Source organism: Cydia fagiglandana, chromosome 15, assembly GCF_963556715.1.
Source record: "Cydia fagiglandana chromosome 15, ilCydFagi1.1, whole genome shotgun sequence".
Taxonomy (NCBI): domain Eukaryota; kingdom Metazoa; phylum Arthropoda; class Insecta; order Lepidoptera; family Tortricidae; genus Cydia; species Cydia fagiglandana.
Window position 1 is genome coordinate 1,374,458 of NC_085946.1, and position 71,381 is coordinate 1,445,838.

General features: G+C 39.6%; 7 protein-coding genes across 7 annotated transcripts; 5 read left to right on the forward strand and 2 right to left on the reverse strand.

Moving 5' to 3' along the window:
* The first annotated feature begins 2,533 nt into the window (after window positions 1-2,533).
* On the forward strand, window positions 2,534-15,808 carry LOC134671060 (uncharacterized). The gene is made up of 3 exons (XM_063528844.1): window positions 2,534-2,733; window positions 13,275-13,395; window positions 14,567-15,808. Exons 1-3 carry the CDS (start codon window positions 2,643-2,645, stop codon window positions 14,679-14,681), a joined length of 327 nt encoding a protein of 108 aa, XP_063384914.1. The 5' UTR covers window positions 2,534-2,642; the 3' UTR covers window positions 14,682-15,808.
* Window positions 15,809-17,738: 1,930 nt separating this feature from the next.
* LOC134671061 (uncharacterized) lies at window positions 17,739-20,497 on the reverse strand. The gene is made up of 3 exons (XM_063528845.1): window positions 20,352-20,497; window positions 19,610-19,739; window positions 17,739-18,230 (listed from the first exon to the last, which is right to left on the reverse strand). The coding sequence occupies exons 1-3, from the start codon at window positions 20,440-20,442 to the stop codon at window positions 18,131-18,133; spliced, it is 321 nt and encodes a 106-aa protein (XP_063384915.1). The 5' UTR covers window positions 20,443-20,497; the 3' UTR covers window positions 17,739-18,130.
* A 706-nt stretch (window positions 20,498-21,203) lies between these two features.
* LOC134671062 (la1-like protein 15) lies at window positions 21,204-24,034 on the forward strand. The gene is made up of 4 exons (XM_063528846.1): window positions 21,204-21,329; window positions 22,662-22,766; window positions 23,107-23,230; window positions 23,898-24,034. Exons 2-4 carry the CDS (start codon window positions 22,676-22,678, stop codon window positions 23,992-23,994), a joined length of 312 nt encoding a protein of 103 aa, XP_063384916.1. The 5' UTR covers window positions 21,204-21,329; window positions 22,662-22,675; the 3' UTR covers window positions 23,995-24,034.
* Window positions 24,035-25,519: 1,485 nt separating this feature from the next.
* On the forward strand, window positions 25,520-26,620 carry LOC134671063 (uncharacterized). Its single transcript, XM_063528847.1, has 3 exons — window positions 25,520-25,637; window positions 25,855-25,975; window positions 26,173-26,620. The coding sequence occupies exons 1-3, from the start codon at window positions 25,538-25,540 to the stop codon at window positions 26,603-26,605; spliced, it is 654 nt and encodes a 217-aa protein (XP_063384917.1). The 5' UTR covers window positions 25,520-25,537; the 3' UTR covers window positions 26,606-26,620.
* A 1,736-nt stretch (window positions 26,621-28,356) lies between these two features.
* Window positions 28,357-30,074, forward strand: LOC134671182 (uncharacterized). Its single transcript, XM_063528966.1, has 3 exons — window positions 28,357-28,475; window positions 29,277-29,397; window positions 29,630-30,074. Exons 1-3 carry the CDS (start codon window positions 28,376-28,378, stop codon window positions 30,057-30,059), a joined length of 651 nt encoding a protein of 216 aa, XP_063385036.1. The 5' UTR covers window positions 28,357-28,375; the 3' UTR covers window positions 30,060-30,074.
* A 2,883-nt stretch (window positions 30,075-32,957) lies between these two features.
* On the reverse strand, window positions 32,958-35,259 carry LOC134671183 (fibronectin-binding protein A). The gene is made up of 3 exons (XM_063528967.1): window positions 35,146-35,259; window positions 34,386-34,515; window positions 32,958-33,585 (listed from the first exon to the last, which is right to left on the reverse strand). The coding sequence occupies exons 1-3, from the start codon at window positions 35,252-35,254 to the stop codon at window positions 33,186-33,188; spliced, it is 639 nt and encodes a 212-aa protein (XP_063385037.1). The 5' UTR covers window positions 35,255-35,259; the 3' UTR covers window positions 32,958-33,185.
* Window positions 35,260-46,510: 11,251 nt separating this feature from the next.
* LOC134671555 (uncharacterized) lies at window positions 46,511-50,905 on the forward strand. Its single transcript, XM_063529415.1, has one exon. The coding sequence runs from the start codon at window positions 46,511-46,513 to the stop codon at window positions 50,903-50,905; it is 4,395 nt and encodes a 1,464-aa protein (XP_063385485.1).
* The last annotated feature ends 20,476 nt before the right edge of the window (window positions 50,906-71,381 follow it).

Genomic DNA, 71,381 nt, shown 5'->3' on the forward strand with positions numbered 1-71,381 from the left:
AACGTCATAATTGCGTTATAAATACGGCGGCGAACGTCACTCATTTTATCAAATAAATTGGCAGATACAGCGGTGGCAACAACGACGCCGCAGCAGTAATGCAGCTGCCATCGACAGCTTAACGTCACCTCGTCAATCTTTTCGGCATGATTACGTCCGGATAGACGCCGCATTCCAACCACCTCCTTCATTAGGCTGTCCGCAGACTTGCGCTTGCGACATCCGTTGTTGTGGCCGTCGACTTAACATAAATCTATTACCTAATCATGGGTCATGGTCATGGTTAGAGCAACGGAATCAAGTAGCAAATTCACTTAAGCAATCTGTATTAATTACCTACACATCTTTGGGTACAAAGGTTATGTCCGTTTTTGTGACCGATTTGACCTTATAATAGAAAGAACGATGACATGTGTATTTTGATTTTATATTGGGAAACATAAATAAACGATAAAAACTATTTAAGGTAATCAAGCAGATACGTTCGACCAATAAATGGTGTCACAATAATAGTGCTAAAGTCACTTTAAGAATTTACTAAATTTGGGATTCATTCTGATGCACAAGTAAGTGATCCACTGAAGCGAAATGTAAGACTAATTTGTAGACCCACGACCGGTGGGTCTAAAGCAGGGTCTAGAAAAAAGGATGGAATATGGATATTATACCTAAATAGCAAAAGATATATACAATACACGCGATCATAATAGGTAACTGGTCAAAATATTTTCACATTGTTTACTTACAAACGGCCTTCGCATTCCGAAGAGACGTCCTTGCTAAGGCTGGCCGCAGAGTTGCGTTTCGGATTTTTATTTTTTAACAGTCGATATGAGAAACCGACCAATTATTGAAATTATAGCCAAGTACAAAATTATCGAGTATTTTAATTTAAGACACATTTTGTTCAGGAGCCTAATCAACATTTTTAGGGTTCCGTACCCAAAGGGTAAAACGGGACCCTATTACTAAGACTTCGCTGTCCGTCCATCCGTCCGCCCGTCCGTCCGTCCGTCTGTCACCAGGCTGTATCTCACGAACCGTGATAGCTAGACAGTTGAAATTTTCACAGATGATGTATTTCTGTTGCCGCTATAACAACAAGTACTAAAAACAGAATAAAATAAAGATTTAAATGGGGCTCCCATACAACAAACGTGATTTTTGACCAAAGTTAAGGAACGTCGGGAGTGGTCAGTAGGTACTTGGATGGGTGACCGTTTGTTTTGCTTTTTTTTGGTTTTTTGCATTATGGTACGGAACCCTTCGTGCGCGAGTCCGACTCGCATTTGCCCGGTTTTTAAAATATTTAACATGAGGTACCTACATACATTAGATATATCAGTTTGATATTTTGATTACGAGTTAGGATCTGTACCTGGAGACTTTAGAAGTGGCATTTTTTACTATGTGCCAGTTTTATTGTTTATTTTGCCCTAGAACTAACTAATAAAGCGTTTAAGATTTAATGAAAAAAAAAGGTTATTGTAATAAAAATCGGCCCATTTTGTGAAAGGCCAGCTGATAAAACTGGTCAGTTGAACAAACAGCAACACTCCAAACTGTACATCGGTGGACCTTATTACAAAAGGCATAAGGTCCACCGTGGGTGATGGTACCTACTGCTATGAATCATATCAGTAGGCAACAAAAATGTTTATATTATCTTATTTTAATGCAAGTTATTCGTAATTAGGTACAAATATCAACCATCATCGAGATAAATACGCTATTTCTGTGACTGTTTCGCCACTTCACTCACAAAGCTAGTGGGTAAAACATCACAAGCTTCAAACAATATTATTTTGGTGTATAATTATATTATAATAATGCTGAAGTTAGCTGTTTTGTGTGCAATGATTGGAGTAGCCATTGCGGCTACGGCTATGGGACGAGCACCTGAGAAGCCGGCACACTTGGGTGAGTTTCAGAAGCAGTGTTCTTAGATTCACATAAGGTAAACGTACTTAGTACTCAACATGCTAATGCCCAATAGATGACACCTCTATTGACAATGACTGAAGTTTCAAGATGACAAGTACTGGGATCGCGTCGAGCACCAGTACGTTTACCTTAGGGTATTTTTTTCAATCATTTTTTTTCACTGGATGATCATATTATGCGACTTATCCGATAATATGTATATTGATTATGCTGTAAACTTGTTTATTCTTCGATCTTTTAACCATAACTTGCGAGGTGAATATTTTACTCAATAGTCGTATTGAATAATTTTTATTAAAGGATTGACCCCAAAATTTGTCACTCTTAGGTACATAATACATATTAGTACGGTAGAGAGGCAGATAACGTTTCGTTATCGTACCGCAAACGATTGGCATCTTGGCTACACAATTTTGAATCAATAAAATTACTAAAGAGAGGCCTCGAGATTGCTATTCATATTTTTGGCAACCATATGAGCTAAAATGGCGCTAAGTTTCAAAAACAACCGGCTGAACCCACTGCATCTTAAGCACGCCGTAAACAAATCGTATGTGTGTATAAATCCTACCTCAAACACAACTATATACGGCACACCGGTTACTCGCACGCCAGTTGCTTCACCCAACGCGCTGAGAGAACCTAGCCTGGGCACAACATATACGTCGGAATTTAAAAAGTTGATCCAGTGTTTGAACATGTCGAAGTTGGTATTTTTGTGTTTGATGATTGGAGTGGCTAGTGCTGCTACATTTAGAGGGAGAGTGCCGAAAAAACCAGCGCATTTAGGTGAGTTTACAAAGTTTTTACAAGCTATTTAACTTGTAATATTTTCGGGTAAAACCTTGCAAGTTAAATTAGACCCACTTTCCAGGCTTTTATTGAGCTAAAACTTCACATATATTATATGGAAATTGGGTGACAATGCAATATTATGGTACCATCGATCTGATCTAAGATGAGATTCATTTATTGTCATAACCTTAAACTAATAAGTCATAACTATGCACAATGAGATCGCATGTCAATATACAAAAAAGTCCAACAGTTTGCCATTTTTGTTAAGGGCACAGGAGGTGGCCTAAAGAACTCGAACGAACTCGAACGTTTGGGTGTGATAAAATTATCACGATGAGTATTAGTCACTTTTACGATATTAAAGTGACAAATATACACACATTTTTTTTATTTGTTTATTTATATAACTTGCAGGATACCAACAATGTTACTAAAGCATGAGTTCGCTGCGACCATCCTACATTCCTATAGATATCAAAACGTAAACAGCTATTATAACAAAAACTTTGCTAAAAGCTTTTACTTCTGTAGGTATTCCCGGATACAGGAAGGAATAAAGAAGTAAACAGTTCCTCTTAGAACTTTTGAAATTAAAACTTTTTATTATTATAAAGAACATAATTCAAGAAAAAAATTCGTTTAAATCAAAACCAATTGAAAGTTAAATAAAAATTTCTTGACACAAAACATTTAATATCGCAAATATTTAACGTAGTTCGTAGTGAAAATATAGCGTATAGTTTGGACACACTTATGTAATATTAAAAAGTCATAGGGCTTTCTCTATTTTGAAGTTTGATAATAATAGCTCGAGGTTGCCAGTTGTTTATTTACAACCAATACCAGATAATTTGTATTTTGCCACCCCGTGAAGCCCACCATACAAAATTTTCCTATTTTAACCTTATGTAAATTGATGAATTCCATGAAAAGTTCTAATTAGATTGCAACGAATGTACATTATAATATTTCTAATGTAAATAAGTACATTATTTAGTACTTTATCCACACTGCTTTGATTTCTGCACCAATAAATCTAACTACCTATTTTGGAAATTTACTTTAGTTTGGTGACTGCGGCAGTGACATTCGGATGTCAATTGCTTCTATATTACTGTTGCAACACTTGCAACGTTACTTTTTTTTTTCTATTAGCCTGTTGTAGTGTCCCACTGCTAGGCAAAGGCCTCTCCCCCTGATTTCCACAACTCCCGTTGTAATGCCTTTTCCGGCCAGCAACTGATGAAGGAGTCTAAGTCGTCCCGCCACGTTACTTATTATAGAATATTTTGCTTGCCCGGGACTCAAAATAAGCACTCCAATGAAAATCAAACTTTGCTCTCTTGTTGTACAAATGAGTAACTATTTTGGAACGTGGCTTGTAAAGACGTTTGTTAACTTGACTGTAATATTACTGCATACATCTATGATACGGACACAATGCCAGCTGAAAAAGTCACGCTCTATAAAAAACTACAAAGAGATTATTATCAAATCTTGGCCTCTATGTTTGAATAATATATACCTATGTAACTGAACTGAAAATACGATTCATAGGTACCTACGATAGAGTTAGACCAAGAAGTATGCAACGTTTTGGATAGCACGCCCAGTGCAAGTGTTATTTATCGTTCATAGAAGTATGACGTTTAAAATAACACTTGCACTGCGTGTGCTATCAAAATCGTTGCAGGCTTACTTATCTTGGTCTTTCTCTAGCGTAGGTACCTATAAGATTTCTTAAAGAAACAAAATATTTAACAAAAACCTTGACTATATCGATAGATAAGTATATTCTGGCCATCCAAGATACTGAACATATCGTATCGTACGTGTGTGTTTTATGCACAGTCTAAAAAAATATGTATTTTTATATTCATATATAAACACACTATCCACGTTTAATTTAAAACTGGTATGACGTAAAATTTCTCTCCTATAACACGTGTAACATCTTTTTAAAACTAGCAATAATATTTACATAAAATCATTTATATATATAAAATACATAACCAATTAGCATTTATTCACAATATCGGCCTTCATAACTGATTCACCAAACTAATCAGCGATTCAAAGAATCCAATGGCATCATAGTTCCGTTTTTTTCACAACAAACTGTTTTTCTCACTAGAAAGAAAACAACTGACGTATTCTATCCATCCGGATCCGGGTGCAAAGAATTTGGAAATTCCAAACAAATAAGGTTTCAAGCTTACATTATGACATCAAAATGATGTCATTTTGTTATTATACCGCCGAGCTCTCGCCAATACGTGTACGCACGAGCGAAATGCACATGCAATTGAATTGATATCAAAATGTACGTTCTGATTGGCGTCCTAGTCTTAGTTATATTTGACGGGTGTTATTTTTTATTTATTTAAATAGTACAGTACAGTCAACATCGCTATTGTAAATTTGCGTTATTTTCCTTTGTTTTTTGCGACACTAAATGACTTATTATTTTTATTTATTTATAAAATTGCATTAGTCTTGGCAAGTTTTGATATCTGGGCGAATAGAAGCTGTCTTGGTGACCTCAACTCACGTGATTAACAATAGTTAGAGTCACACTAGTAATACTACACACTCGGTCGACAACCTGTTAAAAATGTTAAAATGCCACTAATAACTTCTGTCAATAAACGGATTCGGGCTTCCCCGGCGCGTTCAATTCGAGACTCGTTTTGATTTCACTAACACGAATTTCTTAGGTTTTTCCGTTGTCGTAATAAATTAAAAAAGTGTGTCGTAAAAGGATTGTAAACTTTGCATATGACAACTACTAAGCCGATTTTAACGAATCCAGTCATATTCGTTTATTTCATTTGTCAATTGGCTTTGCAGAAGCTTTGCTTTAAACCTAAAAATAATCCGTAGTTTCAGTTCTATATTTTTACCTGCCGGCTATATGTGCAAAATTATGCTGTTTGGAGTTTAAGGATTTTTCTTTACCTAAATGAGTTATGTGAAGTCATAAAGTGATTTTTTTTGAGAAAGGTTAAATATTATGTAACGGCCTAGTAAGTAAATCGGATGAATTAAAATAAAACGTAAAAATCTCTCCAAATCTATGATCCAAGATGTCAGAAAACTGACAAATTCTTCTCAGCATTTTACTTACTGTAATTTTTTTATTTGTTGAAGATTTGTTTTTCTTTCGATCATTATAAAATTTGGTAAGTTTGAAGAGGCCCTCATTCGGGCCAAACAAATGCGAAATCCTAAATTGAATATAAAAAATTAGTACGAAAATTTGGAAACGTATGGTACGTTTTCGTAACCCAGAAGAAGATGTTGTAGGATATAGGTATTGTGAAATTGCGCTTTTATTGTACAGAATAGGGAACTATCTATCCGTCTATCAAATCTGACGAAAAAAAATCATTAACACATAGGTAAATAATGGCCCTTATGCGCCACCAATAGCGGTATAATTCTTGATCGTACCTTTTAAAACCACATCAAACCGGTTAAAGAATGCAATAAAATACGCATCGATTTTAACGCCAGCGCCACTGGGATTCCTCAAAATAAATTAAAAGGCAACAAACGACCTCAACGTGTTGTTTACAAAACGAGGACCCTGACCTTCGGGTGACCTCTGGTGAAATATTTTATCTTCTATAAATTATTGCAGAATTATCCGAAGGGTCAGACTCACCTGCGCAGTTAACAGATTATAACACTAGTGTAAGAATAGTACATTTCGATGCTAGTGCGGAAGGTATGTCATTACTTCACGAGTACCGAGATATCGCAAGACTCGGGACGAGTGAAGAATGACATTTCCGCACGTGTATCGAACGACGTTTTTTAATACAGTTGCGAAAAAATAAGAAAAACATTGTTAATCGTACACTAAACAAAAGTGGTAACAGTGACAGCTCGGTTAAACGTCGCCTTTAAGTATATTATATCTATGGGCGTTTGGCAGCTATTCCGTTCCATTCAGTCAACTTATTAAGAACGGAATTTTCAATATTGAATATTAAAAACTAAACGTGTTATAATGATGAAGAGCTAAATAATTAAATATGAAATATGTAATATTTTTCGTATTCTTACATTACGGTAGGTTTTTATGCTGATTACGACGTTTAAAGGAAACTAATATTAACACTCATCAATAAGTAGTCGTGAATTGGAACAAGTATAAATTTAAAAAAATTGGAAAAGTAAAAAGCACTAGTTCGAGATAACCAACTTTCCGCACGCTAAACAGCTACGTAAAGTAGCACTTTTTGAGCACTAGTTACCTACTTATTTGTTAATTAGGTACCCAAGTACAAGTAAAAAAATAAATATTTGGGCACTTTACGTTTTACTTCAGAAAGATCGACCTTGTACAGTCAGCTTCGTATAGTAGGTAGCATCCAAAGTATTCAAATAGTTCGGTACGCCAGCCAAATAATATGGTGTACCCAACTATTTGTATACTTTGGATGCTACCTAATATATGACGCTGACTGTACTATGGTTTCTAAGAACGATATACTTTATTCTTATGAGAATATAGTTGACGTTCCGACATGCTGTTGCGGCGTCGTTTTTACCGTAGTGTATCTGTCAATTTCCTTGGTAAAATGAGTGACGTTTGCCACCGCATTACTGCCGCGATTATGAAGTTCATTCCGTCACTCATTTTATCAAGGAAATTGATAGATACCAACACAACAACGACGCAGCAACAGTAAAATATCAGCAATGGACTTGCGACCGTCACCTTTAATAATCTTTAAACTGATCTACTTCAGTTTATAAGTTATTTGCTGTATATATTTTATATACTATCACCGAGTTGGGTAAAATGACCGTGAATACTGATTATTTAGGGACACTGCGACATTGAGGTCTGATAACGCTGCGTTGACCTCAGGGGTAATGCTAATTTGTAGCCAAAATAAAGTACACTAGCGATTAATTTAATGATTGTAATAAACATTTAATGATATCGCAATGACTACCAAGTGCATACGATCTTAGTGCATGGCTACCACGAGTTGGCATTTGACATTTACTGCGTGAACTCGATCGCATTCGCTCTCTATCGTACTATAATACATCAGTGTGAGCGAAATGGACTCCGATGGTGACTGCAGCTGCACGACTGTGGCGACATTACTGCAGCTGTCAATTTGCTTAATAAAATTGATTTATTTATTTATTATTATTTTGGAATTCACGGGCCTACAAATCCCGGTCTTTTGATAGGCTTGCGTGGGGATATAGATCCAACACGTAGAGGCCCCTTGGAGAGCTTTAATGTCATGTAGAACGCCTGCTGGAACCCGTTCACAGGCGCAACAATAAACACCCATGAACCGGTCGCAGCAGGCATTGGGACTATTGCAGAAAAAGTGAATAGTATACCGGTCTATGGATTGAAGTTTGGATGGACAATGAGACTGGGCTATTGTAGAGAAGTCCGGACACCTGCCATAACAATGCTAAAACATGTTATCGCGGCAGGTGGTGACTTGCCGCTGACTAGATGGGCCCCTGAAACTGCCGTCGCGAAGACGACCAGGAGCAACATCGGTGTGAGCGGCTCAGGGGTGTCGAGAGGTGTGCGCCGCTTTCTACCCAGTGGCTGTTACTAGCCACTGTGCCAACTCGCGTCTTAAGCATCTTTCACTTCCACCCCTGGAGCATATAGCTCTAACGACTCCTCTCTGGACGGCCAATTAAGGCAAGCCAGAGCTGAGAGTCCTGCGGGTCCCCTTGGGGTCCACTCCGACCGACGAAGACACGCCGGAGACGGAGACCCTGACCGACTCTCGGGAGCACTCGGGTCCGTGGGGTCGTTATTCCCCAACAGCTCGCCACAAGCTGCCCTGCGTATTATTATTTATTATTATTTCAAATAACAAATTGCACCTTACAGCTAATGCCAAAGCGGCACAAATTGGAACACATTAACAACATGAAGCATTTTTTTAACATTATTTATAACAAAATGAGTGACGTTCCCCGCCGCATTACTGCCGCAATGATGACGTTCAATCCGTCACTCATTTTATCAAGGATTTAACTAGGGTGCTTAAAAATAAATACATGTTTGGGTCAAATACCACTGTCCTACAACTTTGTATAAGTAACGTATTTTTTTCCAGGAATTACTGTACTATAAGCTATACCTTGTAAACTTATTAACTATGCATTTTTGGTAAGAAACCACTTGAAACCTTAATGAAATTTTAAATATTGGACAAATACTGAAGAAAGGTGCATATTTTTAAGTGTCCCAAAGTGCAAACTTTGAACGAAGTACGAGATAACACATAGACTATATTACCTATCTACTTTTTAACCCCAGAAATAGTTGTGCAAAATGATCAGAATGGAAAAAACCTGTAATATGATCAAAATAAAATAGTATTTTCTACTAATATTATTGTTTAGTTTCAGTTTCTGTTTTTCTTATTATTGTTAAGAATACTAACTAATAAGCAATGAAGAAAAATATTATCGTAACTTATAAGTAGTTACTTGATTGTATCAACTGATTGATTATTCCAACGTAGCTAACTAATTATGCAAGTTTTTTTAGCCATCATTATCTCGCTATTCTATTAAAAAACTTGGCTCATATAAATAGACCTATTAAGACTAATGGCACAATTCAAAAAGAAAAAAGATGTTATGAATGTTACGGCCGCATAGAACATACGGCTTTTTTGCCTCAAGTTACAGCACGAATGTATCTTGTTCAACTGTAAATCGCGTGTAATTTACTATAATTCTAAAGGCTATGACGCAGATGCTAATAGTGTATAATAGTTGCTTTTACATTTATATGCAAAATATTATTCTTATGACATCGAAGCGTATTATTGTTTTTTGATATCTCATTGTATATCTCTAAGTGAATTCTTGCTTGTCACCTTAATTCAAATACCAAATATTTATTCCAGGCTAAAATGCCCATAAATAAAACTAAAAAAAAACAAACTAAAATTAAAATAGATATCAACACCGCAACAAGTATTAACAAGGCGCGCGTAACTCGAGTAATTGTAAGCGCCCATAGGCTGCAGTGTAAGCTTAACATCAGGTCTAATTTTACTCAAGGTTTATAGGCCTTACAAAAGAATCTTTATTTCTCCATCTAGACAATCCATAACGCGTGATTAAAAATAGACGTTTTTGCTCAAAACAATATTACTCGTACCTAATGGAAATACTTGTTTCAGACATACATCTGAGAATAAATCTAGTGACCTATTTGAACCCAGAGTTCACAAACAACGATAAGTGAACTAGGTCACATAAATAATTTAATGAGCTAGCATTGGCACGTTTGCTAATTATCTTACGATACAAGATGACCTAAAAGCACTATTTAGGATGCATTGATAAAAATACTTAGCCAACATTGCTCCATTCCACGTAAATATGACTTCGGATATCAAATGCAGCTGCACAACTTGCACAAGCCTTCTTGAGCTTCCCGTGGGGCGGGTGTGGCCTGTAATATGAGCAAAAAATTTTACTGTAGGCTGTACTCCTCATACTGACCAACAATTGTTCAGCGACTTTTAAAAATAACTTGTGGTTTGATTTTTAATACACTTTAAAGTTTATTCCAAGACGCAATGTATTGCGAATTTTGTTATGTTTAAGGCGTGACAAGCGACATCAATCAAAATGATATGGCGTGGCGATGGCGTCCATTGAAGATAATATTTATTTTGTATGAAAAATAGAGTCTAAATACTTCATAATTTTTAAAAGTTGTTGAACATAAGTGTCACCGTTTGAGGAGTCCAATCTATGTTTTCATTATTTGCTCATGTTACAGGCGACACCCGGTATAATTATATGTATATATTACCGTTTCGATATTATTGGGATGGTGTCGATGCCGCTGCGGTGTCTAAATTTCCTAAAAATGAGTGACAGATGAATGCGCCGGCGAACGTCACTTATTTTATCAAGGATATTGACAGATACAGCGGATAAATCACAGTCGACGCAGTAAATTCAATTATTCCATGAAAATATTTTATAAATATACTGAGTTATATACATTATAAACTGAAATATACGTCACAAATACGAAAGAAAAAGTTTCCAACGTTTGAATATTGGAGACATATCATCAAGAAATAATAAGTAATGCGGTATTGCACCTTGGCTTGGTGCCAGGGTTATGTAGCGTCGCCTATCAAAATACCTACAGTCCATTCTCATTTTTATCACTGTTTGGAAGAAAATAGCATACTATCATGAGCATAATTCCCACAGATAATATCTCAGCTTTTCAAACAATTTGTATCTATTTAAATTATCTAGGTTAATGCGGGGAAGATTGGTATATAAAATGTTTTGCTACGAGTACTATAGGATAAGAACTATAGTATTTATATGCGTACGTACGTCGTACGTCACTCAGATATACTCGTAGTCAGAAAGGAACAGCTCCACTTTTTCTAATTTACAAAGGTGCAAAGGCTGGCCATCGCTATCCAACGTGGTAACGCGGCAAGTATCATGGGCACCTTTGCACCCGGTACAGCCCGCGGAGGTCTTTTAGATTAAAATATTTTAATATTTAGATATATTTAAGTTACTTTTGTATGATTATTTATATACCATTAACCTTTTGTATAATAAATAAATATATTTTTTCTTATTTGTATTACCTAGCTTCTGTAAATGGAGTACCTACCTAAAAATGTAAAAGTTGGAAGCGACGATCCGTTTGTAGACTGTCATACTTTATAGACGGTTTTTCCCCATTTTTAATACCTAAGAGGCCAATTCTGATTTCGCATTTTGTTAAACTTTCCATCTTGCTTTGATACGACTCGACTTCCACGGAGACGAACACAACGTTTTGCAAAATTTGGCTTGTTTTTATGAATATAACAACATTTCAGGTCATTTAGATCACCTCTATATTTTATGGGCACAAGAACATTAACAATTATGTTTAACTGAATAAATAAAACAATGATCTGCGCATAACCATATAGGTAATAGGTTAATTGCCTGATTAATATAAAGGTATTTAAACAAGTCTAATCATGAGTCATGACTCTGTTAGTGACATTTTCTATAAATATATAGAGTAATTAAACATGGTTAAAAGGGGCGTAAACCCAAGGAATAAGGGAACAAAAAATATGGCTCGCTATGCAAAACTTGCGATCAAATCTTTCAAGAAGTAACTCTAAAAATATGTCTGTTTAAAATTTTGCTAGTCACGTCCTTCAGTTTTATCACTAGCTATTTTATACTGATACTAAAATTACTTTTTCACCACACCAGCTCGGAAAGGCTTACTTTGCACTTCAAGAACTGATAGCAAAGTTGCATTTTATTCACATGGGAGGCAAAGTAATCAAATAAAGTAATCAGTAGAGTGAACAGGCACCTTCTGGGCGAGCTCGCTCCATCGTAGGCCACGTCTACGCCTCGGCTGGTCTGTGGCCATGAGTAAGCCCATTCATAAAAAAAAAAGCAAATTTTGAGTTGTTTTCTTATGTTGGCTGGTAGAATTGACTTTCAAATGATGATTATGGATGATAAATATTTAATAACATTAATTTGGATTTGATTTGGTTTGATTTTGTTTGATATTTTACATTTAATATTTGCCTCGGGTTGGTGTGGTGAAAAATTTTGTGTTAACCCTCGTGCTTTAAAACCCTCGCAACGCTCAAGATTCCATTTTTCGAACCACTCGCTACGCTCGTGGTTCAATTTTGGAATCTTTCGCTTGCTGGGATATCAATATTAGCACGAGCGGTTAAACAACAACTTTTCCCCCTTGTAAAACAAATAACTATTCTGTGGTATAGTGCGGTTTTCTGTGGTGTGGTGTGGTGGTATGGTGTGGTGTGGTTCTTTATAATAAAGGGATTAAAGGGTAATGATACTAATGATTTACAATTGAAAATTAGACATGTCGTGATCTTTTTCTATTTGAGCACTATTTAACCTAATAAGGTTTTGGTAGAAGTCTGTCCTTACAAATATAATCTAGTTTTTGTATATATTTTTTTCTTTGTAAATATTTATATTATTCATTTTCACAATTTAGGTACATCTACTTAAAAATCAATAAACTAACTTATGTATAAAAATAAATCTAAATTAAAATTAAAAACTAATATTAAATAAAATTATAATATTATACCTATCTAAGAAATTGGGCCCATTTGGCATCGTGCCAAGGACGCTGCATGGCAGCATTTACCCGCTGTATTGCGATGCTAATATGTTGTGCGAGAAAGCTGCCAGCTCTTCGGTCACCAGTGATGTCGACCACTGTTTTTGATAGCTCTTTAAAAAGTGAACGAAAATATTAGTTGTAAAAACTAAAATGATTCGTTATCCCCCTCTTATCTTATGTAAATATGTAACTAACCCCTGCGCGCGTGTGCAGCCCAAAAGCAACCTTCGTGCATTACGATAAGGGTCATGATGACGCGCCGCGCACGACAGCCGTGGTGTTCAAAGGGTTAAAATCGGCCCCGTGTGTCGTTCCGTATTCACGCAGATATTTTCTCCTATTCCAGCTCACAAAGAAGGTTGCTACGTGGAGGAGGTGAAAGATGTCATCCCGTACGGATCCATGGCTACCCCCATCGGAGATTGCGTCCGGATAGAGTGTGGAGGCGACATGCTGTACTATGCTACGTAAGTACCTACATTAAAGAATAACAGGGGATATTCGCTGGAGACTAGAGGAGATAAATTATATAATAACAAATAAGTTTAGAGAGCTGGCAGCTTTCTCTCGCAGCGCATTTGTATTGCCATTCAGTGAGGGAATGCTGCCAGCATCTTTGGCACAATACCGCGGGGTACTAGGAGTGAATATGGAGACGTATATAAGATTAAATTAAAATCAAGGAAAAGATGGATGGATTGTGTGCTGTGTGAGAAATGATATGTACCTAAATAAAGCAAGAATTGTTAAAAAATGCTATTATTTTTCCTTTGTTTAGCAAAAATGTATTATTTGAATTCGATGTGTTCCGGCGAATTTTAGAACAAAGGAGAAATAAAAGCATTATATAAAAACTAGAAATAATTTTACTAACAAAATGTATTGTAGGTGTAAAATAACGATATAGAAATACTTTTCCAACATACGAGTAGGTAGTAGGAATTTCAGAATACACATGATATCCTATTTGATCGATGCAAATCTGCAAATATAGCGTATTTGCTATAAATAAACCTGTAGTTACAGCGCATAAGTAAACAAGAAATATAACTACGACTAACACTTTTTTGTTAGGTATTATGCGGAAATGAAATTACCAATGTGAAATAGTAAATTCGGCAAAAACCACCTGTGAAATAACTGATATGAGTCACAAATTTTAAGATAAAATTAGAAGTCAAAACCGATCATAACAATTTTGACGTATTTACGCTGACAACAGACTTAAGATGCACAACTTAAGAGTCACGCGTACCTAGGCGCCGCCATACAATAAAAGTTAAGGATGACTCACGCTAGACCGGGCCAGGCATCCGACATTTTCTATGACGCCTGATCGAAGATCACGCGGTGCTTTCCATAGAAAACGAAGCGCCGGAAGCTCCGGCCCGGCCCCGTTCCGGTCTAGCGTGAGTCATCCTTTACGCTCACGACCAGACACGAGCATTCAAGTGACATCTATATTTAAGTAGTTTACAAATGGTAGTAGGTATAAAGAAATTAGAGCTAACAAAAACTATACAATACAAAACTCCTACTCGCTTTATTTTCTTTAACTTAATGTCAACTCTTGGGAATGTTTAATATAAAAAACATCAGACTTGGGAATGTTTATTAAATAAAAAAAACATGTTTCAGATGCGGTACGGTGGAGACTAACGATCCGATATGCCACAAGACCAAGGGGGATCTCACGAAGCCCTACCCCCATTGCTGCCCTACGATCAAGTGTGACTCCGAAAACCAAGTCTAATCACTTATTATGAGAGTATATCCAACTGGCTGAAAAAAACAGGCTGTGAGAAATTAAAAAAAAATTAATTATATTTATTTAAAATTATAAGGTCACTTGCACCATTCCACTTACCCGGGGTTAAACAGTTAAACCGTTAACCTCGTGACAAATTGTACAGATAACCATGGTAACTCAAGGTTAAACCGGTTAACCCGGGTTAGTGGAATGGTGCAAGTGTGGTAAAGCGGGCAATTATTATGTAATATGAACTCGCCTTAACACTAATTAAAGGATAAACAGACCCCAATGTAAAGACCAGCCACACTTACCAGGACCATTCTCAAAAAATATGTCTGCGGTCTATTGCCACGAGCCATACAAAATGTATGAAAAGAGTCCGTGGCAATTAGACGCAACCGCAGATGTATTCTCAGAGAATAACCTACCAGTGCCAGTGGGCCACACTAGTACCTCAAGGCCCACTTGCACCTTCCCACTAACCCGGGGTTAAGCAGTTAAACCGTTAACCTAGTGTCAAATTGTACTGGTAACCATAACAACTTCAAGTTTAACCGATTAACCCCGGGATAGTGGAATGCTGCAAGTAGGCCTAATCAAACTGTACTGTAGGTATAGTCTGTAAACATAATGTACAATTTTATTTGTAATTTGAGCTCATTAGTGAGCGTTATAAAGATTGTTCGAATTTTGCTTGTGAAATAATGAATAGTGGGTATTTCAGCGTTCAGTGTCGAATAATAATTGTTGAGCTATTAGGGGTGAGCTTTATATCGGAGATTCCATAGCGCAAGTAGGTACTTAAAAACCAATTTTGCTTAAACGCTAAATAGCTCAAACTCTGTGACAGTATAGGTATAATGATTGGTAACTATTTGATACTTTATTTATGATCTTTATGAATTTAGTTCCTTCTGGACCCCAGAAGCGTCTGTTTGGTATACGAATTTGGAATTTCGTCTGGTTTAATAAAAGTTAAAATTGTATGTTAGAATTTGTCCTATAAAGAGGCTTCTGGGTTGCAGAAGGCTATAAAAATATTTTGTGAGAAAAAACATAGGGACAGAATACTGTAGGACTACGAATTATACAAAATGTAAAAACATTAGGCATTGTTATTGTGAATTTTAATAACAAAACTTCCGTGAGACACAGACATATTAAAGACCCGTGAGTGACCCGTTCTTAAGATATTTAATATTGTTATTGTGAGTAAGAAAGTAATTAGGTATTGAAGTATGATTAGCGAGCCAAAATGGATAAGATTAATAACATAACAGTAGGCCTATCATGAATGTCTTTATCCACGTGACAAAATATCCGTCACTTTTTAAAAGAGCGATAGAAAGTGACGTATACCGTTTTATCACGCTGTCACGTAGACAAGAACGACCATCATATCCGTTGGTTCTATTCCATGCTTTTGCGTTTAGTGCATATTAAAACCTTATTACTTAGGTACGTTTTGATTTTGCAAATAGCTAGCGGTGTAGCCCGATGTCATTTTAGGCTTGCGGCATTCACAAAGCGGACTGTTTTAGTGCGTTCATTGAGAGTGTGTTTGCCGTCAAAGGACGGGTCAAAAGAGCAATGATACAGAGTGGACCGCTTTGCTCTTGACTTGCGTTTTGATATCCATTTGGAAGGCCTTATTTTCGAATGTGCATTTGATGCTAAATTATATTGAAAACGTATTAAAATTCTTCTGATAGGTACTTATGTTTGCATCCAACCGATATTGATAAGTACAGTCAGCAAAAGTATTAGCTTGCATTTAAAAATGTATGCAGGTGTGTAATTTAAGCTACAAATTTTGGTGACTGTACCTACATTAAAAGATTTTTACATTATTTGCTTGCGATGCGACTTCGTTCGCGTAGAACTTATTTATTTAAACTTAAACTTTATTGCACAAAATATATACAACAATGTACAAATGGCGGACTTAATGCCAAATGGCATTTAACTCTTCTTTTATTTATTTTTTCTTTTTTTCTTCTTTAATGGTTATTTAACTCTTTAAAGCTCTTTCTTAGTTAGTACATTATCTACTATCTAAAATGAAGAAACTTTGGCTGGATTGGTTGATATTGTACAGTACCGAGTTTTGGTTTCAGAATAACGTTTCCCTCTGATCAAAATGGCTTATCAAGGCATAGGTAGAGTTGTTGATTATGACGTCCATATTGGTTTACGGTTGAAATCACAACCTATACTTAACTTATAGTTCGTTTTTTTAGCATTAGAAATATGGTAAACAATCTTGATGTGTCTTTTAATTGAAAATCACATTTAAAAAATAAGTTACGGCAAATATGTAACAATTATGAATCTAATACGATCATTTATATTCTTCTGCTTTCATAAGTAATAGTTATTGATTTTTAAAAAGCGTTTTTCAATTAAAAGACATTTCAAGATCGCTTACCTTCTCTCAAGTTCTTTCTAATGCTAAAAAAAACGAACTGTAGAGGTCTGCCGTTTAACTGAGGCAGCTAACCTGATATATTTAACCCCGCAACTTCTTTACCATTAGATGAAGAAGTAGTAGGCCGATTAGAGAACACTGATGGTTTAAAATTTGCTAATTCTTTGTGTAGACTGTAGAATTATCTATGTATTTAAAGCATTTCTATAGCATAATAACCTTTCTTGATATTTAAGAAAAATAATTTGATAATGTCAGGTTTTAATTGACTTTAGTCAATTAAAATGTAACTAGATAAATATATCTATAAACATTAAATTTAAAATTAGGAATTTTAAGGTTCTGTAAAATATTATATATTTTATGATTATTTGACCATTTGTTTGACATTAGTGTAACCAGTTGGAATACTCGTGTAATTGGAATTAAAAAAGTTCCTTATTAGAGTTGAGTTTTTTTCGACTCTCGAAGCTATCTTGCCGCCAAATTGTTGAATTAATTTATTTTTATTGATTAAATAAGTTTATAAAAAACTGTTGTATTTTGTTACTTTCCTGTAGTTTTAATAGTTTTAGCGGGATGCTACTTAGGTTACATACCTACTTTGAACATAAATAATTACGAAAAGCTAATTAAATTAAATATTTAATCAAATAACAACCTATGTATACGTACGCTATTTGGGGCGCACATCACGTACAACATTACATAATAATATATGGCGCTCGTCACTAACACGATGTTATTATGTCAGAAAATGACGTACTCGTAGTATGCTGTACCATGTCATATTATCCGTGATAAGCGCCTAAGTAAATTTTAGGGACCTTACCACATACTGAATATAAATAATAGATGATGTCTCGCTTGCGCTAATAGGTACATGAACGGACAAGTATGAGCGAAATGCACTCGCGACTGACGTCATTTAGATATAATTTTGGTGTCCCAATGTAAGTTTAAATTGGCCTCCTAAGGAAAAACACCATCTTGAAAGGTCCTCGGAAGATTCCAGCGTATTCTAATCACATATGATGTCGCCACAGCAGTTTTCCGCAGTTGTCTTTTCAGGAGTCGGGATGACGCGGCGGCAACCGTCCGGTACTATGGCGTTGCCGCATCTGAAAAAGGTTAGATAGATAATCTATGGGAGGTCACTCTTTGTGAATGAAAAAATGTCCATCAAAGCCTTTCGATCACCACAGTACCTAGTCTACTAGTCTAATCTAACCAACTGATGCGTTTTTTCCGAAATTATTGCTCAAATACCAACAGCAAATTGGCAAAATTTATTACCAGGGGCCCATTTCTCGAACGGTATTAGACTAACTTATTAGTCCACGAATTGTCAAATCGTATGTGTTACCATGACAACACACTAATAATACCCATTAGACTAATATCGTTCGGGAAATGGGCCCCAGAATAACAATAAGTGCCTGCGGAAATAACGATAGCAAGACACTTAATTGGCTTCTTGCAAGGAGACCACAGATCTACATTTATTTGATTAATATATTATGCCAATTGAAATGGAAAACCAAGGAAAGGATTGGCTGTGTGTGAAGAAAAAAACATGCTGCGCCGACCACCCCCTCTTCGAAAGAATAAGTATTAGACTATAATTTGACTTAGCCGCTTTCCGAGCTACGTCTATTATGTAAGTCTTAGAGCGAAAGCGGCTAAGTAGAAATAGGACTGGTCTGGTCATGCCGATCGTTGAGTTTCTGTCACTCCCCCTTTCTGGGGGTGTGCGTTGGCCATTTCTGGGCTACGCCCATTTTGGCGGCTTCTGTCGCGGGCTGTTACGACAGCCCGGTCTGTTGTTGCCAATTGTATTGGCTTTTCTTCTCCTTCTTGCTCTTCTCAGACTTGGTTGGCCATCATGGCTTGGAGGTCATGTTGGCCAATCTGCGGCTTTGCGGACTACGGCTCTGGTTGCGGCACGAGTTCTCGCGGTTGGGCTCGTGCGCGGCGGGCATCTGGGGGGCGGGCATGGAGGGGGGCTATCCCTCTCAACAGCTGGTGTCGTGACGAGTCGGCGTTGGCGAACATCTTGCGCGCCAGTTGTCCCACAAACTCGTCCAGTCTCTGGAGCTTCAGGTCTCTGAAGATGGTCTCGTTCCGCACGTAGCGTGGGGCTCTAACGATGGTCCTCTAACGATGGTCCTGAGTCTGGTCATGTCTGCCGAATGCCGGACGACTTGTGGGCCAAGTTTACCACAGAGTGGGCCGCGAGTTTAACCGGGGATCCGGCAGATGTCGTATCGTCGGCGATGGCGGGATAACTTGGACTCCTTTTTGAAAGGCTGGCCAGATATAGCACTAAACAGAGACGAGTGGAAAAGACGGGGGAGACACTCAGCACAGAACAGCAGTGGGACACAGTGGGCTCTGAATAATAGTTAATAGTAGTCTAATGTTTGTATATTGTCACTGTCTCTGTGTCACCCTTATGTTTACGTTTGTTTACATTGAAAAGAAAACTTATTGAACTCACGTATCAATCTGGGTTTCGTTATTGCCGTGGCAAACGTAGATGGCACACGGTTTGCCGTCGGCTGGCCTGTAGGGCTCTTCATAGGGCAACACCTTATTCAACTCCGGAATGTAGCACCCTTCTTGATCGGCTGAAGGATAAAAATAGAATAAAAATATAAAAGAAAAAAAAATATTAAGGGCCATCATAGGATCAATATTTGAAGCAATAAATTTAAAATAGTAATGATACGTCCGTCATGTAAAACAAAGGAAGCAACAGAAACAATGCGATAATGTAATATTGATACAAATATGTAAAGCAAGTAAAAAACAGAGTCATATTAAATATTTTTCTGTAAGTAGGGTTTAGGAGCCTTTCGTATAGTTACGTAAGAAAATAAAATTCTTTAAAAAGTTTAGCTTGTAGTTTTTTATTTTAGTTTGTAATTTTTAAGTTAAGGCTTTATTTATTGTTGTTTATATATTACTTGTTATTGAGGATGAAAATAAAATATCAGTACTTTCATTGGCAAATTAAGTGAAAATCAGTCAAAAACCAATATTTGAATATTTAATCTAGGAATTTAAATCATTAATAAAATTAAAACCAATTCGCAAAATGTTTTTTTCATTAAATTTTAACTACTGTTCAAATAATGACGTAAATAAAGTATAAAATACTGTACAAACATTCCGACAATTTATTAAAAACGATAAAATACGTGAACGTTTCATTAAAGTAAAATGTTCAATTCACATACCAAACTCGGCAGGTTTTTCTACGTATGGCTGAAAATGCACAGCACTGTACGCTATTTCCAAAAGAGCTAAAAACACAATTGTTTTATACATGTTGTTAATTTGTTTCTTTGATGTTTTCACAGTTGGATGCGAGTGAGACGCGTATGGTAAGAGATTACAGCTTTATTAGTTACGTTGTAAAAATACAAAGTAGGCGGAAATAAGGAAAATTGTGTGACGATTGTGACTTCTAATACAAATAGGATTATAATAACCTTGTGCTGGAGATCGTGATGTTATTATGATTGGCTAGTAGTTGTAGGTACCTACTCTTTCTTGGTGTCAATGGGAAATCCAGTAACGAGAATTTTGGGGCATAAATATCTATGCAAATAATCCCTTTTGACTTTGCCACAGTAGCAACAATTTACGTCTAATATAATTATAATTCTTAAATTTACATTTTCCGCCTTTTTACAACAAATATATGAATTTAACAAGAAAACCGACAACGTCTGTACAAGGGCCATTTTATTTGATGTTGTACACTATTCTTTTTTTAAGTATGCCTTCGAACCTTGTTTATTAACCCTGTTACGTTTTTCTTTTTTGTACGATCACGCTCCGCGATTGTTGAGCCATTTATGGTCCTAGTTAAACTGGATATTCAATGCTTACGCTATAGAATTTCCAATTTAGCAAGAACCCTAAATGGCATTAAAATTCCGTGTGGTGACTGTACAATAAAGTGTTTTACTACTACTTAAACGACGGTTCCTATATAGAATAAATAATAGGTATATCTAATATTTGGTTTTCCTTATTGTCCTATTGTAACGTTTCCAAGTAGAGCTCATAACGTATTCAATGTGCTTAATGCTCATGTTTCCAAGATGTGGCCATGAATTGTTGTTATTTAGAAGCAGACATTTAATAGTCTTTCATGTTATGATGTTTATGGAGTCTTGTTAAACGTCAATTGTGGTCATATAAATAAGGTAGGTACCTGCGCCTAAGCCCGGTTCTTAAGCTAGCCTACATTTATAATTTCATACTTTTATAAGTCGTGTAATGGGTTAAAATTTTACGTCCATGTTCGTTAGTACCGTAGACAAAACTGCAACACTGCCAAACTAAAAAAAAATAACGATGGACCTTTTTGGCGCTGCCTACTTTAGATTTATTTTGATAAAAATCAAAATACCTGAACACTTGAGTCAAACGAAGGGGTCTAGCTATTTTAAATGTAAGTAGGTACTTATATCAATGTGTAAAAATATTTCCCTAACACCTAAAACCTAAAATATTTTCCTAACAGAGGAACATGGGAATTACAATTTTAATTATCATTAAATTTATTTAAGGACCAACTGAGATCATTTTTGTTAGTAATTACGACTATGACTTATAAAATATTGTTAGTATGATGTCTGTACATGGAGAAGCCATCAGTGGCGGCGCCTCCATAAAAGCCAATTCCCACCGGCTTGCCTATTTTTGGACGTTTGAGCAGATTTGTAAAGGAAATATGTAGGTAAGTCAAATTTGGCCCGGCTTGCCTATGGATATGTTTGACGCGACGCCACTGGAAGCCATCCTAAACTATCCTCATAAGCTGTAGCTATGTGTACATAATATATGTTCCTCCACCAAACACTTGGCACATACAAATGATTTAGTTAAACATATGAATAAGTTCGTAAAACATATTAATAGATTCAAACCAAACATTCGTCTCTAAACACGTGTAGGTACCTATTAAATCAAGCCATTAAAGTTTAATCTGTACTGCAACGTAATAAGAGCTTTCTATCATACAGAATAGTATAAGTTGGACATTGGGATGTTAAACACATAATACACAGATTGGTGGGAATTTACATACAGGCCTATTCGAACGTACACTGATATGAGAATAATATCTAACTAAAGTCATTCAATTTTTAAACATTTCAATTGTGTACCTATGTGTATTGTGTATTGGCGCTGAGACTAGCGTTGAAAACGGAAAAAATCAAATGATTTTTTCGGAAATTTATGGAATATTCGTTTTTTTTTTGGATTTTTAAAGATAAAAACCAACCGACTGATAAGCGTAATGACACGAGGTAAATCTCATGGCTTTTTCCGTAAAAATCCGAAATAAAGAGCCGTTTGTAAAGAAACGGGATTTTTTCCGGAAATTTTCAACGCTAGCCGCGACGCATGATAATTAAATAACATGGTTCAAATATCATTCTGATGACAATGTACGTTCGAATTGGCCTGTTAGTACCTATAAAATGGAATGTGTTTCCTAATAATCATCTTTGTTATTTTGGCTCTCACAGGATTTATTGTTAAAATGTTGAAGTTATTCGGTATTTTAGCCTTGATCACTATGGCTTATGCCGCTTTATCACGATACCCACCTCAAGAGAAACCGACCGAGTTTGGTAAATAATTTACTTGTTTATTTATTTTACATGATATAATAAGACTTTTCAGGCAGAGTAGACAGTCGCGGACGGGTGTTAGTTTTATTATTTAATTCCTTCTAGTACCTATAGAACTAATTAACTATAATAATAGTAAAAATAACTCTTCACCTTAAGAGAGTTCTTGTCTACAGATCGCATTTTTCAACGAGTAGGTACCTAGAGTTTGCGTGCTCTACAGCAGAGCTGACAGAGAGTGACTAGTTTAAATATTATTAAATTTAATGTATGACTGTAACCATGACAACTGTGTATGTTCAAGCAAAATAAATAAATTGAATTGAATAAAACATTTCAGCGAACCAAGAAGGATGCTACATCGCGGCCCTAAACAAGGTATTGCCTTACGAAAAACCTTATTATCCAGATCAAAAATGTGAACGGTACAATTGTCAGAGAAACGGAGAAACACGCTGGGAAACGTAAGTTTGAGAAGACTTTTATCATATTCATATTTCATATACATTTTTTCTAAAATAACAAACTTTACATGTCAAAAGGGTTATTCATTAATAAGGTCAATTACAATTCATTAAAATTAAAAAAACAATATAATTCATATAAATAAAATATTAAATTAAGTTACGATTAAATCATAATTATTATATACACTGATAATGAAAAGTAGATAGATATACTCTGTTAAAGCCATTTCCGTCAGTAGAAAAGAGCGGCAAATTTAAAAATATGTTGGCGAGAGGAGTTATCGTCCCAAAGAAAATTTGAATTTCTCGCCATAGAAAGCCGGCCGCTAAAGAATCTTTACTTTTATTTTTTATTCTTGTTATGTCTAATAGAACTAGACCAAAAACAGTCTGCGACGATGTTGATAGCATACCACGCGCCACGTAGTGCAAGTGTTATTTTAAACGTCAAACTTCTATAAAATTATGACGTATTAAATAACACTTGCACTGCGTATGCTATCAAAATCGTTCCAGACTATTCTTGGTCTAACATAGATAAAACCTCTTGGTTAAACATGAGAAAAATTAAAAATAAAAGTAACGATGGGCCTTCTTTAGCGAAGGTAAATTGTCATCGATTTGCATATAAGAACAATTTGCATAATTTTCATTATGTCCACAGTTGTGGGGCTGTCCTTGTCAAGCCAGGGTGCAGAAAATCTGAAGTCGACCTGAGTAAGCGCTACCCCGACTGTTGTCCAACTGAAGTGTGCCACTGATCCTTCTATGTAGCTTGAAAAATGTTTTCTGTCCAGTATTTTTGAATATTATTGAAGAAAAATATTTTTTGTCCAGTATTAATAATATGGATAATAACTGAAATTAAAATTTAAAATTATTTGTATTTTTCATTACCTACAAGGTGTTTCTCGTCAAGATATCCAATATATGTATATAAATATAAAAGAGTTATTAAAAAAATGTATTAGAGTAGTGTGTAACGTACACACGAAAACCTTGTAAAAACCATCGAAGCCTCAAATCCCTTAATCTTTAACAAATATACTATTTTACCCTACTTCCTCGTATCTTTAGAGAAAAGCGTTATATTCCTAGGCCAACCAAATCCAACCACCAACAATAAAATTTATACCAATTCGTAGATTCGTCTTCTTAGTCGGCCTCAGCTTTGCATCGTCCTACAAAATCGAATCTTATAAACGAATTGCCATTTCCCGGCCTCCGCAATAATATACAAATAAAAAAAAAAATACTGACCCCTAAGCTGGAAAAACGAGTAGCATTGTACTCTTTATAGGGATGCAAATTAGTAACCATTAGCTTAAGAAGATTACAAAGCCACCATGTCAAGGAAAACTGAGGCGATACTTACGCCTTTTTCATTTTACCTAAATGATAATGATATACATATGGAATAGCCCATGACGCATAATTTATTTGACAAAGACATATCTCAAACAGACGTCACAACTAATTTAATTTTATGAACATAATGGCGCGTAGCCTACGTGGCAGTCGTTAACGTTCCGTACCGTATCGTAGCAATTTCTCCCAATCACTCTTCCATACTAGTATTACTAGTGCGACAGTAACAGTTATGCTTTTTCGCTACGGAGCATTAACGATTGCACGTTAGCGTACCCCCCCTGGGTACAATTGAAACTTAAATAACATATGAACATATTATAGTCACGTGACTTGCCGTGCCATTTTTTTTCTTTTCGTTTAGTGTTTGTCAATGTAATATCGTCAATTTGGCAATTATCACCTAGGTTTAGTTACCTAGGTGATACTCGTAATTGCTTATACTTTATAGACACAACGCCTATCGTAACACAAATAACGCAAAAAAATGAACACGTTCGCATCTGTCATCTCGATACATCTTTATAGTGTCCACTGGCTTTTATAAGTAGACTATAAAATATTGTCATCTTAAAATTAAAAAATTAAAACACTTTTACATTTACATTTTAAATTTACATTTACATTTTAGTGTTAGACAAAATATTGTAGATAATTTATTCTAATTATTCATGGCTCAGGTATAAATAGTTATACAGTTTATTTAAACGAAGCAAATTTTCATTAATTGTCTACAAAAATATTCACTTTGACCACGTATAATTATACCGTGCTCGCATATCGCTTAAACATGGTTGTTTCTGCATGGTCTAGTCAAATATATGTCTATAAATATTAAGGAGATCAAGTTACCCTTGTTTATAAGATGTGGTGAGGCTTTTCCTGTATCAGTAAGTTTTTTGACGTTTGGTAGTAAGGTAGGTTTTTTTTTTAAAAATGAATTGTTTTTGTGTAAGTTTAGTTTTGCTTTCAGCAGTAATGTATACTAACGCTGCTGTTGCGTTGTATAAGGCACAAGAGAAGCCGGCACAATTTGGTGAGTAAACTTTTGTTGTTAGTTTTGTAAATATTAACTATGAAGTAAAATGAAATTCTTCCCTAAAAAGGGCGATGTTGGCGCAAACAAAAATCTATGTAGTGTAGTGTAGATTCAAGTGAAGGAAACCTATAATTACTAGTAGTAGTTGCCAAGAAAGTTTGTATAAAATTTGCGCAAGAAGAACAACCTAAGTATTTTATTATATTTATTTCAGCAAACCAGGAGGGATGCTACCTTGAACACTTGAATAAAGTGATACCATATGGCGATTACTACCCTGAGAACTCGTGTTACAAGTACACGTGTGATACGGATAACATCACGCAGACGTTCTCGTAAGTATTGTAGACTTTGTTTTGCTACACATTAAAGGGGCACATGCACCATCCCACTAACCCAAGGTTAAGTGGGTAAACCGTCAACCCAGTATCAAATTGTACTGGTAACCATGGTAATGCGAGGAAGATGATGATGATAATCTTCTGGTCCCGTCATTTTATACTGATGTACAATTTAAACATTTTCATCGCAGATGCGGCTTAGTGGAAGTAGACAAAAGATGTGCACTCGTCAGCAACGAAAAGGCAGCCTATCCTGATTGCTGTCCTATTGAGATATGCGGGACCATTTCACCAGAGTATTTAACTGAAGAAGAAATTGTAACTAAACCGGTGTTAGAAGAATCCAGTGCAAAAGGAACTAAATCACCAGAAGAATTCAGTGGAGAAGGAATTAAATCACGAAAAGAATACAGTACAGAAGGAACCGAATCACTAGAAGAATCCAATGGAGAAGGAGCTAAATCACTAGAAGAATCTAGTGATGAAGGCAGAACTGGACCGCCTGTGATTGAGGAAACCAGTGATAGTGTAGCAACTGAAAGCAGTATAGTGAAATCACTAGATGGTGAAGAAGAGGTTAATGAGATTTTGATTGCTGTTGAGAATTTGAATTTAGGGGGTTAGGTAATTACTGGGTTATAATATATAGGTTAGAAATTATAATTGTAAGAGATTTGTTTGTTCAGTTTTCTTACAAATTGTCAAATAAAAAATGTACCTCGAAAATTCAGTAAATTTGTATCTATGAATTTGAAATTAAATGTTTCTTTACACTAAAATAGTAATTATTTTAGTTGGCCAATGTAGGTAGGTAGGTAGGTATTACGACCGACTTTGTATAATAAATTAGTAATCAGTATTATTTGTTTTACCGCCAGTGTTAGTAGAGCTTTCATCAAACTAATTGAAAAATAAACAAATAAACAAATAAACAAATAAACTTAGATCGCTTTAATTCTCCTTTAATTGTAATTAAAATCAAAAGTAGTCTGTAGGTGAGAATGTTTTACTAATGCTTTATATTTACCTAATTTATATGTTGGTATATGATAATATAATGAAGCTGAAGTTTATTTCTTTAAATCCCTTCAATAAAAAAGGAATGCAAGTCATTGAATCGTTGCTCGTTGCTTTACATATATTTTTCATGCAGTGGGTACTGGGTAAGTATTAATTTTAGATATTTAATTACTTGCGTTATCACAGATGAAAAACATCTAGTGCCCTTGCCTAGAGCACTATTTATATGAAATAATACGCGGAAATAGATGATGAGTATTTAAATGTACAATGAGAGAATTATTTACAACGAATAATTTACAATTTGATTTGCAAAAACGATTTAGGCTTCCGTGTCGCAGAAGGAAAATTTAGTTGTCGGAATGACATTGACGTAGATAAGTAGACGTGCAGCCGGGTTGTGGGCAGCCAGCATTGCGGTGCGCCACAGGACCCCCCTGGGTCCTGCCTGTAAATGAGAAGGAAAGGTTACTTTCCGGCCAGACCTTAAGGGTGTGAAAATGGAGGAGGAAATTTGTATGGGGATTCAATAACTGCTGAACCGATTTAGATAAAATTTGGTATAGAGATAGTTTGAGTCCCGAAGAAGAACATAGCATGTTTTTATTCCAAAAAAATACCTTGAAAATGAAAGGTAAGGTGTAGGATTGTATGGGAAATCAATAAACGCTGAACCGATTTCGATGAAATCTATGTCTACATCTTTGATTTAGTTGAAAATGATACTAAACTTGACTTAGAACCTAAACTCAAAGAATTATTAACCTCAGACGCCGCAGACGCTTAAAACCCCCCACCTGCATCAAAAATCTGGGTGGCTCCACTTCTTAAATCCATCCTTGGGTCCTAAGGACCAATCCTGCCAAAAGAAATCTCTTGTTCATGCAACGCCGTGGTTGACCTTTTTATGCCTTGAGCACACTCAACTATAACACAAATAACGCAAAAAAATGAACACGTTCGCATCTGTCATCTCGAAACATTTTTATACTGTCCAATGGCTTTTATAAGTACCTAGACAATAAAATATTGTCATCTTAGCTACGACCTCATTCCTGATAATACATTTTAGTATTAGACAAAATATTGTAGATAATTATTCTAATTACTTTCATGGCTCAGGTATAAATAGTTATACAGTTTATTTAAACGAAGCTAATTTTCATTAATTGTCTACAAAAATATTCACTTTGACCACGTATGTACCGTGCTCGCATATCGCTTAAACATGGTTGTTCCTGCATGGTCTAGTCAAATATATGTCTATAAATATTAAGGAGATCAAGTTACCCTTGTTTATAAGATGTTGTGAGGCTTTTCCTGTATCAGTAAGTTTTTTGACGTTTGGTAGTAAGGCAGCTTTTTTTTTAAAAAATGAATTGTTTTTGTGTAAGTTTAGTTTTGCTTTCAGCAGTAATGAATACTAACGCTGCTGTTGCGTTGTATAAGGCACAAGAGAAGCCGGCACAATTTGGTGAGTAAACTTTTGTTGTTAGTTTTGTAAATATTAACTATGAAGTAAAATGAAATTCTTCTCAAAAATTGGGCCTCTTTGGCATGGTGCCGAGGATGCTGGCAGCATTTCTCCGCTGCTGCTGTATTGTGATACTAATGCCAGCTCTTCGGTCACTAGTGAAAACCGACCAGTCTTAAATTAATATTAACCTTTTTATAAGCTGGAGAGCATTGGGAAACCACGGGCCAAGGGTCTTAACTCCAGGCGAATGGTCTCAACTATGAAGTACGAGTTTACTAATAGGATTGCGTCGCGCCGTAGAGAGCCGGAAAATTTGTAAAATGTATTCTTGTTCATATATTTTTTCCATTAACTTTTCTCCCAAAATACAAATGGTTCATAAGATGTGTTGATGTTGGCGCAACCAAAAATCTATGTGGTGTAGTGTAGATTCAAGCGAAGGAAACCTATATAATAGGAGTTATCGTAGTTGCCAAGAAAGTTTGTAGAAAATTTGCGCAAGGAGAACCACCTATTTTATTAGGGGTCCCTTTGTTTCCCATAAAGTTTTAAGTCATAATGTATCGTTTGTCATATTATCGCTAGTCATAAAACTGAAACCGTTAACTTTTCAGGATTTTCGTAAGGTTATGCTGTAGATAGGTTAGGTTAGGTTAGGTTTGTTTTATGGCAATCCTGAAAAGTTACGCGTTTCTGAGAAAAACCAATTATGACTAACGAAAATTCGGACAAACAATACATTATGACTTCAAACTATTTGGGAAACAATAGAGACCCATTTTATTATATTTATTCCAGCAAACCAGGAGGGATGCTACCTTGAACACTTGAATAAAGTGATACCATATGGCGATTACTACCCTGAGAACTCGTGTTACAAGTACACGTGTGATGCGGATAACATTACGCAGACGTTCTCGTAAGTATTGTAGACTGTTTTGCTACACATTAAATGGGCACTTGCACGATCCCACTAACCCGAGGTTAAGCGGTTGAACCGTCAACCCAGTATCAGATTGTACTGGTAACCATGGTAAAACGAGGAAGATGATGATGATAATCTACTAGTCTTGTCCCATAATGATGATGATGATAATCTTCTAGTCTCGTTATTTTATACTAATGTACCAATATAAACATTTTTATCGCAGATGCGGCTTAGTGGAAGTAGACAAAAGATGTGCACTCGTCAGCAACGAAAAGGCAGCCTATCCCGATTGCTGTCCTATTGAGATATGCGGAACCATTTCACCAGAGTATTTAACTGAAGAAGAAAATGTAACTAAACCAGTGCTAGAAGAATCCAGTGAAAAGGAAACTAAATCACCGAAAGAATTAAGTGGAGAAGGAAGTAAATCACGAAAAGAATACAATAAAGAAGGAACCGAATCACCAGAAGAATCCAATGGAGAAGGAGCTAAATCACTAGAAGAATCTAGTGATGAAGGCAGAACTGAACCGCCTGTGTTTGAGGAAACCAGTGAGAGTGTAGCAACTGAAAGCAGTGTAGTGAAATCACTAGATGGTGAAGGAGAGGTTAATGAGACAATCAAAAGATTGCTGTTGAGAATTTTAATTTAGGGGGTTAGGTTGTTACCGGATAATAATAAGTTAGAAATTCTAATGTAAATAAGTTTCTTTTTTCGATTTTTGTCAATTGTGACAAATTGTCTTTATGTACCTACTATGAAAAAGCAGTAAGCTAGTAATTATTAATTATTTGAAATTAATGTTTCTTTACACCAGTAACGTGTAAGTAATAAAATTAAAAGAAGTCTTTAGGTAAGAATGATTTACTAGTGTTTTTATAGTTACCTAATTTACGTAATAATATAATGAAGCTGAAGTTTTTCTTTTTAATAATAAAAATAATGCAGGTCAATGAATCGTTGCTTTACACATTTTTTTCATACAGTGGGTAAGTATTAAGTTATATTATAGATAAGTACTTGCGTTATCACAGGTGAAAAACATATGACGTTTAAAATCATTGTTGACCGTTTAAATAGATTTAAAAGCGTGTTATTGATTTTAGTGCTATAAAACATAAAGTCTTGCATACTATTTTTTATTGCCGCATCGACTCACAAGGCAGACAACCTAGGTACTTATTTAATTTCAATAAAATCCCAGTATAAAATGCAAAAGCTGAGTATCTTAGTGGTGTTGACTTCTATTGTGACATGCGTTTTAGCTGCTGCAAGGGTATATCCCTATGAACCGAAACCGCCTAAATATGGTGAGTCTTGTTTATACCTACATTTGTTTTTCCGGCTTTTTTTTACAGACCGCCATCAAATACAGGCCTATTCTGATTTTAATAACAGGTTAAGAATTAGATCTGGATTAGTTTTGGATCAGGGTGCCTAGCCAACAAGCCTACGTTTGTTTCGTTCGTATCGTTTACGTTACGGATGGTAGTGTAGTCATTTTTCCATATTAGTGCGACAAAGACATTGGCGTTTCGTTCGCTACGGAGCGTAAACGCATTCTTGGTGTTTTGCATCTTGGCTACACACTCCCTTTCCAATCCTCTCTGTGCTGAGCAAGATCCCGCCAATCCCGCTGGAATGCATCCATGTCGTCCCGCCATCTCTTTCTCGATCTGCTTCTGCCTTGACTACCCAGGGGATGCCAGCTAGTGGCTATTTTGGCCCATCTGTCATCATGCATCCGGCAGACATGTCCAGCCCAGTCCCACTTTAGCCTGGCGGTCTTCACCTAACATCAACGACTCGGGTTTTGGAGCAAAGCTTGTAATCATTATAATGTACATTTATATTTGCAGCTTGCCGCGTTGGATGCTACTTAAGCGAGTTGGACTTAGTGTTGCCGTACGAAAAACCGTATTATCCAAAGGGTAAATGCGAGGTGTTCAATTGCCAACAAAACAATCAAACGTTTTGGTATTCGTGAGTATCAACATGTATTCATAAGTCAAAAAAAACTTGATCGTAGTGTAATGATCGTAGTGTGTGTGAACTTGATGTGCAGTCACCTGCAATACTATATTACACAACGAAGGCCGCAAAAACATCTGACACCATCTTATTTGTAGAGCCATAAGAACGTGTTACACATTTTTGCGGCCTTCAGATATATCGGAGCGGACAAGGTGTTCATAATATCTGAACACGCACTCTAACTCCCTGACAATAGAGGTATTTAAATAAAAGTAAACAAAATTTACCCTCAAATGGCTCCTTAAGGCAGTTGAGGGTGGATGAAAACATTAAATGATCAACTAATATAATAGGTTAAAGTCGGGTCGTTCAGTGACTGATCCAGGCGGTTTTGTATTTGGCTGGTTAACCAATCAATGTTATAACTACCCGAAAATGTACAAATTGTTTGTTTACCTTTATTTAAATACCTAAAAATACAGACTATAGTTACCTATATACCTTGTGAGTGGGATGGTAAAGCAGGAAAACAAGGAAAACATATTTTAAATATGCGCAATAATATTATTCATAACTCGTGTTTGTGACTTTATTCATTACCTACCTAAACCGCACAGAAGCACGTGTGTGTTGTGATCCAACGTCATGCTACGTCATTGCAAATTAAATAATAAAAGGTACCTATACCAATACGGTTTTAGTCTTTAAATGAAATTAAATACATTTATATAGTCACAAATACGTACCTATCTTAAAAACGGATAAAAAAAGTTGCATTTTGATCCACATGTCAGGAAAATGTATTCTAATGCAAATCTAATAGGATTGACTTTTAAGTGATGATTTAATGATAAGTATTCAGTAACGTTCTTTGTATTTGATTTGTAATGTTTTACAGTTAGTAAATAATTTTGTGTTTTACTCGGGGGCAAAGTTTGCTTAATGCCTCAATACTCCACTTTTCGAACCATTCGCTACGCTTGTGATGGTTAAATTTTGGAATCTTTGCCCCCCCTAATCGGTCTTTATTTTTTCATATCGGATCCGGGCTGTGTAAAACCTCACGGTATCAGCAGCGTAACGTAGACGCTGCTGATGCCGTGAGGTTTTACCTTTAGCATTGTATAGTTCGTTTTTTTAAGCATTAGAAAGAACTTGCAAGAAGGTAAGCGATCTTGACATGTCTTTTAATTGAAAAACGCTTTATAAAAATATAAAACTATTACTTATGAAAGCAGAAGAATATAAATGAGCGTATTAGATTCATAATTGTTATATATTTGCTGTAACTTATTTTTAAAATGTGTTTTTCAATTAAAAGACACATCAAGGTTGTTTACCTAATTTCTAATGCTAAAAAAAACGAAGTATAGTAACATATATTATTTATTTTTATATCGCAGGTGTGGCGTCATAGCAGTGTTGCCTGGTTGTCGCATAGTTGAAGACCGCTCTAAGCATTATCCTGACTGCTGCAGTAAAGCTAAATGCGATACAACAACTACGCTGCCTTCAACTGCGGCAACCTGCGACGATTCTGCAACCACTGAAGCTACAGCAACCACTGAGGCATAAACCTAGAATTCATACTCCATCTAAGCAATGATACCTACTGTAAAACAAAACTAATCGACATTTGATAGAACTTTTTGTAGATGATAAGGTTACCGCCTTAATACTCGTCCTTGTGTTCTAGGTAAACCAGATAAGGTAAAAAAAAGAAGAAATTGAATGTATTCAAGAAGAGTAGTAACCAGCAAATAATAATTATATTCTCCCTATTATAGTATAATAATATATGGTTTTAGGATTCGTATTTTTCTACAGGCAATTTAAATTTCTTATGTTCAGACGGTTCTGCCACTTCTGGATTCTTAGGTCCTAGTTTTCCCAGTGTTTTCGGCACTTTTGGTGTTTTCGGACTTTTCGGAATTTCCGGAGTCTTTGGACTTTTGGGTGTCTTCGGTTTTTGGGGTGCCTTTGGGGTTTCGGGCGACTTCGGCGGTGTAGGACCCTTAGAGGGTGGTTTCTCAGTAACAGTTACGCATGTCGCTTCGGTAGATGTCACTGTGGTTGGTGGTTCTGTAGTCGGTTGCTCCGTAGTCGTAGTCGGGTCGCACACAAGTGTTCCGCAACATTTAGGGTAGTCAAGGGAGTAGTCATACTCTAAATGACAATTGCCTGGATAGGCTAGTACACCACATCTGTAAACAGTACAGTACATTTTAAAGTGTTGACACTGTCCGTGACTTGGATTAAAAATGCCTACTGGAGAGCAAAAAGGATGCAGTTATGTTAAAGTAGAATATTGTATATATAGTCATAAGATGACATGTAAAAGAGCTAGCTTAAGCCTATTTACAGAATAAACGTTTTGATTTTCATTTCAAACGGGACCCTATTACTAAGACTTCGCTGTCCGTCCGTCCGTCCGTCTGTCACCAGGCTGTATCTCACGAACCGTGATAGCTAGACAGTTGAAATTTTCACAGATGATGTATTTCTGTTGCCGCTATAACAACAAATACTAAAAACAGAATAAAATAAAGATTTAAATGGGGCTCCCATACAACAAACGTGATTTTTGACCAAAGTTAAGCAACGTCGGGAGGGGTCAGTACTTGGATGGGTGACCGTTTTTTTTTTGCTTTTTTTTGTTTTTTTTTTTGCTTTATGGTACGGAACCCTTCGTGCGCGAGTCAGACTCGCACTTGCCCGGTTTTTTGATTTTGCACACAGTCGCTGTGGCCGAAATCGGTCAGGTCAGGAGAGTATCATCATCATTACAATTTAGGTATATGGCTCCAAAAGGAACATTAACTTACGATTACTCCTTACGATATTCATTTAAATTGTATTATACGCTAACGTCTACTTAACTGACTTTCTATGCATCCCACTCGTACTAACATATTAGTGCGAATGAGATGTAATATAAAGTAAATTTGTTACGGGTAAAGAAGTTAAAAATGTGACACAGGAAAAATAAAATGAATATACTTACGAAAATAATTGTGTTTGATTATTGGTTTGACATGTGTATTGTAAACAAGATTTTTCCCCTTTTGGATAATATGGTGTTTTATATGGCAACACCAAGTTCAAATCTTTTATGTAACATCCCTCCTGATCCGCTGTAACAAAAAACATTTAGATTTAATTTTTATTTTTTAATTTTTAAATTTTTGATCAATAATATACACGTTTTTTTGCACTGTTAATAACTAGGTAGGTATTAAGAGGGTTTCAACGAGCTCAAACTTAATTATGTTGCTTTGGCCTCCTTGGGTCCCCACATCGCTACCGAAGTTAACTAAGTACGCGTCCTATTCAGTTCAAATTTTAGCATACTAAAATTTGAACTGAATAGGACGCGTACTTATTGAGATCTTTTATTAATAAACTTACAAGCTTTGACTAAAATAAACCATGAATAAGGCCTTCAATGCTACAGAACTACTACAGTTAGCGTGACGAGTGTATATTTTGTATAGGATTTTAAACAGCGCGCCAAGCGCGATTTTGGAATATGTCGATCTGTATTTGAACAACAGGGGAGCAAGAACATTTATAATTTTTTTTAAAAATACACAATTTGGTGAGCCTGAGGAAGGACCCCCGACGGGCCCGAAACATGTCGCCAATAGCGACAAAAAATTCAAGTGAGTGAAACCGTTGTCGTATAAACAATTTAAAACATGTCTCACGAAAGTTTAATATCGACAATTTGGTCCACTCTATGATGAGCAAATAATTTTACTCACCAAACTCGGCTGGTTTAGGCTTGTAAGGATATATCGCCACAGCTGAATATACATATGCCACCGTAGATAACAAAATTAAAAAACACAACCTGATCATTTTATCGCCCATAATTGACAAGATCTCGAACAAAACTGACGCATTTCAAGCTGATACTACGTTATAATGTTAACGTTAAAAAAAATATTATATATGATAAAGCGCAGTACACACGCCGAAAAGCTTAAAAAAACTAGACAAGTGCGAGTCGGACGCGCCCACCCAAGGTTCCGTACTTTTTAGTATTTTGTTGTCATAGCGGCAACAGAAATACATCATCTGTGAAAATTTCAACTGTCTACATCTGTCTATACGGTTCATGAGATTATAGCTTGGTGACAGACAGAAAAACAGACAGTGGATTCTTAGTCTTAGTAATAGGGTCCCGTTTTTACCCTTTGAGTAGGTACGGAACTCTAAAAAGGTTGGGGCTTTAATGTAGAGCTGCATTCCAGAGAGTCACCTTGAAGAAAGAGATAGAGCATAATACCTATGCGTGATATCCAAGGTCATAGGCAATTCCGCACTTGTATATTTATACATATTTACTGCCGTATTCGAACTTCAAGATATTCACAAGAAACGACACGTACTATGTAGATCCATGCTAGATACGTTATAGTTTAGATATCAACGAGTTCTCTTTTGCAGCGCAATGTGGGCAACCAATGTCACTTTTACGTTAGATAGAGTAAGATATCTATTAGATGTGAATTGGATCTCCAAGTCATATCCTATGGAAATCGTTCAAAGTATCTCCAGAATCACGCAAATGTCAAATTTGACAGGTTAGATCTTAAACATATCGTTATCGTATCTTGGTGAAGTCTGATGTCTAATAGATGTCTATTTCAAAATCCAAATCGGGCCCTTAGGTACCTAATTATGTTTAATTCAAATCTTGGAACTTACATTTGAACCACTTGCTGATATCTGATTCAGTTGTGTAGTATTTCCGTAATTCCGATGTCAATGCAATAATATACTAACATAAAGCTGTTTGGATAATGCAGTCGGAAGGTAGCCAAAGGAATTCCTCGATGGAAGAACACAAACACACCGATTTGGATGGATGGATTTGCGGAAAATACACAAAATAACTAACTAGCTAATACACATTAGTTACTAGAACAAAGTTTTTTATTATGTGATAGTCAGAGCCAGCGCTGGTGGCCTAGCGGTAAGAGCGTGCGACTTTCAATCCGGAGATCGCGGGTTCAAACCCCGGTTCGTATCAATGTGTTTTTCGGAACTTATGTACGAAATATCATTTGATATTTGCCAGTCGCTTTTCGGTGAAGGAAAACATCGTGAGGAAACGGGACTAATCCCAATAAGGCCTAGTTTCCCCTCTGGGTTGGAAGGTCAGATGGCAGTCGCTTTCGTAAAAACTAGTGCCTACGTCAAATAATGAGATTAGTTGCCAAGCGGACCCCAGGCTCCCATGAGCCGTGGCAAAATGCCGGGGTAACGCCAGGAAGAAGGAGTCAGATATATCACGCGGCCGCGGTAGGCCTAAGAAGCGCTGACTGGACGTCGTGACAGCGGACATGGAAAAGAACAATCTCACACCTGAGAATGCCGAAGACCGGGCAGAGTGCAGAAGATTGAGCAGGAAAGCAGACCCTGACGCTAGGCCGGGAAAACGCTAGGTTGAAGAAAAAGAAGTCAGTAAACGAGCAGACGAGCCGCCTGCTGGTAAGCGATCACTGTCGTCCAAGGATTTAGGCAACACCAGAGGAGCCACTTAAGCGTTACCTACCCTTAAGAACCCTAAATACCTGCTTCTTGAAGAACCTCATGTTGTAGCACAAAGGAAATACATATAGTATCTTAGGAACACCCTGCACGTTTTGGGAAGACACACTAGCGTGATGCACGCTTATTATTGGTGTGCCATAATTATAGGTATCTAAGAAATGGGTATGAGCTGTGCTCCTTTGGCGAGGTAGCGGTGATAAAATTTGTTGTTGTTTCAATGAACGAAACTCATTTCGCTTGGGCAATTATCGCATTTGCTTCGTAAAATTGCACTGTTCTGTGTGTTCTAAGCCTAAAACGCTACTTTTGTAAAAAGGCTATTTGCCAGCAGTAGCGTGACGTTTTTTAAACAAGCTGTTTAAACATAATTAATTATTGAAGCATAAATGAGATTTCAGAGACATAATGTTAACAATACAATAAGCTATAAATCAAAAGTATAATGGTTTCCCATGCTAATGAGCGTAACAGCCTAATACCTATTAAATTTATTTTATAAATTGTATCTTTGTATTTATTAATTTAAATAGTATTATTATTATATTTTTATATAATAAGTAGGTATCTACTGCTTTTTATAATCACCTTTGACGGAATTATTATATGTATCAAAATATAATTTAAGCAAAAAAAAATATGCACGTAATCGAAGATAGACAAATTGTAGTTAATTATGTGCATAATATTTTCATATTTTATACTGGCAACAAAATGTCCTAGAGCACAAAAGTGCCATTTTAATCCCTCCTAGCAGGGAAGAATCCCTTTTCCGAACAGGTGATGTGAAAACAATATTGACACAAACGCCCGTGGTTTAAAAACGTGAATGAAAACATCAAAGACCGGCAGCGTTAGTGCACGGTGCTAATAAAATTCTGTAACTCGGAGAACAAAGGAAATTCGCGGAAAACAAACGAATTTGGGGAATAACGAGACACAAGATAACCATGATTTAATGAATGCGGGGAACTTTGAACTGGAGGCTGCTGTTAGTTTAGCTTACCCAGCTCTGCAAAACCATTACCAGTAAGTATATACATATAATTGTATACTTCCACAACAGTTACTAACAAATCTTAAGTCACTTATATGGTATAGCAGCTCGAAAAATTTAAAGATAAAGAGATAAAGATGGTTTATTATTGAAGTAGGCACATTACAATGCGTGGAACGTCAAATTAAACTACATCGGCTCCAACCCTACATCTCTGCCTAGAGAAATTTAAGTCCCCTCAATAGGAGGAGGGTATCCCAATATCGGACCGGCAACAAACTCGGCGTGATCTTCCTTTGGCTTTCTGGTAAAAACAGCATTATTTCACCCCCATAAATCTGTAGATTATGTTACCTCGTGGGGGTGAGCGGATGTCAAAGCTCTATACAATCGTCAACTCACTTGTTTTGGTACTACTACGGTTCGGTACGGCTGACAGATGACAGGTGATTAAAAGATGCTTTCCATGGAAAATGAAGCACCGGAAGCTCAGGCTTGGAACCGGTCCGATCTAACGTGAGTCATCCTTAACTGCTGCAGCAGCAGTAATGCGGCACCGGGCCGTGTCCAGGCCGGAGCTTCCGGCGCTTTTTTCCATGGAACAAATTTCCATTTATATGCGAACGGTACCTTTAAACTGCCACAGAGAAAATGCATGTCTCCTTCATCATCATCATCATCTCAGCCATAAGACGTCCACTGCTGAACATAGGCCTCCCCCTTGGACCTCCATTCGTACCGGTTGGAAGCGACCCGCATCCAGTGTCTTCCGGCGGCCTTAACAAGGTCGTCTATCCATCTTGTGGGTGGACGTCCTACGCTCCGCTTGCTAGTCCGTGGTCTCAACTGTCTCCTTGATATAACCTATCTATCTCTATGTACAAAGGTGCATGCATACATTACTTGACTCTGCATTAACAGCGGTGCAAAGATCAACAATTATGTCACAGATACGTCCTGGGCGCGGTGACTAATGTCCGTTATTTCCGGGCCTGGAATTAACTATGCCTCTGTTTTGTCGGCCTGTCTACTTAGGCACGTTGTAAGGCACAAGCGCTGGACCATATTTTACAAATCATCAGTGCTGCAAGGTTAATATGGTCGCCTTTTTATCATCTTACACCAATCACCATGTCTCTCACGTTCTAATAAGTATGAAAGTGCGAAAGTGACGCATGACATGACAGGTGATAAAAAAACTGGTCAAGTGCGAGTCGGACTCGCGCACGAAGGGTTCCGTACCATAATACAAAAAACGGCAAAAAAAAACGGTAACCCATCCAAGTACTGACCCCGCCCGACGTTGCTTAACTTAGGTCAAAAATCACGTTTGCTGTATGGGAGCCCCACTTAAATCTTTATTTTATTCTGTTTTTAGTATTTATTGTTATAGCGGCACCAGAAATACATCATCTGTGAAAATTTCAACTGTCTAGCTATCACGGTTCGTGAGATACAGCCTGGTGACAGACGGACGGACGGACGCACGGACGGACGGACAGCGAAGTCTTAGTATAGTAATAGGGTCCCGTTTTACCCTTTGGGTACGGAACTAAAAATCGACACGTAAACACCAGCTTTTACTTAAAGCAGTTAACTTTTGTTGTGTAAAAATCGTGAAAGTTTAAATCAGAGCGTTGACACTGGCGGCGCAGCAGCATGGTTTCATTTTTATCGCTTGTCACGTTCTAACAAGTATGTAAGTGCGAAAGTAACGGCTGTCACCGCTGGTAAGGGTACAGGTTACCACAGACGCTAGAACTTGATTCTTGTGTCGACAGATTGTCTAACCGCTGCAATTTGAACCCATTGTCTTAATGAAACAGCCCGTTCTACACATTATGCATTTCTCCGGGTCATTTGTGTCTCGTGAATAAACAAACGGCGGGAATGCACTCCTTTACATTTGCATCAAATGGTTTATGCCAGTTGAAATGGCGCGGGGCGGTCTTTCTGAGAAGCTGAAGCTATTTTTTTAAGTACCGTAAAACGTCTATTTTGGCACTGGGTAATTGTGCTGTGGGGTTTTTATACCAACAAACTAAATTTTAGTAAACTAACATAGATAAATATATTATAGCGTGTACGTATACACTAGCCAAGTCAAATCCTGAACTTTCATTACATCCCAAGCGAACTAGAACTTGGCACCCATATAATATCTCTATTCATTTTTCCGGCGAAGTCAAGAACGACGTATATTCTTAATATTGAACTTGGCTATCATTTCACATTTATGTTTTCATATATTTTTATATTCACATGATTAACTACGGAAAATATTATTGCAGGTTGTAGGTACGTGTTCAGTCAAGTGCAAAAATATGGGTGTATAAAAATTCTCAAAAATATGCCCCATAGTTCTTAATTCGCTGATATATTAAGATCTATGGGACATATTTTTGAGTATGATGCATGCACCCATATTTATACACTTGACTGTACACCAGTGGCGGCACGTCAAAAATATCCATAGGCAAGCCGGAGCTAATTAGGCTTACATATTTCCTTTACAACTCTGCTCAAACCTCCAAAAACAGGCAAGCCGGCGTGAATCGGCTTTTATGGACGCGCCGCCACTGCTGTGTACACGCTCATTAATTATAAAGTGATGTTATCAACAAAATATCAGCAAGAATATCACTTCAAAATGAAAAATACATACAAATTCCCTTTCCACTTTTCGCTCCTCACTTACACAGGATTTTCCACCATATTTCTTTGAAATAGGGTTCTATTTAGCCTATTTAGAGAACGGGGTACTTTTTCACACCTGTTCCCTGAATTTGACTGATCGCCCGTCCCTTTGATATGAATTTTTATTTCGATTATCAAATGTGTCTGGCTATTGCGTGGTTTTAGGTTATGAGGGGGCATTAGGCAATATTGCGTCACGATTTTATAGGGGACTTCTGATATTCTTTTTTTTTTGTTACTAAGTTTTTAGTGATGACATAGCGGTGATATAGCATAGTATTTGATTTAGTCGTAGACATTCTTATCTTTATTTTACATCAAAAACATTATTTTAATATCCAATCTCTTAAAGCACTTCAGAAAGCTAATATCGTTTATAATTAAAGGGGAACTCATCAATTATGAACCTCTTAGTTAAACATTTCAATAATAACAATATCATGCAGAAAATAAATTAAGCGTTGTAGGTTACGTTGAAAAAATATTTTATACCCCGATTATAGGGACCGTGCGCCTTGGAAGGATTGCCATCTTGTGGCTTGAATCGGAAACATATGTGCAGATGTACATTGCCAAAGCAAGTGCCACCATCTACCGTTCTCGTTGGTACCTTTCCTTGCATATAGTAGGTTCCGCCATCTTGTGGGCTATATCGGAAGCATCGATACATTTACGTCTCTCGCCAAAATTCTGACGGCTCCTATGCTGCCCCCTATAGTTCACGCATGCCCACTATACAGAGGTTTACTCAAACAATTGAAAAACTCACTGATTGATGTAGTTTTGTTACTTAAATCTGTTACATTTCTAAATTAATTAATGTGCTAAACTTCCAAAACGGCCACAAACTTTTAAGAGTCCGCAGCAAGCTCTCCATGCAAATGTAGTTACACTCTCATTTTAAAACGACTAGCTAGATTGTTTTGGAACTTTGTAGGTACTTACAATAGAATAAGCTATATCTATACCTGTAATTAGTCTATGTAGCTTCAGATACCATAGTAAAAAAAATATAACGAATTCAAATTTTTCGTACAAAATTTGTTTTTGCTCTATTTCGTTTGTTTTATAAACTGGAGCTATCATAGATATTGTAATGATTCATTACTAATGAACAAGAAAATTTATGTGCTCGTGGACCGTCCGTTTTAGGCCCCCCCCCCCCCCACATCTGGCGTCTTTCGAGCGTCGGCGTCTGTCGGCGTCAGTCCAGCGCTATGGAAAATGACGTCGCTGCGTAGTTGCGCCGACCCTGCGTCGACGTTGCGTCGACGTCGGCCATAGAATTGTAGACGCCGACGCTCGAAAGACGCCAGATGTGGGGGGGCCCTAGCGCTAAGGTTAAAAATAAAACCGGCACTTAATAAAATTATAGGTTTCTTTGTTTCTGTCAAACCAACCGACAAATGCATTTTCCTTGAAATCAGGTCAAAAATTTCACAACGAATCCGAAAGACATTATTGTGTAACAAAACTCTTTGCAAAATATAATTGTTTGAGGAGAAGATATTACGAAACTTGAAAATGTGCTACATGTGCGGTGTGCTGTGTGCAGTGGAGTGCACTGAAAACTGGGTATACATTATTTACAAGTTACCTTCGATATTTTGATAGTTTCAAGAAAGTTGTAATTGAATTCCGCAAAGTTACAGTTGATTTAATACATCTATAATGCAATTATTTACTTAGTTTGAACAGAAGTAGGTAAATTATTTGATTTTATATTTAATGAAATATCACTTATCAATACTTTGTTATAATCATGATTGCAATTACATTAAATAGGTACAGTCGGATTAACGTAAGAGTTGATTGTGACAGTTGTGTCATTCAACAATTAAATGTGAAAGTCGACTAAAAAATAAAACGACCAACTATAAGGAGGTTATAGATTTTAGGAGATTTTGAGATATATATTTTATAGAAGCCATTTTTTTTAAACTGAAACTAAACTGGGGTGCAGTCTGTCCTAGCTTCCCCAACTGGAATTCAACCTACTTTGAGAGGATTAAGAATACATATTAACTCACATTATAAACGGGTCTAACGCGAATTATATTCAATTACCTTGATTTACCGACGTTTCGACACAGGTTTCACTGGTCGTGGTCGCGGCTGACTGATGTCCCAGCAAAATGTCAAAACAGAGATTTGTGCATCTACCCGACGAAAAGTGTATGGAAAAGTAAGCATTAAGAATGACTCACGCTATAACGGCCCGGGTCCGTGCCGAGGCGTACGATCCTTCGTCTTCTATGACGACGGGTGTTAGCGACGCTACGACAAGGCGCGGATTAGTCTAAGCTAGATTTAAAATAAATTCGATTAAGGCTGTATTCGAAATAAAGATTTAAAGATAGGTAGGGAAACCGCGATTAGATTGTTAATAGGTATAAGGACTTGTAATATTCGTTAGTTAAGTCGTAAGCTCGTATTAAGTTTTAGGTCACCTAGTACGATAGGTAAAAATGACTAAACTTATTTCGGAATCCTAAGTAATCCCTATAAACTAGGCAAATTAATGTAGACGCTGCCATTGGTCAACCAAAGTGGGCGGGTCAAGACAAGGAAGTCGCGAAATGAAAGGGACAGCACGACACGTTCCCATTGGTCGATCAAATCCGGGCTCAGCGCGACAGTATAGCGCAATTTTCACTATGAAACTAGCATGTTTCCTTTAATAGGTCATTATCCGTTAGAGTTACATCATGACAATGTTTGTAAATATTGTAGATCATTAGCCTAGTTACCCAGTAAGATAAGAATCGTAAGGCAAAACAAGCAAACAAAACCCTGCGAGCGGGCGAAGGGGTAATAAAACGCCTATTGTTCGTGCACCGTAGGCCTTTTGTTATCGCTCATGGATAGGTCGAAGGGATTACTGAGCTCGTTATTGTTTATTTTTGTAGCTAAGTAACGTGTTTAACTATTTGTAATAGTTTTAAGTCGATAGATAATTAGGTATTTATAATATGAGTCGCGAAGCGATATGGAGATAATGAAAATTCACTCGAAAATGACCGTATTAAGTGACTAGCCAATCATAGGCCGAGAAAAACCGCGAATTAAGATTTAATTTTATCTCCCTATCGAAGGTGATTCTCTTTCTAGATTTTTAGTATAAAAGCCAGACGGCACCGCTTCGGATCGTACAGTAATCCAGCAGCAGCCGAAAAGGAAAAAAGGAAAAAGGAAGAAAACCGAAGAAAGCCTGAGGGATCCGAAGCTGTACCGCCTAATCGTTATAGGAGCATTTTTATATGAAGAACGCCGTTAATAAAAGTCAGTTTATACTCGGAATCTTTTAATTAATCGTCGGGGCGATCGAGGACAATTCGTTGAGGGCTTCGCATTACGGTGCATCAGAGTCTGGGCCGGCTGCGGTTTCGAGCGAGGCGCCAGTAGACCAGTTACCTTCTCCAACTGCTATCGTCGGCTATATTGGACGTTGAGAGTTCAATATTTTCTGGTCCTTCGAGCCGGATCTACTGTCAGCGCACCGGGACGTCGTGTTCAAGACTACAGTACCTGCGAAGCAACTGTACAAATGACTGACAAAATGGTCATTACGCGTTCGAGGAAGGCAGCGTCGGTGCAGAGCGACGAGGATAGGCGACGTTATCTGGCTGAGGGCGCGGCGGCCGCGGAAAGGGCTGCCCGCGCCGAAGCGGAAAGGGCAGATGGCGCCGAGGCGGCGCGCCCGCTACTGACACCTATATCGTCGGCCGACGCGCTTAGCGATCGTCCGCGGGCCGCTAGCGCTGAACCGTTTGGCGCGGCGACCGCATCACAGAATACCTTCAGGCCACAAGGGACCCCCTCGCAAGATAACACACTGTTGTGGAGCAGGGAGCTCCGCAAGCAGTTACGACGACTTGCGAGGCCCACACCGTTACCAGTGCGACGGGCGAAGGCGAAGCCCAAAGATGTCGCATCTACGCAGCAACAGGGAGTCACTATGGAGTCGAGCACACCGTATGCCCCTGCACCCAGTCAATCCGTACATTCGTGCGCTAGTACGGTCATCGAGGCTAGGCTCTCTCAAGTCGAGCTTGAAGCGAGCGAACGTCTAGCGGAGATACAGCGAAAGGAGTTGCAGATCGAAGCCGACTTAATAAAGAAGAGGCTAGAAGCACAAAAATCGCAGATTCGAGCGGAAGGAAGTGTAGGCGCAGTCTCAGTCGTAGGGGACGTCGAGCCACAACAGAAGCGGATCCTGAAGTGGATAGACGACTCTCAGGACGATAAGCCGCTAACCGAACATATCGAGAAGAGGTTAGCCAACGAGCCACCACCGGACTACGAGACTCCTAGACGGCCTACGCGGGACGAGCGACATATGCGACGCCGCTCACCGAGCCGCGAGGAGCGTCAACAGCGATCGGAATCGCCACCGGAGGAGCCCCGTACGCCGCACACGGCGCGTACGCAACATACGGAAGGCACAGTTGCGGAGTCTATGCTGCACTTGTTCGAGAAGATGCAGATGGCGGCTCGCCCGGCACCTAAGGATATCTTCGAGCTACCTCACTTCTACGGCGACGTGAGCGAATGGCGAAGTTTTTACAATACCTACGTCGAGACTACGAAGCGCTACAAGTTCACCGACTACGAGAACGTTGCAAGACTGCGTATGGCGTTACGCGGGGACGCTAAGATGTGCGTGTCACATGTCCTGTCTACAGCTACTCGTCCAGACATGGTTATACGTATACTGAAGAAGCAGTTTGGCCGAAGCGAGGTGCTTTTGGATAAAGCAATCGAGGACCTACGAAGACTGCCACCGTTGGGGCCGAGTGCGAACGACCTCAACACGTTTGCAATCAAGATTATGAACGTCGTATCTACTATCATGGACATAGATAGAAGACACTACGCCGACAATCCGTTGCTGATACGAGAAGTAACCGACCGTTTATCGCCTCATCTACGAAGCAGATGGTGCGACTACGCCAACAGACATCGAGATACTGATGACCCCGAGATCCTGCAGTTGGCTGATTTCCTAATGGAAGAGAGCGAGCTAGAGATGTCGTTCTGTCACGCTCGCGCGCCGGTGAAGCGCGCGCAGGGACCGACGACAGCACCGTTCGCGCGCGCGCCCGGCGCTAGACTGAACGCGCCCGGATGGATGGATGTCATGCGATACCTCGCAGGAGGTATGCGTGGCCGTATCCGCCTTCCGGCTGTGACGGCTGTATCGGGTCGCTCCCCACCTCGTGGGGAGGTCAAACGTCATCATTTTATGGATGACAGTGCTTCTGTTGTGAGGTGAGTTTCTGTGCGTCCATGTTGCTGGCAGACGCGCTGGTGCTGCAGGAGATGGAGCTGTGGTGGTCGATCAAGGTCGTGCGGGCGGTTAGGTCCGCTACGGCGATGGTGTCTGAAGTTGTAGTCGTGCGGGTGGTGTGGCCCGCTCCGGCTGAGGTGCTAGAGGTGTGTGGTCAAGGGCGAGCGGCGCATCTGGTCCGAACGGCGATGGTGTCTGAAGCTGTAGAGTAGTAGAGTTCACGGCCGCGCGGGTGTGGAGGCCCGCCACGGCGGTGGTGTCTGTAGATGTAGGCGCCATCGGGATCGGGAGGTGAGTCCGCTGCGTCGATGGTGCTTGTATTTGAAGGAGGAGCCATCGGGTTGGGAGGTGAGTCCGCTGCGTCGATGGTGCTCGCAGTAAAGGTGGCAGGCATCGGGTTGGGAGGTGAGTCCGCTGCGTCGATGGTGCTCAGGTGTAGGGGGCCCAGGTGCTCAGGTGTTGGGGGCCGCCAAGATGTTATTCGTGACACACACGGCTTCGCAGTACGAAGTATGCGTGCGGTCACGACGGCGGCGCGGAGCGAAGTCAATATGATCGTCCGTTCGAATATGATCCGTCTATGAATATGAACGCGCCCGCGCCGCGCAACTTCATCCCTACTCCAGCTCCGGCCGCGAATCGATGCAGCGGAGCGCAGAAGGCTACGTACGCGGCTCGACAAATCACAGCGAAGAACACGTGTCTGTACTGCGGTGGCAATCACATTACTACAGATTGTCGCAAGCTGGCCGCGCAGAGTATAGGCGCTAGATGGGAGTGGGCAAGACTCAACCGTATATGCTTCAGATGTATGGACGCGAAACATTTGAAGTCGCAATGCAAGGCGAAAGGGTGTGGCGTGACAGGCTGTCCGCACACGCATCATCGTTTGCTGCACGCCGAGCCTATGCAGGCTAGCAATAATAACAGCGGAGCTACAATGGCGGTAGCTCAATCGACGCATCGAGTGGTCGCCTCACCGAGAATGACGTCATCGTTTGCGGCAGCGGCCGAATCGGAGCCGCGGCCTACAGAACGAGAGGACAACGACCCGCGCGTCTACGTGTCGTCAACCCCAAATTTCAACGTGCTACTGAAGGTGCTGCCAGTAACCGTCACGGGGCCGAAGGGTACGGCTCAAATATTCGCATTCCTCGACGATGGGTCAACGCTTTCAATGATCGATCAAGACGTCGCGGACGAAATCGGAGCAGTAGGTGAAGACGAACCTCTATGTCTACGAGGTATAAGAAACCTGAAGCACACATCCATCACGCAAACTGTAAAGGCGCAAGTGGGACCACTACGAGGAGGCACCGTGCACGAAATCGTCATGAAAACCGTAGAAGGACTTGGAATACGATCGCAATCACTCAACAAGGCCGAGTTGATGAAATACAAGCACTTAGAAGATCTGGGCGACGAATGCTACGTGGGTACAGGAGTACCGCAAATGCTGATTGGAGGCGATTTCTGCCACCTGAAGACCCCCATCGAGATCAGGCAGGGCGGAGAAGACGAGCCATGCGCAATGAAGACACCCTTAGGCTGGGTATTTTTCGGGCGCATGCCGCGCATCATTCGTACAGTCGAGCAAACCGTACTTCAATGCCGCACAGATGACGACGAGTTAATCGATCAAGTGAAGAAGCATTGGTCGATTGAAGCATTAGGAGTAACGAATAAAGAAAACGTCAGTCCGAGCGATCAGCGAGCCATCGACATTTTCAACGCTACAGTACGCAAGACCGCAGCGGGCCGGTACGAGGTCGGTCAACTGTGGGCGACGGACAACGTAAAGCTACCACCGAGCTACGTTATGCCGCGATCCAGATTACACAATTTGGAGGTGAAGATGCGGCGCGATAAGGATTTCGCTGAAGATTACGAGGCCCAGATCCAGAAGCTGCTACAGAAAGGATACGCGGAACGTATCATGGAGCCGCCGCAAACCGACCGGACTTGGTTTTTGCCGCACTTCAGCGTTTTCAATTTAAATAAAGGCAAAAGAAGAGCCGTTTTTGACTGCGCGGCAAAAAGTCAAGGAAATAGTCTGAATGACTATATTTTATCGGGGCCAGACCTACTACGGAGCTTGTTAGGAATCCTACTACGATTCCGCGAATGGAATTTCGCGGTTGTCGCGGACATTCAAGAAATGTTCCTACAAATCCAGATGCGAGAAGAAGATCAACAGAGCCAGCTCTTCTTATGGCGCGGTACTAGAAGAGATATGGAGCCTCAAGTCTATAAACTGAACAGAGTTTGCTTTGGCAACGTGTCATCGCCTTTCCTAGCGCATTCAGTGCGCAATAGGAACGCAATCGACAATCGGGACAAATATCCGGACGCGGTCTACGATATTCACCACAACCATTATATGGACGACTACGTGGCATCGTACGAGACCGAAGATGAGCTGCTACGGGTATCGCAACAAGTGCGAGACTCGCACGCGGAGGGCAGCTTTTACCTACGAGGCTACGCGAGCAACAGTACGCGAATGTTAGCGAGCGTCGAGCCTGAATTACACGCAGCGCAAGGACCGACGCACCTGGGCGAAGGTCAACCTACGGTTCTAGGCATGACGTGGGACCCTAGAACTGACACTTTGGGCTACAACACGAAAATGCTGCGAGTTCCCGAGGCTGTGAAGCTACAGGAGCGGCCGCCGACGAAAAGGGAGCTACTCAGCGCGATAATGTCCATTTATGACCCTATGGGACTTATCGCACAATACGTCATCAGCGCGAAGATAATATTTCAACGAGTATGGACGAAAGGTACGACGTGGGACGCACCGCTAGAAGAAAAAGAAGCCGAGGACTTTTTTCAGTGGCAGAACGCACTGAAACACGTAGCGGCGCTACGCATACCTAGGCGGTATGAGTCACCGGGCGGAGCTACGAGATATACGCTACACATATTCACCGACGCGTCAACTGAAGCTTATTGCGCCGTGGCATATTGGCGTATCGAAAATTCAGAAGATGTACGAGTCAGCCTAGCAGCGGGCAAAAGCAGAGTCTGCCCCCTGAAAGTACTGTCAGTACCACGATTAGAGCTGACAGCCGCAGTTATCGGAGTTCGACTGGCCGAGACGATTAAAAAGGAGCAGCGATACGACGTCGAGAGGACTATCTACTGGACAGACTCGCGAGTATTGCTAGGATGGATTAAGGACGACGCGAGAAACTATAAGCCGTTCGTGTCACACCGTTTGGCTGAAATAGCTGAAAAATCGGACCGGCGAGCGTGGATGTACGTGCCAACCGACGTGAACCCCGCAGACCACGCTACGAGAGGAAAGCCGGCGAGGAAAATCACCGCACACGACGAGTGGTACAAAGGACCGTCATTTCTTTACCGACCAGAAACGGAGTGGCCGAGTCAAGAAACAGTCAGACCGACTGAAGACCTTCCTGAAAAGAAGAGCGGAGTCATAGTAGAGACTACGTTATCTACTACTACGTCAAAGTTAGATCCGTCGAGCGTGCTACCGGATATACGACGCTTCAGTAACTACGATAGACTGATAAATTCGACAGCCTACGTTCTGCTTTTCATAGAGAAGCTGAAAACCAGAAATAAGACGCTACAACTGCAAGTGAAGCACATAAAGCGAGCCGAGCATATGTGGCTTCAGAATAGCCAGCGACGAAGCTTTCCCGACGAGCTACGTACACTAAGCGCAGGACGTGATTTGGACAGGAAATCGCGAATATATACTCTAGCACCCGAGCTGTGCGACGACGGCGTGCTACGCATGAAGACAAGATTGGGAAACGCTCCAGTGTTGTACACATCGGTACGACCCGTAATACTGGACGGCAAGGACTCATTTACCAGATTAATGGTCCAACGCGCACACAGGCGAATGGCGCACATTCACAACGAGGCGGTAATAAATCAGCTACGTCAAGATTACTGGATCCTACAACTACGACCTACCGTGAAAGCTGTAGCGCGAGACTGCGCGCTGTGTAAGCTACGTCGAGCTTCACCGCGAGCGCAGCCCCTTGGCGATCTACCACCCGAGCGGCTACAGGCTTACCAGAGGCCATTCACCTACACCGCGCAAGACTACCTCGGGCCTATGTACGTGACCATAGGACGACGACGAGAAAAACGCTGGGTGTGTCTGTACACATGCCTAGTAACACGGGCTATTCATTTGGAAACAGTACATAGCCTGTCAACCGATAGCGCTTTACTGGCGTTAAGGCGCTTCGCCGCACGAAGAGGATGGCCGAGCGTTATGTACAGCGACAACGCGACGTGCTTCAAGGCGGCATCGAACGAGCTACGCGAGGCCTACAGGCAATGGCTTCCGCAGTTGCAACTGTACGGCGTACAACAACGTATGGACTGGAAGTTCATCCCCCCCGGCAACCCATCTGCAGGCGGAGCCTGGGAGCGGATGGTACGCACCGTGAAGACAGCGATGCTCTATACATTTAACACTAGAGCGCCAAAAACCGAAGTGTTCGAGACTCTACTGGCAGAGATCGAAAACATCGTCAATAGAAGGCCGTTAACGCACGTGAACGTCGATCCGGACAGCGAGGAAAGTCTCACACCTGCGCACTTTCTTCTACTTCACAACGCGAACCTACCAATGATTGGCGCTTACGACGAGAACGACAAGCGACAGTGGAGGGCTGCCCAGGCGCTAGCAGACCACTTCTGGCGGCGCTGGACCAAGGAGTACTTTCCACTGCTGGCACCGCGCAAATCATCCGACGACGGAGGACGACAGATCCGGCCGGGAGATGTAGTCATCATTTCCGAGCCCAGTGGACCACGCAGCGTGTGGCCTAAAGGAGTCGTCGAGACCGTCTACCATGGACCCGACGGACGGGTTCGCTCCGCAGACGTCAGGACGAGGCACGGGACGCTGCGCAGGCCGAGCTGCAAGCTGGCAGTCATCGCGTCGCAACCCATGCACCAGGAGTCTTCGACTGCGGGGACAAAATGTTAGCGACGCTACGACAAGGCGCGGATTAGTCTAAGCTAGATTTAAAATAAATTCGATTAAGGCTGTATTCGAAATAAAGATTTAAAGATAGGTAGGGAAACCGCGATTAGATTGTTAATAGGTATAAGGACTTGTAATATTCGTTAGTTAAGTCGTAAGCTCGTATTAAGTTTTAGGTCACCTAGTACGATAGGTAAAAATGACTAAACTTATTTCGGAATCCTAAGTAATCCCTATAAACTAGGAAAATTAATGTAGACGCTGCCATTGGTCAACCAAAGTGGGCGGGTCAAGACAAGGAAGTCGCGAAATGAAAGGGACAGCACGACACGTTCCCATTGGTCGATCAAATCCGGGCTCAGCGCGACAGTATAGCGCAATTTTCACTATGAAACTAGCATGTTTCCTTTAATAGGTCATTATCCGTTAGAGTTACATCATGACAATGTTTGTAAATATTGTAGATCATTAGCCTAGTTACCCAGTAAGATAAGAATCGTAAGGCAAAACAAGCAAACAAAACCCTGCGAGCGGGCGAAGGGGTAATAAAACGCCTATTGTTCGTGCACCGTAGGCCTTTTGTTATCGCTCATGGATAGGTCGAAGGGATTACTGAGCTCGTTATTGTTTATTTTTGTAGCTAAGTAACGTGTTTAACTATTTGTAATAGTTTTAAGTCGATAGATAATTAGGTATTTATAATATGAGTCGCGAAGCGATATGGAGATAATGAAAATTCACTCGAAAATGACCGTATTAAGTGACTAGCCAATCATAGGCCGAGAAAAACCGCGAATTAAGATTTAATTTTATCTCCCTATCGAAGGTGATTCTCTTTCTAGATTTTTAGTATAAAAGCCAGACGGCACCGCTTCGGATCGTACAGTAATCCAGCAGCAGCCGAAAAGGAAAAAAGGAAAAAGGAAGAAAACCGAAGAAAGCCTGAGGGATCCGAAGCTGTACCGCCTAATCGTTATAGGAGCATTTTTATATGAAGAACGCCGTTAATAAAAGTCAGTTTATACTCGGAATCTTTTAATTAATCGTCGGGGCGATCGAGGACAATTCGTTGAGGGCTTCGCATTACGGTGCATCAGAGTCTGGGCCGGCTGCGGTTTCGAGCGAGGCGCCAGTAGACCAGTTACCTTCTCCAATTGCTATCGTCGGCTATATTGGACGTTGAGAGTTCAATAACGGGTATTCGGTGATCACGTGATGCTTTGTACAGAAAATGAAGCATCGGAGGCCCCGGCTCGGACCCGGATTGACCTAGTGTGAGTAATCCTGTACTGTTTAATTCATGTTTTGATTCGAAAAAATATTGCTTTTGAAGAAACCTCAAGAAAACAACTCCATTTCCAGTTGTTTTCTTGAGGTTTCTTCAAAAGGTTTCATAAAGTATAAATAAAAGAATGCAACGTACATTTATTTTGTCTCGACTTGCACGTTGGGTATCTCAAAGTTGTAGCAGGCAATTATTATTTTATTAATTCTGTAAGAACCTGCGGCGGAGCACTGACGTAATAAACGCAAGAGTAAGAGCCGTGATTACGCCGTGAAGGGTCTCGGTGGAATCTGATTAATATGTTGTAGAGGTTCGCGAGTATATGAATTGTTTAATATTATAATTATTAGAAATAAAGGAAAGGTGGAAAAAGTCTTGGGCAAGACTCGAACTCGCGTCCGGGATATCCGGATATACCCGGGCGTTCGAGTCTTTTTTTATACTACATCGGTGGGAAACAAGCATAAGACCCCCCTGATGGTAAGCAGTCACCGTAGGCACCGTAGCTTCGAGTGAGTTCCACTTTGTGTTAACAAAAAATTGAATCCAATAAATTTATCCAGAACCCCTACTTTCAACATCTGCTTTAAAATGCTCGAAACATAATAAAAAAAATGTCAAACAAACCAGGTAAAAGGTAAAATACTTACATTCTGTTCTCCATTCCATTTGCATTTCCGGATAAAGGTAAATCCGAGTGAAAGCAGCGAAACACGAGAAGACCGGATTATACCGGCTCGGGGCAGATTTGACTGAATATTTGACACGCTCCATGAGTAAACTAGGAAATCCTGTTCCCATGGAACCATTTTTAATAATGACAGGAATATGATAAAGCGATACAAAATACGCGAAGAATATTAGTACCTATTTAAAAAAAAACAACAGAAGTATGTATTTTCAATTACTCTATAATAAATAATTATTATTACTGCACCGACTCCGACTCCGACGGCGATTACTCCAAGCTCTTAAGTTATGATGATGTTGATGATGTAATAATAATAATATTCTATTCTACGCATGCAAGTTCTTGATCCATCCAAATGGGGTCTCAGGTCAAAACAAAAATATTGTATTATTAATATTTTCTTTATTTATTTATCGTCTTAGGTTAGGTATTTTTATAATATGAATATAAAAGTAAAATATAAAAACACTTACAAAACAATAAAAATACATATAAACACATTATAAAAAACCTAACCTAGGGTGCCGCCAGCAGCGGGGCAAGGCCCAAGCTACCGGTGGTCAGGGCTGCAGAGAGAGGAACCGACGTACTATTATTGTGATTTGTGGGAACAAATCACAATAATACAATATTTTCCTTAAAAAACGTAATATTTCTTAGAGCAAGAGCTGCTTGAGAAAGATTACAACGAACGATAGTAATCCGCTTAGCGGGGGAAATAAAGTAGAACAAAATAATACATTGTAGTGTGGCCGTGTCATTAATATACAGGGTGATTCAGGAGACGTGAGCAGGACTAACACTGCGCATTTCGTAAATTATATGCAACTGTTTCGTATCAGTATCAGTGAGGTTAACGTAAATTTTCTAGTCTAGTTGAAAAAAAAAAGTTATTAATTTATTTACAACATGCATGGTCACCCTAGAATTAGAATACTAAACTACCGATATTCTGTGCCGAAATGAATGTCATCAATGTCATCACGGTCTGGTTACTTTTGAAAACTCGTATCTCACTCAAGTTTGACAGTTTATTTTCTTCGTAATCAAAATGCTGTCATTACGGTTAAAGAGGTTTTAAGTTTATTAATTAGGTCTTGTAGGGTGACCATGATTGTAGAGAATTAAATTTGCCCTCACCAAAAAGTTAAAAAATAGGAAAAAGTGTGGTTGTTTCACCTAAATATGACGGTGATCGATCAATTATCAGTTACTGAGTGTGCAGGATTAGTCCTGCTCACGACTCATGAATCACCCTGTATAAATAATGGGTAGCGGAAAAATATGGACTTACAGGCCAATTCTAACGTACATTGACATCAGAATGATTAATTTAATGATGATGATGATTATTTAATGAGGTCAGTTTCTGTAAGTTTGTTCTATAAAGGATGACTTACACTAGACCGGGCCAGGGAGCTTCCGGCGCTCCGTTTTATATGGAAGGCACCACGTGATCACCTGTCAGCCGTCATAGAAAACCGGGCAAAAACAAACAAAAAAAAAAGCAAAAAAAAAACGGTCACCCATCCAAGTACTGACCACTCCCGACGTTGCTTAACTTTGGTCAAAAATCACGTTGGTTGTATGGGAGCCCCATTTAAATCTTTATTTTATTCTGTTTTTAGTATTTGTTGTCATAGCGGCAACAGAAATACATCATCTGTGAAAATTTCAACTATCTAGCTATCACGGTTCGTGAGATACAGCCTGGTGACAGACGGACGGACGGACGGACAGCGAAGTCTTAGTAATAGGGTCCCGTTTTACCCTTTGGGTACGGAACCCTAAAAATGACATGTCGGACGCCTCGGCCCGGGCACGACCCGGTGTGAGGCATCCTTTATAATATATTTTAATTTGACATTATTTTGCTCCATTTATGGACAACAGTGACTTGCATAAACCGCAAATCATAATTAAATCATACCTCATCCTTAATTACGGAACACGTCATTAAAACAGGTTACCACGGACCAACAGTTCGCGATCACTGAATTATAGTTGTCGAATACGCATCCCGATTTCCCAATAATTACCACTTGATTATCCCTGACGTGCCAACCACCTAAATTAGTATGCACTACGGTGTCCGTGAGGAGACGACGGCATTTGAGCTGGGTAAAGACTTCCTTACAATAGACACCGTAATTTTTAAAACTGTATCGAGACTAGTGATCCAAAGGACTCGAATCTTGCCTGGAATCTTGGGGCTAATAACCTTATTAAGCCCCTAAAAAAAGGCCTATTTAGTTCTTTAGCCCCCGACCGGCTGGCCGGGCTTAATAAGGTTATAGCCCCAAGAGTCTAGGATCTTTAATAGAACTATGCTCGGAGGCTAAAGAGCTAAATAGCCTTTTAGCCTTTAGGCGTCAAGAGATGAGGCGAGCCCTAAAAAAAGAGCTAAAAGGCTCGAGTTTTTTGGATCACTAATCGAGACTTATGTTCACTTACTCTTATACAGTTCGCGATCACGATGAATTATAGTTGTCGATTACACATCCCGATTTCCCAATAATTACCACTTGATTATCCCTGGCGTGCCAACGAGCTGCATTAGTATGCACTTTAAATAAATAATAATAAATAAATAAATAAATAAATATTATAGGACATTCTTACACAGACTGACTAAGTCCCACAGTAAGCTCAAGAAGGCTTGTGTTGTGGGTACTCAGACAACGATATATATAATATACAAATACTTAAATACATAGAAAACACCCATGACTCAGGAACATATATCTGTATCATCATACAAATAAATGCCCTTACTGGGATTCGAACCCAGGACCATCGGCTTCGCAGTCGACTTTTCTTACAATAAACACTGCAATTTTTCAAAACTGAATCGGGACTTAATCGCGTTCACTTACTCTTATTATTTGGCCTGACGTTTCGAACGTGACATTACGTCCGTCTTGCCAGGCCAAATAATGAACATCCCCGACCATAATAGCGCACTTCCAATCCCTCTGGTGTTGCGGGTGTCCACGGGTAACGGTAATCGCTTACGATCCGTCTGCTCTTTTGCTCCCTATATCATAAAATAAAAAAAGTTTCCGTAGTAATGTTGGAGCCTAACTAGTGTTCATTTTTGTAAAAACTATTTTGTATATGGCTGTCCGATGTTTAAATAAACTTAAAAAATATTTGGGGGCACGAACGTGTGACTAATTAAGCTGTTTCGTCTTAGGCAGGTTACTGACGGTGATCAGCAAAAAGCGATGAGGAATATTTATTTCTATATTCTTAGAAGGCAAGTATTTTCCTTTAAGATAATCGAACCGCCAATAACGAATAATTTACTGATGCAGTTCTTTTTTTATGAGTCTACTCACTTTTCAGTGTTATAATAAATAAAATTATGATAAAGATATTGATATTCGCCTGGAGCCGTTGAACGGAGAGCTGCTGGGGGGTCTACCGCGAACCACGTTCGACGTGTTACCTCTCTGTCGCATATGTAAATTCATACGTAGGCGTGACAGGGAGGCAACACGTCGAACGTGGTTCGCGGTAGGCCCTCAGCGCTGGAAGTCGGCAGCCACATGCTGGCCATGTGGCCATTTCGTGGGACTTCCTTCTTTTTACGTTTTTGTAACAAATTGTCTCGTGTGTGTTTACGAATAATCCATCTATAGGCAAGTGATCTGTGAAGCTAGGTCATAAATCGATCATAACCTAGGCACGTTAAGTGCTTGAACAGTTTAGGTAATTGGGTAATTACTCAGCCATTGACGCCACTGGCTGAAGCTGAAATACTTTAATCGGGAATGATCAAAGAGAAATTTAAATTTAGATTGAAGCGTTATTGAGGGTATAAATTTGGATGAAGAGGTAGTATGGAAAAATACATACAGTAGAATGGAAAAATGAAAATGGATACAGTGCGCGTCGGGCCACTCACGTCGCACAGTGGAGGGATTGGAAGGTTCCTTATCTATAGTTCGTTTTTTTTAGCATTAGAAAGAACTTGAAAGAAGGTAAGCGATCTTGGCATGTCTTTTAATTTAAAAACGCTTTTTAAAAATCAATAACTATTACTTATGAAAGCAGAAGAATATAAATGATCGTATTAGATTCATAATTGTTACATATTTGCCGTAACTTATTTTTACAATGTGTTTTTCAATTAAAAGACACATCAAGATTGTTTACCTAATTTCTAATGCTAAAAAAAACGAAGTATAACACAAAAAGCAATACTGACCTACAAGCAAAAGAGTGTACCCTCGCGGCAATTACGTTGGTTTATTGGTTTGTTACGGAACGGGTTACAGTTGCAGGAATTATCTGAAATTTATTTTCAGAGTGTTTATTGAATTGAATTTTGAAAATTGTAAAATAATTAGTACTCTATAATAGCACGCATTTTCACCACTTTTAGGGCGTTCGTCCGCAAACTGGCGCGGGTACCATTGCCCACATTGTTAACTGTACCTAAATCGGTCCACCTTATGCCTTTTGTATGTAATAAGGTCCACCGATGTTCAGTTAGGAGTGTTGGTGTTTGTACACGCACGCGGGTGCCACTGTGGGTAAAATCAGTCGCGCGCTACTCGCGCTAGCGTTGCTCATGCTATTTTTCTTTAACGCATTCACTGCCAGGGGGCGTTGCCTAGGAACAAACTTGTATGATGGTGGACGCACATGTGAGTCGGGGGCAGTGAATGTGGTAACCCGCTCCGTGCAACCGCGCCAGCGGACGCCTTTAGACGTCGGAACAAGAAACTATGTCTCGTTACCTAGAAAGCTGTAGACTAGCTTGCGGGAAGCGATGGCAACACACGTCTCGAGAAACTGGGACTTACGAGTAGGAATTTTAAAAATTGCCATATTTACGTTCTCCGGGAGTCCGTTATTAAAGCCAGTGTTTATACTGACTTGGAAATAGTTACTTGTTTTTGCTTGAGTTTTTAGATGTTTTTAGTTTAAATTTGTGTATAGTCAGACCGTAAAAAGTCTGCAGCGATTTTGATACCACGCAGTGCAAGTGTCATTTTAAACGACAAACTTCTATGAAATTATGACGTTTACATAACACTTATACTGCGTGGGCTATCAAATCCGCTGCAGACTTTGTTTAGTGCGACATTATAATCCGGTATCTGACAAGACAGACTAGAAACCATATAAAAGGGAATTTAACTGCCTCCTACTAGGCTACCTGCCGACCGGTATTGACCCTAAAAAGCGAAATTGTTTTTAAAATTATATCTAAAATATGAACCTTCCCATAATATTAGTCCTGTAGGAGGTCACGAGTTCGAAACGAACCGAGGCATTAAGGCAGAGTACTCAAAGGACTCGAGTATTAACTAACACTAGTTACTGCTCTTACCAAAGACCAAATACCTGTGCAAAATTATTTACCCCTGAGTTCATTAACCTCAGCGGTCACAAAAGCCGAGCTGATTGCGCACGGATTAGTCAGGTACTGTAGTGAATTAATTTGAAACGTGCCAATGATTTACGACCCCTGCTTCGGATGGAATTTAGCTATGGGTAATGTGGTCGTGTTGTTTATTTGATATTATTAACTTTAGGCTAAAATGTTGACGACTTCTGTTTGTTTCAAGCGATGGCTTAAATGTTTGTATTATTGAGGTCTGTGATAATTATTTTCATTATTATTGCGGTTGCGGTTTATACAAAATGTCCCGCGACATGTCAAGCGAAGTCGAGCGATTTCGTCTGATAAATCAGGCCGCGTAGCCAAGATGCCAATCGCCTCCGTAGCGATTGAAACGCAACTGTCACTGTCGCGCTAATATGGAAGAGTGATAGAGAGACATAATGCTTTTCGTTGTCGAAGCGATAGCGATTGTAACCTTGGCTGGGCCGGCTGGCGGCATCGCGTGACTTATGTCCGTAAGCGACGTCGTGCGACTTCGCAAAACTTCGCCTGACGTGACCCGACTTGGCGGAACGTGTCCCGCGATGTTGCCAGACATGTCGGGCGAAGTCCGGTGACGTCTCGCCACTTCACTTGAAGTCGCTGGCGACACGCCACGACATCGAGCGACTTGCGACGGCGGGAGCGATAACCATAAGTTGGAGCGTGACACAGCGATCGAACCTTTCGCTCCAACCTATAATACCTTAAGCGCCACTTGCACAATCTCCCTAACCCGGGGTTAACTGGTTACACAGGAGATACCATGGTAACCAGTACAATTTGACACTAGGTTGACTGGGTTAACCGTTTAACGGGTTAACCCAGAGTAAGTGGAATGCTGCTAGTGAGCCTTAGCGGCATGATTTTATCTTAACTCCTTTGTTGCATTTTGTATTTGTTATTTAATAGAACTACTGTTTTAACCCATAATATTAAAAAAAAACAGGTATGTATTCCCAGAAACTTATTTATATAGAAATAGAGACACTTGTAACGAGTGTTAAAACGAGAAAAATAATTCCGAAGCGAAAGCCCGAGAAAACATTAACTAGAGACTTTTCTCGACTAATGACGTCGGAAAATCAACGTTAGAGGGAATTGCAATTAATGGCCGACATGATACAGCGACGACGCAAGCTGATCACAGATTAAACGATGCTGTAGATATGCCACTTGAGAAATATAAAATTTACTTATAATACTCGCGCAGCGACCCAAAGTGTGTCTTGGCCTCCAACACGACTGCTGCTCGCCACTGGGCTATTACGCGGTAATCGAAGTTGTGAAATTGCGGGCATCTTTCTCTGTTACCATGGTATAATAATATACTCCGCCTGGTACTCTCTTCCGACCTGCCGACTGACACAAACCCTAGTCATCATGCGACAGCGCTATATAATAATATGGGATAGCGCTATATAAAGTGGCAATGTTATTATGACGTAGGCTTGTGTCACTCTGGGAAGAGAAGACCATGTTTTATTAGACTATGTCTGTTACTCTAATTATGCGTTCATTGGAGTAAGGAGAAAGATCCCAGCAATTTAAAGTTTTAGGTTTTATTTCAAAAATCTAATTTCTGAATCTCAATCGGCTTCCTCATTTATAAAATCGTCGTGTAGTACTTATTTTGGGCCAAAAACGGGACCCTATTACTAAGACTCTAATATCCGTCTGTCTGTCACCAGGCTGTATCTCATGAACCGTGATAGATAGACAGTTGAAATTATCACAGATGATTGAGATGATGTATTTCTGTTGCAGCTATAACAACAAAATATGTACTAAAAACAGAATAAAATAAATATTTCAGTGGGGCTCCCATACAACAAACGTTTTTTTTTTTTTTTTACACAAAAGATACATGCTCATAAACAAAATTTACAATATCGCTGAACTGTAACCAGTTTGTTGGCGAATGAAGCGCTCACTTAACTAATGGAATCATGCACCTAAACAAAACAATTAGTAACTTAAACAATAGGTAATCCTTATTATAATATAAAAAAACTAACATGCATAGATGCCTAACAAGTCTTCACATTGTCTCAAAGTTTAATTTTCTAAAAGGTATGTTTTTAATCTCTTTTTAAGGATCGGCTTACTTAACCTAGGTTTACCTCTTAACCACCCTATTTCGTTAAACAGCCTAGGCACTAAATATTTATTTAACCTTTTCCCATAATAATTAACCGCCGCAGGCTGTATATTAACTTCCCTTCACGTACCCTCCTCGTGTTGTATTTATTAAATGCTGGCCGTTTATACTCATCTAAGTAATAGTTTTCTAAAGCAATCAGGTATTTAATTTTTTTTTGTACAGGTAAAATTTTACAAAGTGGGAATAACTCGCTATAATCATTACACATATTTTTTATTTTACTGTCAACCAAATATTTAACTAATCTGATCTGCAAATTTTCTACATCGTTTATATAAGTACTAAAGGTGCGGCCGTACACACTTAAACCGTAATTAATTATGGAATCCGCTAACGCATAGTAAACCACTAATAACACATTTTTACTCACCACTTTTTTCAGTTGATACATTTTTCCCAAGACTATTCGTAGTTTCTTACAAAGTTCCCATTGCTGACGTTAGTACGTGATTTCTTTGCCGCAATAGGTATACCCTTGATATATTAACTAATATAGGTAATGGTACAGAACTCTTTGTGCGCGAGTCTGACTCGCGCTTGGCCGGTTTTTTGTAACACCTGTCCTTCCAAATAGTCAAAGTTGCTAAGGTACTTAAATTGTTGTAAAAAACATCCACAAAAATACTTACGTGTATTTCCGTACCCAAATCTGTCTCAACTAACTTTTAACTTTTATCAGTAAGTTAAAAGAAAATCCCAAAACTTTGTATTTACAGTAAGAGCCGACTCTTAAATCTTTGTCGTGTTCTCGGGACCATGAAACGGAAAAACTTTGAGATACTTATTTGAGTATACCTACGCTGAAGTAGATCTATTCTCTGGTGAAATGATGACGTATTAGTATTAGGATGAAATTGTATTCGTTTGTGTGCCGTCTCGTATTATATACATATAGGTATATAACAGACTGGCGTCCGTTGGTTCGTTGGGTGGATGACATTCGGAAAATCGCAGGGCACTTTTGGATGAGACAAGCCCAGGACCGGGATAAGTGGCGTACACGAAGAGAGGCCTATGCTCAGCAATGGGCGACTGAAGACTAGAATGATGATGATGATGAGGTATATAATATGACTTGCCCTATTTGTTAGGAGCAGGAAGAATTAATAAATATAATAATAAATAAATATTTTTGGACATCTTACACAGTTCAACCTAACCCCAAACTAAGCAAAGCTTGTACTATGGGTGCTAGGCGACGATATACATACTTATATAGATAAATACATACATAGAAAACACCCATGAGTCAGGAACATATATTAGTGTTCATCACACAAATAAATGCCCTTACTGGGATTCGAACCCAGGACCGTCGGCTTCGCAGGCAGGGTCACTACCCACTAGGCTGGACCGGTCGTCGAATTATAGCACGAATTGATCCTGGGAAGCCGACCCATACCTATCCCTTTTTGGGGGCGTAGCCACGGCACGATCTCATGGCTATCGGGCTAGATCAGCTTTGTTTGGCCCAAGCGCCATCGCCTGGGACAAAAGTACTGCTCCATACATTTCTGCACTTAATGCTCCACTACACAATATTTTGAAGCTTATACAATATTTAATATATATATATTTAATAGCAATATTTTAGTTTTTTTTTGTGAATTTATATAAGTTTCACATCTGGTGAATGAATTAAAATTACATTGGAATTAGACTAATACAGACAAAATGCAGGCCTTTTCCGTGTCTACGGCTTGGTAAATATTATTTTATTTTTGTTTTAGAGATATTACAAATATTGAATGCTCTTATTAAATTGGTTTAAAAGTCACTGCGCTGCAAAACTACTTCAACTTTTTGAGGGATTTCAATGTTGACAGAATAAGTTAGGTTTAGGCTTGCCAATTTGTTTACATATATGCCCTATACTATATCGTGGTGTGATCAATTTTCGACTTCTTATTTAAAAGATCACATTAAGTTACAAGAGTATATACCTACTTTTGCAGCGTTACTGCAAAACGAATGCTCCTGTTGTTGTTAATATATAAAGATAATATAGATAAATAGTCTGATAAGGCCTAGTTTCCCTTCTGGATTGAAATGTCAGATGGCAGTCGCTTTCATATAAACTAGTGCCTACGTCAATTCTTGGGATTAGTTACTAAGCGGACCCCAGGCTCCCATGTCCTTTGGCAAAATGCCGGGATAACGCGAGGAAGAAGATAGATAAATACTTAAATAGGTACATAGAAAACATCCATAACTCAGGAACAAAACACAAATAAATGCCCTCACCAGGATTTGATCCCAGGGCCTCCTGCTTCGCAGGCAGGGTCACTACCAACTGGGCCGCCTACTGCCAAATTTGGGGGGGCCGAATGCGCCGTGTAGGCGGCTGTATGCGGGGGTCGTCCGGAGCATGGCGCTCTACAGGGCGCCAATTTGGGCCGGACGGCTGACGAGATGCACGAAGGCATTGCTCCGTCGGCCACAGAGGGTGGTGGCCCAGAGGATGGTGAGGGCCTACCGCACCACTTCTCACGCAGCGACATGCCTTCTTGCCGGCACCCCGCCTTGGGAGCTGGACGCGGGGGTGCTAGCGGAAAGGTACTGGTGGAGGGCGGAAGCGAGGGGGCGTGGGGAGCCCCCAGACGCGGAAGAGGCCGAGAGGATGTCGCGGGCAGCCGCGGAGCGCCTACGAGATCGATGGAGAGATGCCCTGGAGGATAGCCACTATGGAACCCGAACCATAGGGGCTATTCTCCCGGTAATGGATGAGTGGGTGGATCGGGGCAAGGGGGCCCTGACATATAGGGTGACGCAGGTGGTGTCCGGACACGGCTGCTTCGGACACTACCTGCACAAGATACAGAGGGAGCCGGGGCCCCAGTGCCACGAATGTGGAGCGGCGGACGACACGGCTCAGCACACTCTAGAAGAGTGCAATCGCTGGGCCGTGGAAAGAGCTGCCCTCAGGGCGACCACGGGGGTAGCGGACCTCTCGCTACGCAGCATAATAGCGGCGATGCTGGGTAGCGAGAGGAAATGGGAAGCGGTGGCCTCCTTCTGCGAAGAAATCATGTCACAGAAGGAGGCGGCGGAGAGGATGCGAGAAGCAGCTGCTGACGCGCTTCCTCTCCGACGTAGACGGCAGGGTCGAGGGCGAAGAGCGTATGCTCGCCTCGAGCTCCTGTAGGGCTAGCGGGTACTAAACGTCGGAAAAGGGGGGGGATCAAGCGTTTCTGATCCTCCCCCAATGTGAGGGGGCCCTGGCGTAAGCCGAGGCTGCCGGAGGGCGCCGTGGTGGAATGTCATCCTAGTCGATCCCAGTGCGCCCTCACGAACGGCAGAGAGGGTGAAACGCCGGAGTGGATTTAGTGGGTAGGGCCAAATTCTCCCCCTCTCTTGTCAGGAGAGGGGAAAGGAGCGGCGAGTCCCACACACCGTGCGTAAACGCATTCCCACTCCGTCAAAAAAAAAAAGGGTCACTACCAACTAGGCTAGGATAGGAGGTATTAAAATAAGTTTGAAACCAGTTCGTTAAGGCAGAAACGGCCTCTTTGTTTAGTTTAGTTTAAAAGTATATAGGTATATGCTTCGGAATTATTTTAAATCAATATTTAAATTTTACTTCCCAGTATTCAATAAATGTCAGGATAGGATTACAATAGAAATATAAGCAGCTTTAAGAAAAAATAAGGACCAATTCTTGAAACTCTGTCATAAGTCTTTGAGTTGAGAAACCGCTTTCCGGTAATAATCTTTCATTTAAGTATACAATACTTGAGCATATCATTTCATACTAGAAAAGGGTATTTGCTAGTTAAAAAATAAATCATCATGTTTATCAAACATAAAACTTTACACTAATATATGTATATCTTGCAATCTAATATTCCTAGTTTATTTGACACAAAATCCGAAATAAACAAGTAAATCGAAAAGACAACCGTAACGAATACGCCGCAAAACAAATCAAATTCCATAAAATAAAAACATTTTCATACTGTTCAGAAATACTCTTGGGGTTGCGTTATCAAATAAGTTAAACTCGATAAGTTTCAGTGGAAAAGTCCCTATGGAGAGAAGGCAAACAGGAAAAGTTCACATCTCAGAAGATGCGGATTACGCCGCACATCTCGTTATCGATGACACTGTTTCCTGTATTAACTTTGTGGTATATGTTTACTGACAGTTGAATGGCGATACTTATTGGTAATAAAACTATATAGACCGCGAGCCAGGAACAGATTTTTATGACCAATAGCCTCCTGGGTGATAACTAGTAAGGGGTTAACGGCTATGTATGATGAACCCTCGTGGACGTCAGCTGCTGCTTCGTTGGTGGGTTGACGATTGGCAGCCAACGAAACATGTAAAAAATTGACATCGCCTCCCGTTTGATATTATTATTACATAACGATAGCATAAGCATAGCATAACTATCATCTGACAAAGTATCAAGCGGGAGGCGATGACTGACGATATTAGTAGTAGTAGTAGTAGTAAAACACTTTATTGTACAAAAAAAAACAAAACAAAACAGGAAAAATAACATTCGTCATTAGTACAAAGGCGAACTTATCCCTTTAAGGGATCTCTTCCAGTTAACCTTTGAGCAATTGAGGGAGAATCAGAGACGGTAGACATCCGTACTGTACCAACAGCGTAAATAAAAGAACAAGAAAAGAAAATTATAATGATAATAAAACGAAAAGTTTCTTAGTTAATTATAATATTAGCAACTTACCTACAACAAATATATATATATATACACAACTAAATACATATGTACACAACTAAATACATATATATTCTATAATACATATTACATATATACATAATTTTTAAGAAAAAAAAACCGACTTCTATGGGGCCCGGTGAAAGATTATGGTAGATGGTGCACTATGTAGAAAAGGAGGTAAAACCAGTACTTTCTAGTAGCATTTCGTTTCCGTAAGGGTTGTAGTTCTAGCCTAACCTAACCCACTTCTCTGATAGCAGTTCGGTTCTGTGAGGATCGCAGTTCGAACCTAATCAAACCCACTTTTCTAGTAGCATTTCGTTTCTGTAAGACTCGCAGTTCTAACCAAACCTAACCCACTTTTGTTCGGTTCTGTGAGGATCGCAGTTCAAACCTAACCTAACCCACTTAACGGCGCATGCGGTGCGGTGTACGGGAGTTTGAGCGGGAGGGGTTTGGCATCATCATACCCACATTTTATGGTAGGTAATCATAGTGGTTTATTTAGTATAGGTATCATAGTGGTTTTCCGGGTCAAGGTCCGGGTCTCTGAGTCAGAGTCCGGGTCCGAGTCCCGGTTCGAGTCCGGGTCCGGGTCCGGGTCCGAGTCCGGGTCCGAGTCCGGGTCCGAGTCCGGATCCAAGTCCGGGTCCGAGTCCGGGTCCGAGTCCGAGTCCGGGTCCGAACCGGATCCGGGTATGAGTCCGGGTCCCAGTCCAAGTCAAAATCGAAATTCGAAATCACCAAACATGTACTATGCGTCGTTGAAGAGTTCTGTTCTGATCATCATCAGCAGTTCCACTTCATCAAATGCGACAGTTTTTAATGTAAATGCTTGATTTTATGATGAAAATACAAAAAATTATATACGTATGCCTTTAAGATTTGAGGAGTTCCCTCGATTCCTTATGGATCCCATCATCAGAACTCGAGCTTGACAGAAATGTGGCTTAAAAACTAAACTTGCTTAACAAACATAACGAAGAGGACAAATCGCCAAACGTGAACTATGCGTCGTTGAAGAGTTCCGTTCTGATCATCATCAGCAGTTCCACTTCATCAAATGCGACAGTTTTTAATGAAAATGCTTGATTTTCTGATGAAAATACAAAAATCTCTATACGCATGCCTTTAAAATTTGAGGAGTTCCCTCGATTTCTCATGGATCCCATCATCAGAACTCAAGCTTGACAAAATTGTGGCTTAAAAACTTAACTTGCTTAATAAACATAACGAAGAGGACAAATCGCCAAAGGTGAACTATGCGTCGTTGAAGAGTTCCGTTCTGATCATCATCAGCAGTTCCACTTCATCAAATGTCACGTTTTGGAATGTATATGCTTGATTTGTTGATAAAAACACAAAAATCACCATATGTATGCCTTTAAGATTTGAGGAGTTCCGTCGATTCCTCATAGATCCCATCATCAGAACTGGATTTTGACAAAAACGGGACCAATCTGTATACATATACATACAATCAAAAAAATAATTTTCAAAATCGGTCCAGTAATGACGGAGATATGGAGTAACAAACATAAAAAATAAAAAAAATAAAAATAAATAATTTTTAAGAAAAAAAAACCGACTTCCACGATGAAAGATTATTGTAGATGGTACACTATGTAGAAAAGGAGGTAAAACCACCCACTTTTCTACTAGCATTTCGCTTCTGTATAATGGCTCCTCTACAGGATGGGCCAACGCCGGCCACTCCAAGGGACGCAGCCATGCGGTAGAATGAGATAGCAATATCACTTGCTCCCTCTAACGCATAAATGCGTCCCTTGGAGTGGCCGGCGTTGGCCCATCGTGAACAGGAGCCATGAGGGTCGTAGTTCTAGCCTAACCTAACCCACTCCTCAGATAGCAGTTCGGTTCTGTGCGGATCGCGTTCGAACCTAATCAAACCCACTTTTCAAGTAGCATTTCGTTTCTGTAAGGCTCGCAGTTCTAACCTAACCTAATCCTTGTTCGGTTCTGTGAGGATCGCAGTTCAAACCTAAGCTAACCCACTTAATGGCGCATGCCGTGCGGTGTACGGGGGTTTAAGCGGGAGGGGCTAGTAAGATTGGCATCATCGTACTTTATACCTACTTTAATTTTATGGTAGGTAATCATAGTTGTTTATTTAGTTAAGGTATCATAGTGGTTTTCTAGGTCAAGGTCCGGGTCCGAGTCCGGGTCCGAGTCCGGGTCCGAGTCCGGGTCCGAGTCCGGGTCCGAGTCCGGGTCCGAGTCCGGGTCCGAGTCCGGGTCCGAGTCCGGGTCCGAGTCCGGGTCCGAGTCCGCGTCCGTGTCCGGGTCCGAATCCGAGTCCGGGTCCGAGTCCGGTTTCGAGTCCGGGTCCGAATCCGGATCCGAGTCCAGGTCCGGGTCCGAACCGGATCCGGGTATGAGTCCGAGTCCGGGTCCCAGTCCAAGTCAAAATCGAAATTCGTAATCACCAAACGTGTACCATGCGTCATTGAAGAGTTCTGTTCTGGTCATCATCAGCAGTTCCACTTCATCAAATGCGACAGTTTTTAATGTAAATGCTTGATTTTATGATGAAAATACAAAAAAATCTATACGTATGCCTTTAATATTTGAGGAGTTCCCTCGATTCCTCATGGATCCCATCATCAGAACTCGAGCTTGACAAAAATGTGGCTTAAAAACTTAACTTGCTTAACGAACATAACGAAAAGGAAAAATCGCCAAACGTGAACTATGCGTCGTTTAAGAGTTCTTTTCTGATCATCATCAGCAGTTCCACTTCATCAAATGCAACAGTGTTTAATGAAAATGCTTAATTTTCTGATGTAAATACAAAAATCTCTATACGCATGCCTTTAAGATTTGAGGAGTTCCCTTGATTCCTCATGGATCCCATCATCAGTACTCGAGCTTGACAAAAATGTGGCTTAAAAACTTAACTTGCTTAACAAACATAACGACGAGGACAAATCGCCAACCGTGAACTATGCGTCGTTGAAGAGTTCTGTTCTGATCATCATCAGCAGTTCCACTTCATCAAATGCAACAGTTTTTAATGAAAATGCTTGATTTTCTGATGTAATTACAAAAATCTCTATACGCATGCCTTTAAGATTTGAGGAGTTCCCTTGATTCCTCATGGATCCCATCATCAGAACTCGAGCTTGACAAAAATGTGGCTTAAAAACTTAACTTGCTTAACAAACATAACGAAGAGGACAAATCGCCAACCGTGAACTATGCGTCGTTAAAGAGTTCCATTCTGATCATCATCAGCAGTTCCACTTCTTCAAATGTCACTTTTTTGGGTGTATATGCTTGATTTGTTGATAAAAACCCAAAAATCACTATATGTATGCCTTTAAGATTTGAGGAGTTCCCTCGATTCCTCATGGATCCCATCATCAGAACTGGGTTTTGACAAAAACGGGACCAATCTGTATGCCTATACATTCAATCAAAAAAATAATTTTCAAAATCGATCTAGTAATGACGGAGATATGGAGTAACAAACATAAAAAAAAATAAAAAAAAAATAAAAAAAAACATACAACCGAATTGATAACCTCCTTCTTTGAGATTTGGAAGTCGGTTAAAAAAAACATACAACCGAATTGATAACCTCCTCCTTTGGGATTTGGAAGTCGGTTAAAAAACTACAATACCGCACACATCCTTTAAATTAAGTTTTGTCTGCTAGCCATCTTCTTCTTCTTCAATTTAAGAGGTATCCTCTTGTCGGTGGAGTATTTTCCATTTCTCCCTCTCATAAGCCATAGCTTTGACCTCTTGATACGACACGACACCAGCTATTTCTTTTATTTGGTCTATATAGCTACGTCTTGGTCTGCCCCTGCCTCTCTTTCCTTCTATCTTGCCTTCTATGATGGTTTTAAAGAAGTTGTCGTGCCGTAACAAATGTCCAATCATTTTTCCCCGTCTGTTGTTGATGGTGTTCAATATCATCCTCTTCTCTTTCACTCTTCGTAATACCTCTTCGTTCGTTATCTTCTCCGTCCATTTTATACCTTCCATACGTCTCCAACACCACATTTCGAAAGCTTCCAGTCTTTTTCGGTCTCTCTGAGTCATAGTCCACGTTTCACTACCATAAAGTGCGATACTCCAAATATACACCTTAATCATCAACTTTTTGCTCTTACATGACAAACTAGATCTTAAGAGTTGCTTCTTCTGGTTAAACGCCTTTTTTGCCATGGCTATCCGTGTAACAATTTCTGGCGTACATCTGGAGTTCTTTGTAATTAAACTACCTAAATATTTAAAACAATCCACATTTTGTATGGGTATATTTTTGATCACTAATGGTGTATGCTGCCTATTGCATTTTGTAGTGGTAAGCGTTTTTGTTTTTTTGCAGTTGATACTCAAACCTAATTCATTAAATATTGTATCCATTGTTGATATTAGTTCTATTAGTTTATCTGTTGTTTCTGCAAATGCTGCGATATCGTCTGCGAACCGGATAAAGTGAATTGTTTCCCCATTAATTTTGACCCCACCCTTGTCAGCTTCTTTAATTTTCTTAATTGCGTACTCTATATATATGTTAAATATTAGTGGTGAAAGTGGGCACCCTTGTCTGACACCTTGCCTGATTCTTGCACTCCCGTTTTCCTCTCCAATCTCCACCCATGCTTCTTGCTCCTTATACAGTTGGTAAATAACTCTCCTATCTCTAAAATCCAGTCCGGCTTCTTTCAAAATACTCAACATTTGCCTCCAGTTGACTTTATCAAAGGCCTTCTCTAGATCGATAAATGCATATGCGTTTCAAGGCCAATATCTAGGCGCCTATCTACAACTAATCGAAGAGCTAGTATTGCTTCTCTGGTACCTTTATTTTCTCTGAATCCATATTGATCTGGTCCTATATAAGCTTCTGATATGGGTCTGATCCTATTTTGTATTATCTTTAGAAGAATTTTGCTCGCTTGTGAGACTAAACTAAGTGTCCTATGCTCTTCACAGAGAAGGGTGTTAGGTTTCTTTGGTAATGCTACAATTTTACTAATTTTAAAATCTTTAGGGATTTGACCAGTCAAATGAGTTAGTTTAGTAATTTGGAATATTTCTTCAACTATTGGTTCACAATTTGCATGCTTGATAAATTCAATGTGTATGTTGTCAATACCAGCTGCCTTACCATTTTGGATTCTGTTTAGTGCTTTGTCAAATTCATCCCGAAGTATTTCTGGCCCCAATTCATCCCCAGGTACCAGTTGTTCTTGCTCTATATCGCCTTCTGTCATTTCTTGTCCTTTGTACAAATCCTCCAAATATCCTACCCATCTGTTGACTATATCTATGTTATTTACTTTTGTGTTTCTTGTTCATACTCCGTATTATGTTGTACGCCTGGTCTAGTTTTCCTTTGTTCATTAATTTTTCTATTGCGTCGCACGTCTCAAACACCTCCTTTTCTTTCTCGGCCCTGCATTTTAATGTTATTTGATTGGTCAGTTTTTTGTATTCCTTTATACTGCCATCATCAGATTTATTTCTATATTTCCTTCTTTCTTTCTTTCTTTCTTTCTTCTGCTAGCCATAACGTTTTTAAATTCGCCTTTAGCGATATTTCCTCTGGCCCGCAGTCTAATAATTTGGCAAGCCATTTCTGTCAACAGAAAAGGGTCAAACACATTTTGGAAAAAGGTCAAGCACTACTGTGGACTTTTGTTGTGCTTGTGAGTTCATGATAATTTTTGAACCTTTTGTGAATTTATTTAAATTGTACCTACATAATTTAAAAATAAAAAATAAATAAAATAAAAAATAAAAATCATTTATTTCGGACCACAGAAATCCATAACAGGTTAGTAAACATGTACATGCAGAGCTTGTAATTTAGACTATGTTAGTACTTAATTTATTTGATACCTATCTACCTACTACATTTCATCATAGGGAGCTAAGGAACGGTGCAGGTTCGACCAGTGCTGCATATAGCGACTATCGAGCCTACCCGCTATCACACTCAGGATACTGTTGCTACTGTCAAGCACTCTGCGACGCGTCGCGGCGGCACGCTTTCTTATTGTAGCAGAGAAGCTGTCTACCTGCGCGTCCGCGAACATGCCTGACGCGCTGCAGAAGCGTGGCAGACGCAACAGCACCCTGAAGGCGTTGTTAAACTGAACCCGTAGGGCGCTGATCGATCTTTGCGAATAATTAGCCCACAGGCTGCAGCTATAAAGGGAGGTACAGTAGGCTCTAAAGAGTGTAATTTTGACCTGAGCTGTACAGCC

Excerpts from the sequence above, each read along its gene's own strand:
- LOC134671060 (XM_063528844.1), top strand. The coding sequence starts at position 2,643 with ATGTCGAAGTTGGTATTTTTGTGTTTGATGATTGGAGTGGCTAGTGCT. Across the intron at positions 2,734-13,274 it reads GAAAAAACCAGCGCATTTAG|CTCACAAAGAAGGTTGCTAC; the intron begins GTGAGTTTACAA and ends CTCCTATTCCAG. Across the intron at positions 13,396-14,566 it reads GACATGCTGTACTATGCTAC|ATGCGGTACGGTGGAGACTA; the intron begins GTAAGTACCTAC and ends AACATGTTTCAG.
- LOC134671061 (XM_063528845.1), bottom strand. The coding sequence starts at position 20,442 with ATGTATAAAACAATTGTGTTTTTAGCTCTTTTGGAAATAGCGTACAGT. Across the intron at positions 19,740-20,351 it reads AGAAAAACCTGCCGAGTTTG|CCGATCAAGAAGGGTGCTAC; the intron begins GTATGTGAATTG and ends TTTATCCTTCAG. Across the intron at positions 18,231-19,609 it reads AACGAAACCCAGATTGATAC|ATGCGGCAACGCCATAGTAC; the intron begins GTGAGTTCAATA and ends AACCTTTTTCAG.
- LOC134671062 (XM_063528846.1), top strand. The coding sequence starts at position 22,676 with ATGTTGAAGTTATTCGGTATTTTAGCCTTGATCACTATGGCTTATGCC. Across the intron at positions 22,767-23,106 it reads AGAGAAACCGACCGAGTTTG|CGAACCAAGAAGGATGCTAC; the intron begins GTAAATAATTTA and ends AAAACATTTCAG. Across the intron at positions 23,231-23,897 it reads GGAGAAACACGCTGGGAAAC|TTGTGGGGCTGTCCTTGTCA; the intron begins GTAAGTTTGAGA and ends TTATGTCCACAG.
- LOC134671063 (XM_063528847.1), top strand. The coding sequence starts at position 25,538 with ATGAATTGTTTTTGTGTAAGTTTAGTTTTGCTTTCAGCAGTAATGTAT. Across the intron at positions 25,638-25,854 it reads AGAGAAGCCGGCACAATTTG|CAAACCAGGAGGGATGCTAC; the intron begins GTGAGTAAACTT and ends TATTTATTTCAG. Across the intron at positions 25,976-26,172 it reads AACATCACGCAGACGTTCTC|ATGCGGCTTAGTGGAAGTAG; the intron begins GTAAGTATTGTA and ends TTTTCATCGCAG.
- LOC134671182 (XM_063528966.1), top strand. The coding sequence starts at position 28,376 with ATGAATTGTTTTTGTGTAAGTTTAGTTTTGCTTTCAGCAGTAATGAAT. Across the intron at positions 28,476-29,276 it reads AGAGAAGCCGGCACAATTTG|CAAACCAGGAGGGATGCTAC; the intron begins GTGAGTAAACTT and ends TATTTATTCCAG. Across the intron at positions 29,398-29,629 it reads AACATTACGCAGACGTTCTC|ATGCGGCTTAGTGGAAGTAG; the intron begins GTAAGTATTGTA and ends TTTTTATCGCAG.
- LOC134671183 (XM_063528967.1), bottom strand. The coding sequence starts at position 35,254 with ATGGGCGATAAAATGATCAGGTTGTGTTTTTTAATTTTGTTATCTACG. Across the intron at positions 34,516-35,145 it reads GCCTAAACCAGCCGAGTTTG|CGGATCAGGAGGGATGTTAC; the intron begins GTGAGTAAAATT and ends TTTTTGTTACAG. Across the intron at positions 33,586-34,385 it reads AATCAAACACAATTATTTTC|ATGTGGTGTACTAGCCTATC; the intron begins GTAAGTATATTC and ends TACTGTTTACAG.
- LOC134671555 (XM_063529415.1), top strand. The coding sequence starts at position 46,511 with ATGAACGCGCCCGCGCCGCGCAACTTCATCCCTACTCCAGCTCCGGCC.